At 35.6% G+C, this 68,956-nt stretch overlaps 1 protein-coding gene across 1 annotated transcript; it reads right to left on the bottom strand.

The window, feature by feature from the left end:
• Positions 1–8,405: 8,405 nt before the first annotated feature.
• Positions 8,406–24,758, bottom strand: LOC121368681. The gene is given in 14 exon segments (XM_041493420.1): positions 8,406–9,443; positions 10,090–10,608; positions 11,106–12,398; positions 12,954–14,590; positions 15,779–15,962; positions 16,432–16,588; positions 16,891–16,998; positions 17,530–17,711; positions 17,967–18,083; positions 19,030–19,270; positions 21,128–21,999; positions 22,247–23,012; positions 23,014–23,448; positions 24,012–24,758. Coding segments are annotated over 14 exon segments (7,500 nt in total). The 5' UTR covers positions 24,735–24,758; the 3' UTR covers positions 8,406–9,177.
• Positions 24,759–68,956: the final 44,198 nt, after the last annotated feature.

The raw sequence follows: 68,956 nt of genomic DNA, 5'->3' as shown, positions 1-68,956 counted from the left end.
TGTGCAACGAGGTGAGTTATAGCTGTGCAGCGCGTGTGCGGGAACTTTAGGCGGGGGCTGGGGTGGGAGGAGTCTAGACTGGTCAGTAATGTTTATTGGGCGGGGGGGGGGGGGGGGGGGTTGAGATATGCCCCAGAAAATATATTGCAAAGAAAAAAAGAAAATTTGCTTGAGCTGGGTAGGGGGCCGACCCCCGAACCCCTCTCCCCTGTACACATGCCTGCTGTCTCCCACCCGACGACGTTTCCTTTCCATGCACGTAAAGGTCGCAGAAACAAAATCGTTTCAGTACTGTGTTCACTGACGGACGTGAACGCTAAAATTCACGATTTAGTGATTCAGATTTAAGAGTAACGAGTTTCACTCTTCAGAATAATAATTATTGTGTTATAAAACTTCAAAACAGCAACTGATCACTGTCTGAGAATGGCATATAAGGCTATCTAAATAATAATTTAAAAATATATATATAATCGTTCTTGGGTTATAATACTATGCATAATAATCCTTAAAATAGTCAACAAATTATTGTTTAAAATGACTAATTTTGCGATTCAGATGTCAATAAATCACGTATAAAATTTTAACACTTTCCCCGGGAAGCTTACCCTCCGGATCGCCCTAGACGTCTGATCAATGCACCCCTCCATAGCCCATACCCACACGCCCCCCCCCCCCCCCCCCCCCCCCGACTTAACTGGTGAGATCTAGTGTGTTTAAAGCCTTTTAAATAAAAACATTCTTGGGTTAGGCCTAGATATGACTAGAAATATCGCTAATCGAGATTTTGAAAACTAAATGTTCCATGAAAACCTCACCTGATGTTCGTGCAATTAAAGTTGAGCATATAATATCTATATAGATTGTGACAAGAAATCACAATAAAGATAACCTGATTTCGGTGGTCCTAGAAATCCACCGTTGTCGGTCTTTGAGTTATTCCTGGAGTGGTTTCTGCAGTCGCCGGTACAGTAACTGTGCTGTAGTTACAGAAATATGGTACGTATAAATTTGCACCTGTATTTATTGCATAGCTTGTTTTCCAAAAATAAATTACACGCTCTAGAGTCATCTGTTGACCATGGGCCTAGTTTAATGGGTAGTTTTGCAATCAAGCATGGAAAGTAAGTCGGTGACACAATAACATATATATTCTAATGTTCATCACATTTCCCCCCCATACATTTACCTTTGACAACCAATACCCCGATGTGTTCTTTGTGCTTGGATAATGTGCCAATTTGAAAACATTACTGGGTAATAAAAATGAATGGCCGACAAACATTCATTTTGGAACACTTCAGTAGTGTTGCTTATTTATTTCTTAAGATGATGCGGTCCTTCTTAAGATGAACGTCCTTTAATGTAGGTACCGACTGAATAGGTCACCAGGTCCTTTTTTACAATGTGTAATGGGGTTAATACGTGATTATCTGTTAAAAGTTACTGACGCATCTCATAAAGATGTCGGCCATGGTGCGTGACGGTATTGGGGGACCTTCGTATCTCTTAATAGGCAGCGAGCTGGAGGGTGCCTTTCAAGGACAACAATCAAACGACCTGATCGTTTGTGTGTATACCTTCACTTAAACATTTATACCGGCCTCGGTGGCGTCGTGGTTAGGTCATCGGTCTACAGGCTGTTAGGTACTGGGTTCGGATCCCAGTCGAAGCATGGGATTTTTAATCCAGATACCGACTCCAAACCTTGAGTGAGTGCTCCGCAAGGCTCAATGGGTAGGTGTAAACCACTTGCACCGACCAGTGATCCATAACTGGTTCAACAAAGCCCATGGTTTGTGCTATCCTACCTGTGGGAAGCGCAAATAAAAGATCCCTTGCTGCTAATCGGAAAGAGTAGCCCATGTAGTGGCGACAGCGGGTTTCCTCTCAAAATCTGTGTGGTCCTTAACCATATGTCTGACGCCATATAACCGTAAATAAAATGTGTTGAGTGCGTCGTTAAATAAAACATTTCTTTCTTAAACATTTATTGACAGATGAATAAGTAGTCTTATTACGAGTAATTTTCACTGCGCGTTAAAAAGTTGGGGGTGGGGGGGGTGGGGGGTTCGGCTTTGCTAAGATCGCAAAGCTCGCTTCGTAAAAAGAGGCCAAGGACGTTAAATATTTTCTATCTTGACAATTATTTTTTTAGAACAAAGTTATTATTGACAGTGTACGAAAAACAATATATGGTTCACAAGACTGTTTTCAATATAGTGTCACTATAGTGACAATTCATGTATTGTTCCATAATAAGACTGACATTATTTTATTGAAATAAAATCTAGATTTTTCCTGCACTGTTGAAGTACAGAAATGAAGTGTGAACAATTCTAGTGGTAACAAGAAGACGTTGTCGTCAATATTTCCTGCCCCTCTGCTAATGAAATGGAAACCATACTTATTTTGCTGATAACAGAATATATATTACTAGACCAAATTGAATGGACTGATATGTGTACAAAGTTCCAGGACGTTATATTGGTTTTGCAGTTGTGCCCCGGTGTAAAAGGACCTACATTTCTTAGGAACCATTGTCCTACCCGGACTTCCATACCGTGTTTAATTTTAAGTAGTTGTTTTTCTAGGACTTGTATTCCTACCGGACTTCAATTCCTTTTACTGCAGTGACAGAAATACTAGTCCGGCAATATGGATGTCCGTTTGTTTTAATTTGCAATCTGCACGAGTTGCTAGCAAGATACGAGTAAAATAAGTGAGATTTTGGCAGCATTCTCTCGTAGCATGATGGATAAGTGTATGATTCTCTTACGGATAATGTGGGTTCAAATCTATATGTCACATAAAGATTTTTAAGTTAGACTATCAACTTAATTATTTGTTACGTAATAGACTCGTGGATGAGGCACGGTATTGAATTTTTGTAATCGTCTTACATTTTCGTTCATTCCTGGTACTCCTAGTCCACAGAACTTTCAATCCTAGTATTCCTAGTCCGCTGGAAATTTATCCCCGATGTTTTACTTAAAACATATATGATTCATGAAAATCCCTGAAATGAAACCTTGAAAACTGTATTTAGTTCTAGTATTTAAAGTAAAGTTTGTTTTATTTAACGACGCCACTAGAACACATTGGACAATTGGCTATTGGACGTCAAACATATGGTCATTCTGACACTGTTTTTTAGAGGAAACCCGCTGTCGCCACATAGGCTACACTTTTCGGCAGGCAGCAAGGGATCTTTTATTTGCGCTTCCCACAGCCAGGATAGCATAAACCATGGCCTTTGTTGAACCAGTTATGGATCACTGGTCGGTGCAAGTGATAAAAATTGACCTTTATAGATGACCAATTACAAATAGTATCAAAACACTTAAAATTGATTATCACCGACTGTTGTGATCATCATAAGCATAAGAGACGGAGGGGTGGGGGGGGGGGGGGGGGGGGTGGAGGTGTCTCTGTATTATTATACTTGGTAATTGGGAGGAGGGAAACGATGAACACGTTCGGGCAAAAGGGTCTGTTTTGAATACCTCACCATGATTGTATTATGATTGTTTAGTATGGAGGCTCGTTATGGACAAAATGTTAATAAATGCTGCCTTACTATTCAGCGTGAACATCAAGTAATCCCTTTTGTGAATATCAACAGAATTTGTCTTTTTAACGTTCTGTTATGAAAAATATGGCTGATATAAAAATTATTGTTTTCGAATCCATTATATGTAGTAAACAATACAGTAGTTCACATTACATTTTCCTGTGTTTTTAAATTTTCATCGTGATTTTATAGTGCCAATCCAATAAAAGTTTAATTTGATTTTAGATTGTCATGTTGTCAAATAGAGCATAATACATGAGTGGCCGTTAGATACCATTTATCTCACGAGTTGTTTTAAAATGTATCTAACAAGCGAATGCGAGTTTGATACGTTTTTAAACGAGTTGTGAGATAAATGGTATCTAACGGACACGAATGTATTATTCTTTTTTTTACATATCCTCAAAAACCAGGTTTTAAGCAAATTTTAACATCTTTTTGGACTAAAAGTTATTTACAGCCGTTGCACTTGTAGCTAACTTACGCGTCACAGACCCATGGTTGTCAGGTTAAATATACGTCACAGTGTAATCGATTTCCATCGTATAGTTTTTCATTGGATGTATGGCAGTGGTGACCTGGTCATCACCTAGGAGCAGTCAGTCGTATGTCTTGAAATTGTTAACACACGTACATGTGTAAACAATCACGTGTTATCAAAAATAGTGCATGGTGTTCTCTCCAACGGGTGTGTAAGAAAATGAGATAATCCATGCTATTTAGACCATGTGCATATGCATGTGCGTGTTAGAAGAGCAGCCTTGCTATGGCTCAACACTAGAGGCAGTATCCGAATGTCTATGGAAAAATATATACGGAATAACAAAAGACTCGCGAATATTTTAATTTTCATTATAAAATTAATTCGGTAAGTAGACTGTCAAAATGGGCCTCGGGTGTTTTAAAAATATCGATCATTTTAAAAGACACAAAAGCTAACGGGGCTTTAAACGGAATAATTTTAAATAAATTAAAGACGCAGACCCTAGTTTAAACCCGTATAAATGGACACTAAGTTTAGTTAATCTACAAACCTGTAACTGATTTGGATAAAGTTACAACAGAGTGAAACGTTAAAATCAGAGTGTGACGTTAAAATCGAGAATATCCTTAAAAATAAACTAGAAATCGAATCAATAAACGCTAAATCTCGGACGCACCTGCATTTTTTAAAATATAAAAAATGCATTTTGTGGTATTATAAACACCATAATAACCAGAAACATTTCGGTTCTACGGAAATGGATAATCTAAACACTAAAATATAAGTAATGTTTGATTTCAGTGATCATAAACGGCTCTAAATAGTAAAACATATGCTGTAGTGTTTAAAAACTAGGTTATGTCCCTACGAAAGTTAAATTAATATTCGCATTTCTTTTGTTGTTCAGTATATGTATGCGTGCTCACCATAAATCATATCATATATTTTAATAAAGAAGCTGCGGCCATTCTTATCCAAATGAAGTTCAAGTTTGTTTTGTTTAACGATATCACTAGAGCACATTGATATATTAATCATCGGCTATCGGATGTCGAACATTTGGTAATTTGTGACATATAGTCTTGAGACAGAAAACATTTTTCCATTAGTAGCATGGGTTCTTTTATATGCACCATTCCACAGACAGGATAGCAAATACCACGGCTTTTGATATACCAGTCGTGGTGCACTGGCTGGAACAAGAAATAGCCCAGTGGGCCCACCGACGGGTATCGATCCCACACCGACCGCGCATCAAGCGATTGTTTTACCACTGGACTACGTCCAGCCCCTTTTTTTTATCTAAATGCTGTGTCAGTTATTTATAAATTGTTTTTACGAAGTATCTGGCAACTTTCGCTCCATTAGTATATTTGACGTCATAACGTCTCCATCGGTAATTGATAAATCCAAGTGTCTTAAATCACTGGCAGATGTACGATAATGGCGTTCTTGTTGGTCGAATGAATAGTCACGATCCATGATAGAAACAAGTGTTGAAAACTGAATCCTACATTTGTTTTTAATATTAGCTATGTTTGTGATTCAACCGATTGCGGTTGAAAAAAAAAAAACATTTAAACTTCCTGTTTTTGTTTTAAAATATTAATGTACGTAAAAGAAACTATTTGTGGATTGAAATTTTATAGAATTTAGAAATAAGTGAAAGCCAAATATAATGTTAGACCCTATAATTCAAGAGATCACATTATTAAAGGTTTTTTTCTGAATACATCAACATCATTAACTCAAATTGGTATAATTCTCAAAGTGTTATATGTTTTGAATGCTGTAATGCTATCATACAGTGTCCATCTACAGATAATAAGTTGGTTCGATAAGAAGCTTGGAAGAGAATTTATGGGATATATTATAATCTAAACTGAAGTATAACAATGTCTGGATTAAAAAGTTGAAAAGTTGAAAGTTTCTTTTGTTTAACGACACCACTAGAGCACTTGATTTATTGGATGTTAGTCTGCATGTAGTCATGCTATAGAAAATGCGTTGTTGGGTTCGGGGGTGGGTTTTTTGGGGGGCTTGGGGGGTCCTTTTCTTTTAAATCTTTTTTTTATTATTATTAATATTAATGGCAATGGTACAGTATATAACACATATATTACACAGTACAAAGAAACAACAAAATAATATACTCAAAGGCAAAAGTTATTGTGACATGGATTGTTTGGAGTAATGGATTTATGGATGTAAACCAGAGAAAATGTGTATGAAACAGCTCAAAGAAATGCAACCAAGCAGTTGTTGCAGCGATTGCATGCTTTGTGCAAGAAACATGGAATATTTGGGAGAAATGCTGTCCAGTGTTCACCATAAAAGGCCAGACATTGAGTCGCAAATCATTACTACTCTCTGCAGCCTTCAGAAGTCCAGAAGTCAGAAAAACACCATTAGCGAACTGTTTGATGCAATTTTGTCATGCCACGCCTCAGTGAAAATGACATATGGCGAGTAATAGGGATGTTTGAATCTGGGACCTCGCAGCGTGATGTCTCACGTCAATTCAATGTCCACAGAAACACCACATGGCACTTATGGTAACGATATCAACAAAACAACCAGGTCAGGAACCGTCCCCGTAGCGGCCGACCACCCGTTACAACCCCTCGCCAAGATACACGAATCCGAACCACGAATCTGCGAAACAGGTTCCAGCCACCAACCCTCAGAGCCCGTACCATCTCTTTCTCCAGCGTTTAGTGGCCTCAATGAGACGGCGGTGCCAGCCTATATCAATCCTCAAGGTGGACACACTCGCTACTGACTGTGTGAACTTCGCTCTGGACCCCCTTTAGTGATGTAGCTCATTTGCATATGGCAGGTGCACCCTTTTCATGGACTATTGCTCGTTTCCATACCTTCGGACATTTCTCTTTCCATGTTATAACGTTTCATACACAGCAGTAAAAATTTATCATCAATTATCTTTGTGTTTTGTGTGTCACAATAACTTTTGCCTTTTAGTATATACACACAGCACGTAATTAATTACAATCAGTAATTTAATGATGTTTTAGGAAGGTACAACATGTATTTCAACATATGGGTTATTTCACAACAGATCTCCTATAAACACGATTTATATATTTGCACAGTTATATTTATATATAGTTATATAGTTATATATATTGTTTATAGATACATTAAAGACCAGTTGATTAAATCAACCTTAATTAAAAAGAAAATATGTTAACAGAGACCCCAATCCTTAACGAATTACAATATTTTTTTATTTTTTTTGGGGGGGGGGGTTGGGGGGTTTTTTTTTTTGTTTTTTTTTTGTTTGTTTTTTTGTTTAGTTTTAATTTTGTTTTTGTTTTTGTTTTGTTTGTTTTGGGGGGGGGGTTTTGTTGGGGTTTTTACCCCACTGCCCTCTTTCCTTCCTCTTCTTTTAATTGCATCTCATTTCTTCCCGATCTGGCAACTCCTCCTATCTTTCAACTTCTTTTGCTGTCCATCTCCACATCCTAGTCCTTATCTCTCTAACCGCGACATGTGCTTGTCTCTTGTGGCTATTTGTGTCACACTCCTGACAGAAAGGGTAGAAACAATTGAAATTGTGGGGGAAATTACAGAGGTTTTTTTATATAAAGACAATGATAATGATAGGCAGAGGGTGATAGATGAGAAAGATGAATGAAAGTGTGGACCAGTATTGTTGATATTTCTTAAATGTATAATCCATCTATACGATTCTCGCCCAAAATTTCACTTTGTTTATTAAGGCTCAGTGGGTGATATTTTTCATAGACTTTTCCCGTCCTAACCAGTACCCCACGACTGGTATATCAAATGACAGGGCATGTACAATCATGTCTGGGAAAGTGCATACAAAAGATCCGTTGCTACTGATGGGAAAATTTAGCGGGTTTCCTGTGAGTGTTGTGTTTTAAAATTAACCATGGTTGACTATGAACATTCTACCCTGCTGTGGCCTAATTCACAAAGATCTCTTAGGCTCTGTTAGACAACAAAGCATCCTGTTTGCAAGTCTTCTAGCATTTAAATGCGAGATCGCAAGTTACGAGAGTTTGGTGAATTAGGCCCCTAATCTAGTTAACACAACATATTTTATTTCTGGTTATTGAAAGTTTCCTTCTTTTACATCTGCAATGAAATACTGGCGCTGTGAAAATGGGTTTGGGTTGTAAAACGGAAAGCTTCAAAGAAAGCCGCAAGAAAATGTACATATAGGAAGTAAATAATAACTGGATAGTTAGCTGATATTTTGTCTTGTTTAAAAATACATTTCAGTATATTTTGCGTTATTAGGTAGGTACTAGTTTAAATACATATTATCCACATACATAAAATAATGAGAATACAGTATTCACTTTCAATTTTATTTAAGCATTTGCAGCTAGTCAGGTTAAATAAAATCTAAAGGGAATATTATGACACACATTAAAATGAAACTGATTAAATATTAAGCTTAGTAATAACGCTTTTCTTTAATGGTACTGGTATTTAAAGGCGCAGACCCTAGTTTCAAGTCGTAAAATGGACACTAAGTTTAGTTAATCTACAAACTTGTAACACACTTGGATAAAGTTATAACAGAGTAAAACAAGAGTCTGTGTTAAAACCGGAAAATATCCTTTAAAAAAGACTAGAACTCGAATCAATAACCGCTACTTCTCGACGCACGCATGTTTTTAGAAATATGAAAAACGCATTTTGTGATATTAGAAACAACAGGATGACCATAAACACTTCGGTTCTACGGAAATGGATAATCTAAACAATAAATAATAAGTAATGTTTGATTTCAGTGATCATAAGTGACTCTAATAGTGAAAAATATGCTGTAGAGTTTTTAAAAAAAACTAGGGTCTGTCCCTTTAATATTTTGATTCACATGCAAGGGTATTTTTGTATTAACATCAAACCCTTGTTAAATTACATACGATTTACAGAACACAAAATCTGCTCAATCTGCTTGTTATTGTACAGTCAAACATCAGTGAAACATTTATATGATGATACAATAGTCTGACGACACACTTTTACAAAACGAATGCTATGTTATGTAGCAAATAGAAAAATATATATACATTATAAAAGTAACATTTGCTACAGGCTTTACAATTAACTACATTGTCTATTTTCTTGATTTAAAGGCGGTATATATGACAAATTCCCCGTTGTCTGCAGTTGCCTTGATGACAACATCCACTGATGTAACAGTGCTGGCCACATCAACCATGATATTTGTTACGGGTGTGTCTCTTTCATAAAGCAAATCTGTGTAACCACGTCTGGAACCAATCGCGATGTTAAAAAACATTGTAGATCGTGGGTGGTAGAAAACGCTTCTCCACTCCAAATAGACGCGGTTTTCTTGCCATTCTGCGTAAATATCTGAACCTGAAATAGTAACGGCAATGCAGAAAAAAATATGTAAAGAAGATTGTACTTATGTTGGTGAATTGTAACAATAAATGCAGTTTAGAGTGAATTCTCCATGCAGGCAGTCATGAACATGTTAAAGGTTCTTTACATTCCGTATTGGGCAGAGATACCATGTGAATATCCCAACAGTTTTCTCATTCAGATTCGCTAAATATAAATAACGACAAGTTTTCGTTTTGCAAGGTATATACTGAAAACAATAGCTAGGAATTATTACAAAACAAATAATGCAAAAGAACAAAATCTAAAAAGTCAGATTCCGTCAAAATGTGTTGATATTGTGTTTATAAGATTGAGATAATATTGTTAATATTGTAAGCTGCGATATTTTAATTGTTACAAAGTGCACGTTACAGATGACCAAAGGATTGATTTTCCACTTCATACAAATTCTGTTAAGTCTTGCTTTAACTGAATATAATATAAACATGCGCGGATCTAGGCTTTTTTAATAGAGGGGGCCCAGGTTCTTGACAGATGGTTGGGATACGTTTGCATATTTGGTGTATTCTGTAATATATATTGTTTGACCAACAACCCCGCTTGAATCCGCGCCTGATGCATGGACTTCGCTACACAAAAATTACATAAGTAAATATACCTGTGATAATAGGAGGACGACTGTCAACAATAAGAGAACCGGAAATAATGTTACTTGTCTGCTGTCTAACATCCACAGCAGTGACCTCTGCGGTGTACGTCTTCCCATCATGAAGATCCACATCAACTTCAGCATAATTTCTGCTTGTATTTTCCCACTCCGTTACTGGTACCCCTCCAGCTGTGATGCGGTAAAGGAAGGTCTGTGTGTTCTGGTTGTCGCCAAGGCTGAACCAAGCTAGTTGTAAGTGCTTTGTATCAAACTGTACTGGAAGACCCGATGTACTGGTAGGTTTATTTGAGACTATGAACATAACATTTCCTTCTCGTGATGATGGCGGTTGCAGCAGTACAATACGAGGACCCACCAATGTGGATGAATGGAGCTCAATCTGATTAAAACACTTCACACTGGCATAAATCTCTTGATGGTGGTAAGCATTGACGACCTCCAGGCTGCAGCTTGTAAACTGAGTGGCCAATGTCCATGAATGTACGTTTTCAGATAAAGGCTCATGTCCTGTAAGGTAGATAAAGCAGGGGTTTTTTCAGTCCTACATGTACCAGTTTCTTTTAAAGAGAAGATTAAAGGGATACAAGGTCTGCTTCAAAACTCCAATTTCAGTTTCAGTAATAGTATAAAATATAACAAATTGTTAAAATAAAATGAAAGTGTCACTTTCTGTGAGTTTTGTACTATGTTTAAGTAAATACATTTCTTTTCAATTATTAGAAAGAAAATGAATATTTTTTTCAAACGAGCCTTCAATGCATTTTAAACTATGACTAGTTTGTGTCAAACAAACAATTATATCGATACTTGATGAAAAAGACAATAACCTGCTTTTACTTTTCTGACATTTTCAAATAAATTAGTAGAACACTTTCAACACGATTTTCAAAGTGTACATGGAAAGGTTATTATGTCTATACAGTGTACTGATAAAATCATCCACAGTATCGCACATGGAATTATACGTGTTCGTGAAAAGTGGGTCTTACAAATAAATCACTCACCTAAAGCACACCAGCAAGACTTGACACCACTCTCCCCGTCACGTACGGTCCATGTTACATCAGCAGTCACAGTTATGTTGTGATTCCCTTGAGAGGAATAAACCAGGGATACTGCAGCCTTACTAAATGAAGGTGGTGTATGATCAATGATTAAGGGGTCTGATTGGAAAACAGACCTTAATCCAGCAGAATTTTCAGCTGTGACTGTAACAAAGACTGGTGTGCCATGGGAAACATCAGTTTCCAATAATTCATGGAAATGAAGAAATGTTGGCTTGAGAGGTCTTATTTGAAATCCCCCTTTTGTTGTTCCAGCACCAATCTTTATTCGCAGAAGATCAGATTCTGGATCCAAGACTCTGGCACAGACAGACACAAGGGATGGCATTATTTGCTCGACCATCAATGCTTTGGAATCGGCAGCTAGCTTCAGTTCATTGCATGAGAAAACAGAGACATCAATTTGCGACAGAAAGTTGATTTCTTTGGTCAGTATTTCAATATCTAGACTTCCAGTGTTTGGTGCAATGAAGTAATGGTATGCTTGAATTCGTGTTGCGTTGTCAGTTAATAACAATTTAGATGGAATAAACGTATGACCAATTTTAACGAATATGTTCATTTCAGAGAAAAAATGTTCATTTTGAAGTGGTTTGGTTACACGAATCTTGAAATAGGCATTTTGTTGTACATCAATTGAACCCTTTAGTTTCTTTGTTTGTAAAGTTTGGTTGGAAGTGATATTGTCATGCCATGTTATATTCAGTGTGATGTCTGAAAAGTTTGAACACTCGAATCCAATAGGTGGACTAGAATCAATCAGGATGGGAGGTGACATTACTGTTTTACTGACATGTCCTGCAGAATCAACAGCTGTGACAGATGCTTGGTATCGGTTTCCTTGAACAAAGGATACGTTACTGAGAACTATGCTGTTCTTAAAACCAGTGTTGACCTGGAACAGTTTTGAGAGAACATCTGTAGTGTTATAGACTGCCACTTTGTAGTTGACTATAGCCGAATGGTGGTCTTGGAAGCCACGCCAGGATACCCCAAATGAGGAAAGTGATGATTGTGCTGCTTGGTTTACATGTTCTGCTGTATTGAAGACCACACCAGTTAGTGGGGGTTCATCGTCTATGACAAACCCATCAGAAAATGCCACTGAATAGAGGCCTGCTTTATTGATAGCTTTTACAGTCACATAGTATTTAGTTCCAGCTTTAAGCAGGTTTTGAGAAACTGTATAATTTGTTGTTCTTCCAACACAAAATGGTTTCATTACATCAGAACCTGAAAAAGGATCCAACAATTTGCTTTATAAGTTTATTCCATATTGCAAAATTTAATATATGTATTACTTTTACATAAACGACAGGTGCGTTTGGATCATGTTGGATGCCATTAGTGATTTTATGTGTGATGAAGGTTATATCAAATATACAAATACCACATTATTATGAATGAACTTCAGTGGCGTGAAGCTATTGTGTATATTAATAGAGTTTTAAAGTCATTGCTCTATATCGGCAATGAAATTAATACAGACATCTGCATCTCTGTTCTCTGCAAAGCAGCAACATACTCGTTTATGGTAACATACATTACTTAATGGAATCGTGTAAAAAGCAATGATTATTTAATATTAAAGACATTGGGTGCATTTGTTTCCACCACATGGTCAGGTTGGATTAAATACAGAGACATGTCTGTTTGTAGATTATATGTATGTGAAACTGGGATCATAAAGTTTCCTCTTATACATTATTTTGTAAACATAATAAGGAATTGTTTGCAACAACATATACTATAATATAATAGTTAACTGATATTCAATAAACATCATACCATATGGAGCAGAGCCTAGTTGAATGAAGTATGAATCAATTCCACTTTGAGAGTCATTAAACACGCCACCCCAACATGCTGTCATAGGGATACTTCTGGTAACAACATCAAAGTCAGTTGTACAGGCTTTGTCAGAATCCTTCACCATTTTACCTCGCCTTATGTGTGGTGCTGTTGAGTCAATTACAATAGGCGGTGATTCAAACAGTTTGTATTCTGTGAAAGAATACCAGACTCTAACATAGACAACATATTCTTGTTTATTCTGAAGTGATTTACCATATGGTAAGCAGTATGTGATATTATGTTGTCTTCCTGAGCTGTGCCATACTCTTTCAGTCATCGGATCAAATATACCAACACCTACATCATGACCTCTTAATCCCATACTCCACTCAAATCGTGTGATGTTTTGCATGAAACTCGGCTGATCAAGACTCCACTTGGCTGATAAACAAGAAGTAGTTGGAGTGTAATGATTATTTTGACCAACGTTTTCATTGGTAGTGATCTTGATTTCTCGATATTTGTTGACGTTTGTTTGCCTTTGAACAATTTCACATGTTTTAGTTTGCTTAGGTACCTCACAGGTTTTGCCCACAATAGCGCACGTACAATCATTAGTACAATAATGAACATCACAGGAATGTCGCTGTACTTGCAAATGACCTGCATGTCCTCCTGGATTTGACAAAACAACAGTAACAGTTAATTTACTAAATTTGGTTATTAGACCAACACCATTTTCTGCACGGATAGACAAAATAATATGTTCACCATTGTGCAGTTCATCAGAAAGCAAAAGAGACACTGACTGCTCATCCGAATTACGTGTAGGAATCAAGCTCTTTATTCCATCTGAAAGTTCAAAGCCGTCGTAAGATCTGCTTATCGTTAAATGATATCCAGTGATCAGTGATTCTGCATCTGAAAAACCGTACCATGTTAAGTTGACCCTTGTCTGTGTTATAGTGCCATTTTGCACATGTTCCCATGTCAATGGAATCATGAAGCCACCAAGCTGCGGTGGAGTTGAATCTATCAACAAACCATCGCTGTGGGCTGTTGCACATAAACCAGCTTGGTTACAGGCGGTTACTGACAAATAATAAACATCACCATTTCTGAGTCTGTTATATTTGTTAAATGTTAGTATTTGTGATGTCTCAGCACCTATCTCTTTTCTTTCTAGGGAAACATTGCTTTCGTGGTGTGTTTTCAGTGTCAGGATATGCCTGACAATGGGACTTTCCTGGTCTTTAAACTTCCATGCCACATATATCAATGAATTATCAGTCTGGATAGAAACGTTTTGTCTTGAATACGAATCTCTTGCAATGAAATGAGGACGTTTTCTAACTTGAGGTACAGTGTTATCGATGATGAAGGCATCAGAAGTGGACATTGATTGCAATTCAACATTGTTTGTTGCTCTCACTGTGAGGTAGAGTGGAACAGAAAGTGGCAAATGTAGACCAGACTTTATGAAGGAATCTGCCAGCTGTGTGTTTTCGAAATATGTTATGTTGCATTTGTATGCTTCATAACCAAGACACCATTCAAATTTTGTTATGTCTGTTTCTGGATCTTCAAATCCTTGCCAATGTCCAAATAAAGATGACCTGAAACAAATCAATTACAAAAATATAACTTGGAATCTGTTATAATTTCATTCAACTTCTCATCCATCCACGTTCATCTTAGTCCATATGTACACTTATGTACAGTTGATATTTGTTGCTATATTAAAAGGCTACATATTAATGTAAAGTACCTCTAGCTGCACTTGTGCATATGGATAATGTTTTAACGACATACAAATAATACAAATAACAACAGCAAGTATTTTGTTAATACTAGAATAATGACAGAGGTGAACATAGATTAGCTCGTAATTCATCTGTTTTAAAGCAGAACAATCAATACCATTTGAAGACAATAACAAGTACAGAATATACCTTAACAAATATGATAGGTCTTGGACATAAATGGTTACTTACATATCTGGGGAGAAAAAATTACAGGTTCCATTAACCACTGTCAGGTTTTCCCATTTTAATCACTTTGAAAAACGTGTACATGAAACACGTTGTCCTTCAACATATAATGTATTATAATATGGATAAAAGGGATGTTCAACAAGACAACCGTCTATTGTTTAAAATACAGTTATTAGGTTCCTACTTTGATGATCGAAATTTTTTCCATTTGATTGCCTCGTGATAAAAACTCATCAAATTGCCTTTGAGGTCTAGATGACTTGTCCAAACATTTATTGTGCATTTAACTGTAAATATAACACATATTGGTACCATTATACCAAATAATAAGTTATAAGTGACCCGAACGCTTAATAGAGCAGTTAATACTAACAATCCTGCTACAGGTGATAAATGTGAGTTTGTTGTTTTAAATAAATCAATCAATAAAATAAAATAAAATAAAAACTATCTGGGCAATGGGTGTATGAAATTCTATTGCATCCAGTACCACTGTGTCAAGTAGTCATGTGCCTGAAACATGTATTAGGTACCTGTAAAACTAAGTACTACAACTTTCTTCGAAAAGAGGGTTATTGTGAAAACCCCTTTATATAAAACATTAATTGCGAAAGGTTCCACTTACTTCACTTTGGAGAAGGTTTAGAGTATTCATGTTTATGGCTCATTATTTGGTTGATATATTGCACATATTGTTTTTAACCACATATATTAACATTGTTGCCTATACGAATCTATAGTAGAGCGCAACCTGTATTATGTTTGTCTGGCTGATTCATCTTTTAAAGAGGTGACAAGCAAACGTTGGATGATATGTATTCTTACATGTGGCCAATATACTTTTGATGTATCTCTTTGTGCCCTGCAAAGACACGTCCAATTGAAGGAGGTGTATTATCCATGGTGAGTCCATTCGATGACGCCACGGTACAAAGCCCTGCTGTATTGCATGCTTCAATTATGACAAAGTACTTTTTCCCCGGAATAAATGGCCTGATCCACGTGAAATCTAAAACGAAATTCTCTTACTAAGTATATATTAAATATGTATGTATGTATGTATGTATGTATGTATGTATGTTACACGAAATATGATCCCAATAATATGCAGGTGTTATATGTAATGTCCGATTCACTCAGGAAGTATGTATAATCTTTGAAAATGTCAGTTATTATACCTGAAAATGCCAGGGATTATATATAAATTTTGATATGTATTCTCTGTAACATAACATACATAGATATAGATATACTATTACTATTTATTACTGACAATCAATAGTCATATAATTCTCTGAATACAAATATTTTAATTCACTAAAATGTCATATCAACACTAGATTTGCAAATCAATATATAAGAATAAACTGAGTATATATCTGAATATATATTTCTTATACAATAAATAAAATGATTGATCTGTATATATGTTTCTTATACAATAAATAAAATGATATTGTAATTATAAAACTACATACTTGTACGAAGCCCAACCGAAACTAATGATTCTACATCAGCTTGATGTTGAGTAGATCCAAGTCCTACTTTGTAGCTGCCAACATCTGAGTGAGCGTCCTTGAATCCTGACCAATGACAGTGATAAATGGTCGTATTCCTCTGATAGTCAATATCCTTCTACAAAGATTGGGGAAAACAAGACAACATAAATATACATACATCACATTTTATAATTCATCTTAATTTACGGTTTCTCTAATATCTTTCTTAATTAAAACAAACTAATAGAAAATATAAGAAGTATGTCGTTTCAAATGATTTTATTTAGGCTGCTAGCAACCGTATTTAACTATACAAGCATGTTACATATGTAGAATGATAGAATAAAAGTACAAATGACCTGACAAAAATGCCAGACAGTTATGTGATTGCATTTGCTCCATCTTTAAAGTAATACCAGTCAAAGTATATTTCAGCACCTTTTCATTTTCATGACCATCTCTAACAACACCAATGTCGGGTGGAGATGTGTCAACCATAAAGGGAATAGTATGTAGTACCGTTGATAATCCTGCTTTGTTTGTCACCTAAATAGAACAAGTATATATAGAAATGTAACAAAAATACAAACACCAATAATTTGAATAAACAACGACGAACATTTCAATCAAACTGAAAAATCAACATTCCATGCAAAATAACAATCTAAAATGACTCAGTAAGAAGAATTAATTATAACCTCAAGTAAAATGCAACTTTGCCTAACATAATAATAACAATAATAATAATAATGTGTTACATTTGAGAATTTTAAATCCCAATCAAATGTTACAATATTAAAATATTTTTACTGCAATATGTTACTTATGCCATTTAACTTACATGCAGAAAACAAACAAGCACCATTATGTATATAAACCAAATAATTATATTCAAATGTTTTGGATTACTAATTATTAATAAATGAACTAGTATTATATATTCCACACCTCAAACCTAATGTGATATTCATGTCCATCAACAAATTCTTGACCATTGATAACAACGAAGTTATCCGTATATTTCTTCATGGTGATGATATCATATTTGTGATTAACTGATCCAGCTGAAAGTCTAACTGTAGACAGCCCACTTTCTGGATCTTCAAAACCATGCCACTGAATTCTAAACTCTCGCCGTGGCAGAACATGCTGATGGAATAGAAGTCCCTCTATATTGACAGTACCAGGTAAAGGTGGCGTGGTATCTACTACAACTCCATCAGATACAGCTGTTGATGTGTGTCCCAGGTGGTCAAACGCTGTCAAATTGAATATAAGTAATAGACATCTTTCGATGCAATATGATCCATTTTCTGATAATCCAGTCAAACAAACATTTAAATAATTAAAATTCAAATCACTAAAGTTTCCATCAAAACAATGAAATATAGGAATGAAAATTGTTTCAAATGTTTAATTTATCAGGCTATGAAAATAAAACATTTTATGTTTAATGTAACATAAGGAATTATGAAATGTTTATATATTGGTGTCTGTAAAGTAAACATTACAACCTTTGACTGTAGCATAGTAGACTTGACCGTTGATTAGCGTCAGATTCCATAAGTGACCAGTAGTTGTTATTCCAACATTTCGGAATGGAAGTATGTCCTCAGAAGTTGGAATAGTTCCTATAAATAAGGTAAAGGCAGTAAATCCGTATATATATTTTTAACAAATCCAAGATGTAAAAATACTGAAAAGAAGTTATTTATTGTGAAAGCAACGAACACCATGCTCATGACAAAATAATCTCAGTGTATATTTCTTGTTATGGGTAATAAAATGTTACAGTAATTAGCTTCTGAAAATAAAATATTACAAAACCAATATTGACTCATTACCAAACATCTATCTGCAAAAGATTTAATTGAAGGAATAGTGTGATTTCTAGAACATTGGAATATACATGAGTCTAGATATAATTGTTACAACAATACGAAAAGTGGGAATTCTTGGTTTGCTATATAATGCTAATTGAAAGCTTTCATGCGGCATTGGGTGATAAAACATTTTCATCAAAATGTGATGATTACCTAAACAATTACTGCAATAAAATGTATAGAAGTTCGTGAAGAGGAATATCCTCTTGCAGATTGAGCAAAAACGTGGTGGAAAAGCTATGGGTAATATCCCAAGTGAGCATTTTAAAATTATAATCCATATTACAAATAAACAAACTTTCTAATCTGTGATAAATATTAACTGTTGTAAAGTCATCCCATTTCTTTTGTAAATATGTTTTGTGTAACAGCTAAGATGACTTGCTTTGAATGACTACTTGATTATTAAGACATACAACATGTTATTACTTAATTGGAATGTCGTCTATGTCTGTACAAAATTACACGATGGCTTCATAGCAGCACCAAGATGAAATCGAATCTTTTTACAAGATTAGTTGATAGAATATTTATATTCTGATTCGGTTGTAATGATCGACAATAAGTCATGACTGGTAGAGCAGAGCAATAAAAAGAACTCAACACACAATCAGTCATATATAGCAAAGTTTGGGACTAAAGAAGCATAACCTTTCAGTAGGTAACAACATCGAAATAATGAAATTTTACCTACCAAGTGCAAACGAGTATCCAGCAATTCCAAATCCAGATGGAATGTTGACATATTTCTCAACATCTGTAAAACTGTTCCATGCTATAGTAAGTGTAGTTCGTTCAGTTATAAAACCATTGTCTTGTCCAATGATGATGACATTTCCCGGTTCTGGTGGATCATCATCTACAACAAAGCCATTGCTGCACCGGGAAAATGAATCCAGTTTTTCTGTAGAAAATTCTCTCTTGACTTCTGATGCCTGGACATGTGCACATATATAATATAGTTTACGATTTTGCAAATATACCTTTTTAAAATTCACCACACCACCAACAGTTTGAAGATATGATACACATCTTTTGTCAGAAGAACAGTCATTTGGTAATGATTTATTTGTCATTAGATACCACGTGACATTTCGCTTGGCTGTATTTGTCAGAATTCCTCCAATTAGAGTGTCGCTTGTCGCAAAGTTGATATCTTTAGTATATAAAAATTTCAAACCTTCTTTGTCAAGATGTTGGCTTTTTATCAAATTTGATGCTCTTTCAAAGTTAACATCATTTGTATCAATGTCGTATATCATATGTGTTCTATAACTGTTTACATCTTGTGCCAATGTAACATGTTCACAGTGTATATCTGAAAACACTGATGTGCAGAATACTTTTGCACATATAAATATATCTTGATAACTGTGCACAGGCATGGGAATACAGATTCGTTGCTGCAAAGAGAAAGGAAACAGTAGAAAGTACATCCTAGTTAACTGCATTATGTTTATAACTTTTTAAAACTAAATTAATCTTCAGTGAAAAAAAAAGCAAAGAAAATAATGAAAGTAATTAATGGTTTTACCTGATATATAAATTGTAAATATAAGTGACTGCTAAATAAAAAGCATTACCAACACAGTGTAACAAGATGTGTGTTATATCAAAACATTTTGCAGCTTATCAAGGACGAATTAAGGAATTATTTTAGGTAGAAACAAATTTAATATTGCCACAAATGTCAGACATGAGAAGCGGGCATAATAAAATAATGTTTTACATATGATATTTTTTGTCATGTATTAATAGTCTTATACATAGACAAAACCACATACCAGTTGTGTTGCCATGTTATTTATTGCACGAGTTTATAGTGCGCAATAACATTATATATATGTAACGGTCGAGTGGTATAACTCTTGGACACTACACAAGTGGTAAAACAACCAGTATGTGATTCTGTATTTATTACATACTACCTTTCTACATTATGATTAACAAAAGTTTAATTAAATAACAACTTACTTTTTCTGGAAAGTTAGCTGAATTCTATGGAAGGTACAGAACGCTGGGCGTCCTGGCTAGGAACATAATATATGACATCATTCCTGGCTAGGGACATGACGTCATTCGGGTGAACAGGTACTACGCATGCGAGATTTTGTATCACACACGTTCAATAAAACTTCAACTGTCATAATTGTCTTTATTACTATAGCAAGATTAAATGGGTATGTAATTAAAATATGTAAAGAACGTTAATTTTTCTTAAGGTTGCTTCATTACCAAATACATTTGGAGTTATAATATAAGTACTAAATGAATCTTACCGTTACAACGCCTAATGGCTGCTCATGAATTATGTTCATTGAAGTTAATGGATGGTGCCCAAGACGTTGTTTGACAAGATACCACTGGAATGTCCTTGAACCATCACTCGCAGCACACGCAGCGTCCATGGTGACTGATACATGTGTGCAGTTTGGTGACTCAGATTGAAACTCTGCATCAAGATGTATAACCCTTGGTTTGTGAACAACACGTAATCCATTCGATGATTTTCTCTTCAGGCAAATGTCTTCAAAACATGGCTGAACACTGGCCTTAATAAGAGCTTTTCTTGGTAGAGTCAGTTTATTCCACGAATAATTATAGTCAGTGGCATGGGCTATATTCCTAGCTATTTGATGGCTACAATCGCCTGATTTGTTATTACATACAATATGATCAAGGGTTATGATGAAGTGTGTGGCGTATCGTTGTAGTAAGCCACCTGTATACCAGTGCATTGAATATTGAAAGTTAGATGATTGAAAGTCAATATCATTCATACACTGACTGACGTACATCTGACTGACAACCGAGGTGGTAATAGGATGATGTAACAGCAGTTCTGGATCAGTTACTGTTGGTATAAACGATATGGACTGGCCCCTAGCGAGATCATTGCTTACAATTATTGCATTGTGTGAGAAAACAGTGGCCTTAGCAAGAGTGAGCTGTGTATTTGTTACAAACAATGTGTGTCCTATTCCAACCACAAGATGTTTCATTCCAAATCCATATAATTTGTTGTCCTTAATCAGGCGATAAAGATGTCTTGTGGGCAGCTTGCTTTTATTCAAGCACCCATTTCCATCGTAAACATCAACTGTATATTCTGCATTTCTGTCATCTATTATAATAAATCCATCAGACGATGATACTGTGGTTCCTCCAGAACACTCTGCTTTGACAGACGTGAAGTACTTCGTGTTTGCTTTTAATGCACTGGAATTGACACACACTGGGTTCTGTTGTACCTTGACAAAAGTAAGCACATCATCATAATTTTGTTGCTGTCCTATGCCCACATAGAAAGTAACATTGTGGTGGTGGTAAAAACCAGACCAGTGCACACATACTTGCTGTGAAGCATTATGAAAATCAACATCTGCCTGTATCTCTTGATGCAGAGGATTTATATCAAAGACGGTGGCATTCCCAGGTGGAAATCTGGATGGAAGCTTAAAGGTGTCTGTTTTTACCAGTGTGAAGTGACCAGCTGTATTGTAGATATACAGTTCAAAGAAAAAGGGAAGACTTTTCTTAGAATCATATTTTTGTAGTGCAGTTAAAGAATATTGAATACACCCTGCAAAGCCATCCATTTGACATCTCAGCAACACCTGTTCTGGTGTCTGAAGGATTGGTGTCACATATTCACTTCCAACACCTAAAAATATGAAAGTTCAGAAGTTACAACACAAATGAAAAAGCATGCATGCTCACATAAATAATTTTTCTTTAAAATCTTAAAATATGTTGTAGCTTTCCAATGTCATCAGATTAATTAAATCGTTTTAACATATTTTGATGTTATGCAAACTTTTTATGCCCAGATGTTAATTTAAGTAATATTTTTAAAAAGAAAATACACTTAGCCTACAGGGTTTTTGTTTTTCTTAAGTTAGGTTTCTTACCAATTCTGTAAAGTACAGTAAATTGATTGCCAGCTTCCTCGGTGTCTTTGATACTGTTATTAGTCCATGTGATCAAGACTTTGTTGTTGGTTATTCTGGGCTGCAGTGTTTCTGTTATCTGTGGTGGTGTTTCATCTATCATGACAGGTCCGAGCACAACGACCGATGATAAACCGGCTTTATTGATAACTTTCATGAAAATGTAAAATATAGATGTGCTTGTCAAACCAGAATGTGTAACATGAAAAAAATCCTTTCCATGTGTTGATTCATAAGATCTCACTAACGGTACATCTATCTGTGATTTGTCATCACCAATACCAATAAGATAATCTCTAATTTGGCTCTCAGATTCATTAGGTTTCCATTTCAAGTATAGGTTGTCTGATGGAAGATATATGACAGATTCATTACTCAGTATAGGTGAGCTAGAGCAGATGGCCTCTGACGTGTCATTGTCATTGATAGCTTTATGTTGAAGAGGAAAAGCACCCACGTAGCCCAAGCTTTTATGATGTTTGCATTTCTTTTGGCATGCTCGTGTTTGCTGTAACGCTATTAAGGTCATATTCTTGTCAACATACCAAGCTTTGGCGTTTTTACACCATAATCCACTATGGATTTGTCCATTTTTCAATATTATATTTGTCATCATTGGAGGCGTGGTGTCCTTTGTAATACCATCTGAACAGACGACAGTTGATGGCTCCATCGCATTATTGAAGGCAACAGCAGAAGAGTAGAAAAGTCCACTGTTTGGAAATGATAACGTTTATTATTGGATTGACTGTCTTGTAAACTATTGCTATGCTAGCATTTCCAGCATTTCTCAGTTCTTCAAGTGTTAAACATCGTCCTGCTAGGGCAACATGATACAGTCTGATTCCACTTTCGTGATCAATGAAGCCATGCATGTTGATGTATACATGGTCTTCACTGGTGTAGTCAATATCTGGCCCAGCTGGTGGTCCCTCCAGTACGACTCCGGAAACAGGCGGTGATGCATCTACCAGGATATCCAGATGGTATACAGAATTCAACATGGCCGCATTTGTCACCATTAACGTGAAGTAGTATTCCCTGTCGTGTGTACCCATGTTTTTGTTGTTATTCACCAGATGGTTCAGTTTTACTGTATAGTTATAATATGCACAGGAACCAACAGATGGACAGTAACAATGCTGGTCTACTTGACACGTTTTCTGTAATTATATAATATAAATATAAAGGTATACAAGTAGGAATTAATGCTGGCCTTCTTATTATGTGTAGAAATGTCTTCAACATATGTATGTAATTAATGTACCGTATATTAAGGTAAAAATAAAGGTAACGGAATCAAGTAATGTGAATTAAAGTCAAAACATAAATGAAAAATACACACATTAAATACTAAACAAATTAGCTATATTGATCAATAGTGTGAACTCGTGATAAAATCTGATTCTTTTTTAAATATAGGAACTTTTCGAGTAAGTTATTTGTTGCCTGTTACATTTCTAATAATTCAACACACTACAAATGTCAATTACAGACTAAGACAATCATAAATTCGAAGAAAATCTTAAATATTCTTCAGCATAAATGTGACCCCAATCATTTCTATTGATTTATAATTAATGTTATGTACTTATTCATATTTCATATATATTAAGACATCAATGAATTAATGCATAATCATCAAACTAATAAATTAAACGGATGTTCATTAAAATGAATCATTTGAATCATAGGTAATCATACAATTTCTGAAAATAAGTCTTACATTGGCTGAAAGTTTAATAACAGGCAAATATCCTTTCCCAATATCAGATGTGTTGAGCTGTGTTCCCAGAAACCATTCCACTGAATAGATTCCACTGTGTGGGTCACTTGCATCAAATTCCAACACCATGTCTGATAAGTCTCTACTGTTATGGACGTACAACTCTCGGTTCTTATTCCTAACCAACCACATGTTGTTTATATCGGGAACTGTATGGTCTATGTGTACTGTTACATTTTCTTCTATTCGGTTCTCCATAACATCTTCTGCAGTTACCAAAAACTCATATGTATCACCATCTGATAAACTCAGATTCAGGCATATTGATTGTTTTTTAAAGTCAGGCACAAATTTCTCTGTAGTGAATGAAGCATGGTTGAATGAATAGGAATATATGAAACCGGTTAAACCATGCATACTTTCAGTTCCATTCACAGGAAGCTTTCCAGTTTGTTGGTCATAAACACCAGTAATCTCATTGTCAGTGTCAGGCTTGATGGGTGCCAAGAGATTGTTGTTTATGTAGTAGGAGTTATAATACCTATCTTTCCAGTTTAGACAAATCTGTCCATGATTCACCTGCCATTTGTAGCCAGTGATTTTCGATGCCGACGAGACTTCCAAGGGCTTTGAGTTGTTAATCTCAATTTTAGACACATTATCAAACAGAACAAATCTTCTGGCAAATTTGACATTGCCAGCAATATCGTGGACTTCAAGCATGGTACAGTATAAAGCTGGTGCCTTAGGAAGAACAAATGATGCATTGTGAGCCATCAAGACAAATATTTCTTCTTTGAGTGGAGGGACTAAACTTCCTTTGTCAACTTCTAAAACGTTTCCCTTTGTTTTGACTTCATGTACTTCCAAGACGAATTTTTTAATACCAGATGCATGTTTGGGTGAACCAGCTATAGGCCACGGATCTGTCCAACCAGCCCCAAGAGTAAGTGACATCGTTCCTGTTCTGGTTATTCTTCTGTGTAAACCGATCAATAATTTACTACATGGTGTTATCTGATCCGATAAACAATGCTCAGGTTTTACATTGTCATAGTTCAGACACAAAGTTTTTTTCTTTGTTTGATGAGTAAATATTTCTGTTCCCTTGGGAGTCTTTCCAAAATTACTATACTTAAAATATCCTCCAGACGATATCTCAAATTGTGTGCATAATCTGAAATTGAAGACAATTTCATACTTCATTAAAGCAGATAATGATGATACACATGCAATTATATACACACACACACACACACACAGAGAAAGAAAGACAGTTAAATATTGTTTTGTTTAATTGGTTGATTTACTTTAATTGATTTATTAATCATCGGTTTTTGGATATCAAACTTTTGTTAATTCTGACATGGTCTTAGAGGAAATCCGCTACATTTTTCTACTAGTAGCAACATATATTTTATATGCACTTTCTCAAACACAGGACAGTACATACTACTGCTTCAGTCGTGGTGCACTGGTTGGGACGTGGAAAACCCTATAAGAGAATGGAGCTACTGGGGTAATTTGATCCTACGATGCAAGCACCTCGAGCGAGCATTTTACACACTGAGCTAGATTCCGCCCCTCGAGAGACAGAGACAGACATACAGAAAGAAAGACAGACAGACAGGCAGGCAGGTAGGCAGGCAGACAGAGGAATGGGGGAACAGCATATGTATTATTCTGAAAATACGTTATAGTTACCTCATCCTTAAACGAGCTATTCATCTAGTCTGACCACTGTTATTGCGGCCGTTGGGTGACGGGTGTAATGATCGAGGGCGTAGCCCGAGATCTATTACATCCATCACTCAACATCAGCAATAATCATAGTCTCACTAGACGCAACTCTCGTAAAACGATGAGGTCACTACCTTGTACCACGCCCCTATTGCCACGTCTTCATGACGTCACCATGGTCGCGAATGTCTGTGGACGAAAATATATGTATTTATCGGTCCGAGTCTGGTGAGAGGGGGCATGCTTCCCCGAGAAACTTTAAATATGACATTTCAAGCCAGAGTAACAGAAAAACGTGGGTGGTGTGCTATGAACTCTGCGGCCCCCTGCTCCGCAGCCATTTCTATAATATAAGCGTCCTTTGTAATGATGCTAACTCACTAAATACTGGAGGTGCCTTTTTAAATGTTGCAGCCGATCAATAAAATTAAGCGAAACGATTAATAATAATTTATTTTATTTGTTTAGTTTAGTTTTTTAAAGAAAATAACTATCTAATGTTTACATATCTATATTGTACCTTTATTACTAATGTTAGTAAAACTTTTACTTGTTAAAACAATGTTCTAATTTACTTCCTGCTGAACTATATGTGACTTGTAGGCGTAACTTTATTCAGGCATTTAGTAATAGCTATTATTTAGGTCAGACACACCCATGGTCTTACTATGGGATACACCACAGGTAAAATCAAAGGGACCGACACCAAAGCGTCGTACAAATAATGTTAGAATCTACCTTTCTCCAGTTTGCAACGTGTGATTCATATTCAAGGATTTGTTGCAATGCAACGTAGTAGATGGTTTTCTACTGCTTATGAGATGATTGCAGTTATCACCACCATTTAGAGTCACTTGCCGTAGCTGATTGTGTGAGCCTGAAATATTGTACATGTGTGTTAAGACAACCCAAACCTTATATAGTTCATTTTATTTATTTATTGGTCGTAATATGTTCACAATTAAGCGCAAATGTATCACGATTCATTTTTCGTGGGTTTTTTCAGAATCATTAAAAAATAAAATATTCATTGCAAATAAATATGTATTATATATATATTGAACTTCTCCATTGAAAACTGGAAGAAAAACGTGGGTATCATTGTATCAGTTCGCAGTGATCATTTTCCTTGAAGGAGAGGTGGTAAAAAATTTGATAACTTATGTTTAACGACACTATAAGAGCACATTGATATATTAATCATAAAATATTGGATGTCAAACATATGATATATCTGCCATATTGTCTTCGAGAAAATCCACCACATTTTTCCTTTACTAGAAAAGGATGTTTCACATGCACTTTCACACAAACAGAACAGCCTTTGCTATACCAATTGTGGGAGACTGGTTGGAACGGTGAAATCCCAGTTAGAAGATGAATAAACCAAACGATCAAAGCACCTCATATGACTTGTAGTTAATATGTGACATACATTAATAGAAGAAACATTTGTAAGTAGGCAGTTTTTATTAGTAGTCCCCTACCTGTCCACCTGGAGGGGATTATATGTTTCATATCCGTCCGTCTGTCTGTCTGTTCGTTCGTCTGTCCCACATATAGTTTTTCGGATGACTTTTCACATTGCCTTGAGATATTGAGCTGACAGATCAAGTTTTACTTTCATGGTGATGTACCCATTTTTGACAGAATTATGGCTTTTGAACTTAGGAGATACAAAAATGTGTTTTCCAGACTTTTTTTTTCAATGTCTCAAGATATTGAGTTGCGAGATCGCAAAGTTGCGATAATTTAGTGAATTATGCCAGATCTATAATCGACACACACGCAATTTTCCCTTTCCCCAACCCATGTCTGAAGATTGTACATCCCCCTACGTTCCTGTTGAAAGATGAATTAGTATATATTATATAAGTACCCCCCTCCCACCAAAATGTCTCTTCCAACATATAAGCGTAAACCACCCAGGCAGAGCAACCAGTAATTTATAATTTCAGTAGACTCCATATTAAACGTACATATATAAATAGTATGTCATTCTTATGGTAAAAACACGCTAATTTATTCATCACAGTGTATATTCCTATCAAATTAGTGAAAATGCCTGACAAGAAAGCTAGGTTAATCGCAGTAATAAACAATAATAATAGAAACAAACAATTTTGATGAATGATACAGAAAGGTTATGCTATTTATTTAATCTTCATAGAATTAACACTAGTCGATTCTTCATATTTTATTATTATCCAGACATCAATCTCTGGGGTTCCGTAATTTGTTGTTACATTACAAACATTACCTTTGAACTTACAGGTGAGGTTTTGGTGTTTTATGTTGATTGGTGGAATTTCTAATATGTGATGAATAATATATTTTTAATAGATATTTTAAAGGAGTAAGTAAACAGCACTCACCATCCAGTAATTCCACAAAAACACGTGCATTTCCTCTCACAATCCCTGTATTGGTTTCTGAACTGTCAATATAAAGCGGAAATGGACCATTTTGATCAGTCTTCTTCTCAAATGTTGCCAGTAGATTGAAACTCAATGTCTTGCCGGGCTGAATATTAGTGTATGCATCGCTCTCATATTCACAACTAGTGATATTTCCTGGAGTTGATCTCGCCATATTGTCGTTTATTGATATGCTACATGACATCAAATCTGGTACGGCAGACACTAAGTAAAAATGAAATAAAAACAGTCAGTATACACGAAAATCTAAAAATATGTTGTTAAACTCGCCTTTTTATTATGATTCAACCACACTGCATGCAGTAATCTACCATCAAATTCTAAATGTGTTTTATAGTTTATTACAATGAAGTTAGATATATGTTAGACGTTTAAAGGGCCTATCTTGAGTTTGTAACCATTTTAACCTAATATTTCCAAATATCAAATCCTTTTTGACAACTAAAGTTACATCTTGAATACACTGTATTTCTTAGAATATTAATTTCTGTATATCGAATGTGTTTCTGGTTGCCAAAATGTTTGTTACAGCGCAACTTGCATTTATTTCTTTTTACTAAAACATTTTGGGCTGAAATACAATTTGACCTACTTCAAACATCAGAATAATAAGAAACACATATACAGACACTGACACGAAAGTATATTTAATCTGTAATTTTAGCTTTAAATATGCTTTGTTAGTTTCTTTAAGAGTTTCACTCACAGTCACACCTAGTGAAGCCATTTCCATCCACTTTCTTGAAACCTTTTCTGCACTGGCAGGATGACGACAGATCATCTGAGCAATTTCCAGGCCAGCACCATCTGTTGTTCCACGAACAGGTGGCTAGAAGGTATATAGGACAGTAAGTAAAGAACAAAAGAAATAGATTAAAGCAATACAAAATTCAACTCAACAGATAGTAAAATTTAAAAAGGTAACATCCAGAGAAAAAAAAGTCAGCTGAGAAAAAAAAAAGATTTTGGACCCAGCCTTTACTGTAATCCAAGTATCCGGAGATTCAGAAACTATGGTGTGTCAGTGATAATTAGGTGAATTCAAAACTTGCAATTTCTAATAATTAGCAAGTAAGAAAACGCTGTCTTTCTGATATATATCAATTTAATGTGGCATTTACGAGCATGTTCCAACACCGACTTGCATTTAAACAATCTAAAGATAGACAATGTTTATTTTTGACATGTTGTATTCGCTTGTTTTCGTTTAAATGGAGCTAGTTGATTTTTATACATATATATATATATATATATATATATATATATATATATATATATATATATATATATATATGTGTGTGTGTGTGTGTGTGTGTGTGTGTGTGTGTGTGTACATGCGTGTGTGTGTGTGTGTGTGTGTGTGTGTGTGTGTGTGTGTGTATATATTGTATAAATCACTCTTAAACTCGATCTGCCAAACATTTCGGTGTGTACCATAAACATATATTTTCGCGCAGTATCCATTTTACAGTAGTGTACAGTTTGCTACTGCACGGACTGTAGAACTGCCTTCACCTGAACAGATGGTTTGAGAGTTGGTTGGCCAGTATAGAGAATGGCGTCTGTCAGAGCCCTGGTTATCACAGACTTTACACTTTACATCTTTTGGTTTACTGCATACTTCTTGCTTACAGTGGTCAATGCTGGGACAGCCTGAAACATTTAAAACGTAACCAACTTAACAATGCAATGATCAGCCAAATATACACATTTCAACTTGAAATGCAAACTCAGCCTTTTAAGTGACAAATATAAAATAAAAAATGTTTCATTAGAATAACTCAAAATACAAAACTGTGTGGGTGCAATAATTTGATCCGTCTATCCAGCAATTATTTGCTGTTCATGTTACTGTAATACAAACTGGCATGTGTTTCGATGACAACAGAGATGCCTGGGTAATTTTAATCAAACTTATATCATATAGGGATGTTGGCTTGGGCATTTACAGGAATGCACCTGGCTTGATCTAAAACTTTTCTTCCATGACTATTTGTAAATCTAATCAAATAACATATTTTTACTCACGTGTGCATCGATAAGCAACCAAGTAGTATCCTTCCTGACATGTACGACACTGCATATCAGACGCCGATTTGCATGGTTTCTGCTTCACGCAGTGGTCGATGTGTGGACATTCTAAATATTTAATATAGTACTACTTTAAAAAATATATTAATAACGCTAGACTATGCAAACATTCAAAAGATGAAATTAAATTGCGCATGCAATATGGCTGTACTGGTCTGGCAAATATATTTGTGGAGTTTCAGCAGCATGGCTTCCAAATTGCTAATAACTACTTATCAATGTTCACGAGTGTACAAAGTTACAAGCTGTACTTTGTTTTAGTAATCCTTTTATAAAAAGCGTAAATGAAAATTGTTGATTTTGTAAGAAAAATGTGTATCGACATTATTATTTTAAAGGGCCAGACATATCCTAGTGGTCAAGGTCAGTCTAGGATTGATCCTTGTCGATAGGCCCATTATTGTGACGAACTATTTTTCGTTCCAGTCAGTGCACCACGACTGGTATGTTAAAGGCCGTCGTTTGTGCTATCCTGTCTGTGGGATGGTGCATATAAACAAATCCTTTGCTACTAATGGAAACGTGTAGTTGGTATGCTCTCTAGGAATATACGTAACAAATGACCAAATGTTTGACATCCAATAGGCGATGGATGTGGTCTACTGTGAGCCATGATCCCTCCCCCCTCCACACACACACACACACACACACACACACACACACATTAACACACAACACACACACACACACACACACACACACACACACACACACACACACTTCCTCCCTCGGCTACAATTTTTGTGTTGTGCCGTTTCAGTGTACTTCTTTTAAACTAGAATATTACATAATAAATATATTTAAGACGTATTACCTTCTTTTAATTAATAAAATGGAGGGTGTCCCTATAACAAGTATTTTGTGTACCTAGAGTTGTCGTATTTGCTACATTACTTCACAAATAAGTGTCTACTGTTAAATGATACTATATGTACCTACCGTGGCAATATGAATTCTTCAAGTAATAGCTCGAGTCGCATGAACATCGACTGTACGGTTCACATCTGCCATGATAGTTACAGGCATCCCTCCCTTTACCTTTGCCATTACAGCTGTATTCTGAAACAATATATAATTTTTTATAAATAATAAAAATTCCATAGATATTATCACACTCGCAGTATATATGTTTTTATTATTTAAAGGCATGATTAGGCAAGGCTTTTGGACAGGTATGCATATGTAAAGATATTTAATGCGCATTATATTGGGGGGTTTTGGGTTTTTTAAATCGGTTAAAATATGACAGCTATTATATATAACGACGGCAGCCACTTTTCTCCATCCCATTGAGTAGATAGTTACATTTTAGTCTTAGAACAGGTCTGTTGATTTTGCGAAATGATAAAACAGGCAAGCGTCGCAATGTTCTCTAATAATATTCATCCCAGTAAGTCAGAAATAAATACTAGTATACATTATTTTCCTATAACAAATAAGCCACCATTGTCAAACTGGTAACAAAATGAATCTGTTTGGCAGATGTGTATTCGGCGGATTAGATTATCAGACTTTCTTTGGTAGCAATGCCGCCGTTTGGATATAAAAAGAATATGTATTACTTACATCACCAGTGATGTATTTTTACCAATGTGATGTGTCCTAATATTACTTTGTGTGTAATGGTATACACGCACGTGTGTTATTGGCACGTAATGGATCACGATCCGTGTTACCATATTGATGGAGAAAATTAAAACATTCTCCTACGAATAACTTGTAACCCCTAAAATTGTAATGGACAAATTATCAACGGGACAGGGTTTATTACTGTAACTAATTATATAATATTATTGGTTAAGTAGTCTACTCAAGATAAAATCACATAAATTACCAATCACGTAGTTTCTAAGAAAAGAAAATTATCACTTGGTTATCGTGGGTAGTAATTTGTGCTCGAACGTACTACTACAGGTATGCATTTTTCATAGGATTTTTCTGTAACCCCTATTTCGTACTGTTAATGCACATTCAAATATCTTTAGTTAAATACTTTATTATATTATCTGAACAGTTATGTTGTTTTACAAGTCAGGCTTTAAATTAGTGCGTTTGTTTCTGCATACTGGAGTAGTTTACAAGTGACGTCACTTCCTTTCCAAGCTACAGTACCGGACGCGACGAAAAGGAAAAAAGGTTGCTGCTCCAGTTAGCAGAATAATAAAGTTTGTTTTTATGTTAATTCTAAAATGTGTTGGTGGTTCGAGAAATTGTCCACACTACCACTGTATTTTGAAACGTGGGTAAAATAAACATTCGAAAGAGTAAAGAAGAAGACACAATATGGGCTGTGTAAAATTAAAATGGTACAAGAATCGGTCGTGGTAGATGTTGAGTAGGTTCTCACTGCTATGACATTTTAACTGTCACCGCCACTACAGCGTATATCCCTCCTATACTAAATAACGATGCATAAAGGTGAGACATTAGTGCAAAGTAATATTTTTAGTGGGGTTTTTTTCAAAATATGAAAACCCGTGGTAGGATTCATAACCAAATGTACTAAACGTAATGATCCGTCTCTTACCGGCTTTGATGTCGTTATTACCGATCCATCCATCGAATGGGAATCTATAGTTTTCATTGCCTTTTGAAACTTCAAACTGAAATACAAACAAAAACTTACATTTGTAAAGTAAATTTAAGAATTAGTATATATTATATTGCTTTTTACTGTTAATTTACACATTACTCAACATTTGCTTAAATTATTAATTTCGGTTACTTCAATGTGTTTCTGGTCGTCCTGGTGTAGTGGCCCAAAACAAATTTCATGCGAAAGATGGTGTCTTTAAAGTTGCAACGTCAGTGTTAAAATTTGTAATATGTCACTGTTATTACATTAATTTGTGATACATAAATCCAAATTAATCAGTTCCACATATACTGTACTTGAAGGTGTGTCAGTGCTCATGACACTGTTACCACAGCATGGCATGTATCCTAACATATAATTTAGCTATATCTGTGCTATTCCATCCAGTAGTATATCCATGGACATACCCAATCCTTTCTGTAAAATTAAAATGTTGTAGTTTAAAATGCTTCAAAACATTTGGAAAAAAACACATATCTCACGCTATGCTCTGTCAACATATCTGTACACAAATTTCCAAATACATATTTATACAATATACTATAATATGTTATAATCACTTTTCAATCATCTTTGGGAATTTATTGGCTCGCCGTCACTTATAAGGGTTCAAAGATGCAGGTTAGCAAAGGGAAATTGGGATAATTTTCAGCATTTAAGCAAAACTAGACTGCAACAGTTTGCTATTAACGATGCTGATGATCTTATGTCTTTGTTCACTATCATTTTGAAGGATATTGGAAATAAAACTACCCTAAGACTTCATCAATATCAAAGCGTTTCAGTAAACTGTGGTTTAATGATACTAGGGATAATCTGAATGTTTATCGTATTGCTAAGACTAATTATCTTAGATAGACCAGAAGGAGTAAGAAGTCTTGGAGACATTATCTGTCCAAGCTGAATTCTAAAACATCTGTGAAATCCGTCTGGAATAGGATCCGTAAGATCAAAGGAAAGGAAATCAGTAATACAGTTCATGATTTGTCTGTCAATGATACAGATGTCACGTCTTATTGTGATATTGCTAATGCATTGGCAGATAATTTTTCTCATATCTCATTTTCTGATTTCAGTGCAGATGCTTTTACATCTATTACAAATAAAGCTGAAAACTAGCCTATTAACTTTTCATCTAACATACAACAGGTCTGTCTCAGTGGAGAAGTTGCAGGATTCATATTGTTCATGATACTTCAGTAATTTCAGATGAAATACATTACCAATTATTGAAATATTTACCTGAATCATCTTTGATGTGTTTAACAAAATCTTGATTTCTGGATACTTTCTTTTCGATTGAGGAAAGCAATTATCATTCCTATTTATGTCGCCCTCTCGCTTTGATAAGGAACGAATGGTCAACAACAGACTTGTCTGGTAGCTCAAATTTAAAACAATTGGTTACTAACGTACACTGTGGATTCAGATCTAGACGTAGCACGGTTGATCATCTTGTTAGAATTGAATCATTTGCAGGGAAGTTTTATCTACAATCAGTATTTGGTATCAATCTTTTTCTTCATTATTTTTGGAGGAAGCATGAGGACGTATGGGATTTTGAAAGACATTTTTTAAATGATAAATCTTTTAAAGTAAGGGTGGGATCCACTTTATCAGATACTTACCCACAAGGGATGGTACCTCAAAGTTGCGTTCTGTCTATAACTTTATTTTCTGTGACAATTAACAGCATCACCTAGTGTGTTGATAGTGCATTATATGTCGATGATTTTCGGAAGCATTGTTTGAATATTGTTCAACAATGGGCAACTGATAACGGATTTCGATTCTCAAATTCAAAGACTGTCTGTATGCATATATGCCAGAAACGAAGTCACTATTAAATCCACCGGTTTCCAGACAAAAATCCGATTCCGGTCGTGGAGGAGACCAAATTGCCGGAGGTTGTATTTAACAGGAGGCTTTATTGTCTTTATGCTTTGAGAACATCTGTGAAGATCCTGTATACTGATGCTCACGAATTTAGTTTGTGTGCTGGACGTGCAAAATTTTCTCTGCAGTATGCGACCAAAATTAAACCACTACTCAAACACCCTGCAACAATGTGGTTTTTGATAACACATATATGAAGTTGTTTGATGTGAAGTTCAATGCCATCCGAACATTTGGTCTTTGCTTTTTGCAGTTTTTATCAGTTTTTAACATTGATTTAACTGACAGTTAGTGACAAATGCAAACCCAGTAGCTCGATGAGCTACTGGGTTTTGAAAAAAAAAGATAGCTCACAATAATTGATTTCCTCAACTGAATTTGTTTGATAAATGTTATACAGACATTGGTCATCGCATAATAACAAATCAATCAGTATAATAATATTCAACTTGAACTAGCCATCTACAAAACGCAGTAACAAGAAGTCTGTATATCGTCAGTTACAACAATACACATGATACAGACTTTGTTTTTACTTTCAAGTTTCATGGACAGAAAATAAGCTCAATAAAATGCGTGTTTTGATTGGTTGTACACGTCACGTGGTAGTAAAATATCGCACATGTAAACAGTCGGGAAATTAATTAACAGGCTAGTATAATTTAAAGGAGAATTTAAGTTAAATACGAGCCTTGTGTGTTGGAAAGATGCATACCCATACCATACACCAACACATACTGACATTTTAAGAAATGAAAAACCCGTAATTTTAGAATTAATTTAAAAACAAACGTGGGGGCAGCCATTTTGTCGCGTCCGGTATTCTAGTTTGGGAGTAAGTGACGCTAGCTCCTACCAATCCCTGTATGCACAGTGTAAACAAACGCAGTAATTACGACAAGCGTATCGCTTTGATCAACCTAACCTGTAAACCAACATAAATGACTTGATAATATAATAAACTATTTAACTAAATATATTTCAATTTGCATTAACAGAATAAAATGAGGTTATAGTATTTTTCATCATAAAAAATCCAAAGAAAAAATGTATTTCTTTTATACTATTAGGTCTATTGGTAGACAACGTTGGAGCAAAACCGACCACCCATGATACCCAAGTGATCATGTTCTTTTCTTTGGAATTACGTAATTGGTCAGTTCTGCGACTTTAGATGGGAAAGTCTACTTAATCAAGAGTGTTACAAAATTATTTACAGTAATAAAGCAGGAAGGCTGATAATGTCCATTACCATTTTAGGGGTGGCAGGTTATTTCACAATACCCTGTGATGTTAATAATACCGATACGTATTTTTGTGTCTAGACGACGGTAATGAATTAGCTTGTCTAGTTACCTACCAACTAAAAATAATAGACCAATTAACTAAGAAAACACTCCGTTTATCATTTCAGTACGTAGGTTAATGCATAGACAAAATATTATACAGTTACTTCGACTTGTTTTGTAGCCACTTCGACAATGATGGTTTATTTTGTATTGAAAAATAATATATACTTACTGCTGGCCTACTGGGATGGATATTATTAAAGAACATTGCGATGCATGCCTGTTTCATTATCCCGCAAAACTCAGGTACGTTTGTTTCTTCAGTTCTAAGACTAATTCCTGGAGTGACGCATTAAGTATTACGTAACCACCGGTTCACCAGAGGGCGTATTCACCGAGATGAAACAAACTGGCTGCCCCTGTTTTATTTAATAGCTGTTACATTTAACCGTTTTATTAATTAAATATACCAATATATTTGTTGTTCATTATATATCGTTGAATATGCCAATCAGTTCAAACGCCTTGCTTAATCATTCCTTTAAATGCAATGCCAAACATGTTTAGAATTAATGTGTTTGTCTTTTTTATATAATTTAATGCCTTGATAGGGAAGTTGGAAATCAGGGAAGACAATATATTTTCATAACAGATCAGAGGCGGCTTGACATGTTTAATGTGTGTAGCAGTTTATATAATGTCCCACACCTGTACAAGATAATACTCCTTTTGTATATTTATACAATGCAAATAAAGATGTTATATTTATTGGGTACGTAGCAATGTTGGCAATAAGGGCAATGAAAAGGCAGATTTTGCTGCAAAGTCTGCTTTGAATTTGCCTCATGGCAGTGTTGGTGCCCCTTTCAGTGATTTTAAACATCATATTAACAAATACATGTATATCTTTTCGACTTGGCAAGATGATTGGAACAGTGCAGATATGAACAAGGTTCGTTCGGTTAAGCTAGTCCTGTGAGTGGCAGTCCTCCTACAGGTAGAGCATGAAGGATGAAGTGGTTTTGTGACGTGCTCACATCGGCCGTACATATTTAACGGATTCATGTTGTTTTGTTTTTTAAAGGACCCTCTTCCTCAGTGTGAACACTGTGACAGTGTACATTGACAGTGCCCCACATGTTGGTGGAGAGTTAATATAAAGCTGCCCAGAAAAAATATATTTCGTAACAGAAATGTCTTGGAATCTTTTAAATTAAACCCAGAATTAACCTTAATTTTTAAAAACATTTTGATTTCTATGCAAAACATTTGAACGTACCTACATTGATATGTATATTGTGTTGTATTATACCCATAGCTCTTTATACTATGTTTTGTATAAAACAAAATGTAATGAAAATAATCATAATCATATACTTACCTTTTTGACACCCAATTGCCAATCTGTATGTTTGTGCTTGGGTGTCCTTAGACATGCATTCATCCATTCATTCATTCTGTTTGATCATACAAATCTCGAAAAACGAAGTGGTGAGTAACTTTTGTATATATGACGAACCTCGCCATTTCAGTGGCGCACTCACTCTGGCTCTTCGTCGAAATTAGTTGAAGGAGTGTAATTTTAACTTTCCTTAGTATGTGAATTTATAAAATAATTGTACTACAAAACGATTAAATATTTATGTTCAATATTGTGATAACTTAAATCTAAGGATAACAAAAATCATTCCCCTCGGTGTTTTTTTAACGGCGATGTCTGATATGGTACTTCTGTTCCTTACACATTTGTGTCTATGGCAGACTATTTAATGGTAAGTAACCAAACTTTTATAAAATATGTATATTTAGCTTTTGCTAGCGACAGCTAGACAAACATAACAAAAATTAACAAATACTTACTAATGTCGACTTCCAACCGTCATTCATTCCGTTGCTATCCCGTTTCACACCAATGCTCATTATGGGCCCTACATCCCTGGTATACACCTAAATTATTTAAAATAAACTGTAAAAAGGAAATGCCTATCATTAAAAACAATATTCCGCACTTCCTAATACCGGTGTCTAAAGATTCGTTAATATATATCATTACAGTTTAAATTGGTATTAGTTAATTTTAGAATCTGTTTCATGTTTCTAATCTTGATTTTATTTTACATGTATAATGAGGCATAATTATTAAGTTACAACGATATATGTGTGTTTATCTTGGACCGTTTCCTTGTTCTGCAAATACTTTCTATTCTTAATTGTAACCTTTACAATTTAATGTGGCTTACAAATGTCGTTCGTGTAATTAAACATGCGTTATACAGTATTAAAATAGTGCACCAAAAGAATGTTGAATCCATTGTAAATAGTTGTACAAACATATTTCTTAGCATAGTATTATATTTCAATCTAGAAACATATGATTGTTTATGAAATTGCAGACTTCGTAATAACATTTATAACAATTTTCAGTTTTGACTCAAAATATTTTAAGCTGCAGCTTATGTTGAAGTTTCATTTCCTGACTAATTCGATGCCTATAAACTAATGACAATCAGCCAATGTTAGTTAAATAATGATTCATAATTCTTATAGAACATTGCAAGTAATTATAAAACATCAAGAAAAGTGTACAAATTAAGAAAAAAGTTAACAATATATAGTACCTAACATAATTTGTAGTTTAGCTCAAGTAAAATCAATTCCACTTACATCCTTACGGTCAACGCTTCCCCTTTCGTTGGAACCAGTGATATCGTGCCATCCACTGTTGCCATTGCGACCACGGAATTCTATGGATATGTGAGCGTCCGTTCCAGAGTACCAACTGTCACTGGTGTGGGTAATAACGTGATATCTTATACCCGCAACTGTAAGAAACTTGTACCGATATAGGAAACACTTGCAAATGGTTATACTGTTCCATACAGTCTATTAAAGGGGCTGGCCTCAGTGTTTTGCCATTGTTAAGATGTTTCTAATTAAGAGACGTATCAGTGACTAAAATTACATATTAAATACATTTTGTCTGTATAAAATATCAGTGGCTGTATTTTAATTTTTTCTCTGCACGTCTTTGTGCTTCCTAATATATATTGTTTCGCAATCTGATTAAAATTAGCTCTACTGGCCTACCAGTAGATCTAACAGCATTGCGTGGACTCTCATGTCCAGGTGACATTTCATCTGAATATAAAGATTTAAATATCGACCAATTACGCTTCACCGTTAGATACGTGTTATTTATTATATTAGTGGCAAATGTTTAAAGTTAAATATTTAAACAACAGTTCAGAGTGAACAAAAATGACATATATGGTTATGAATCAATGCGCAATGAATCTTAGCCGAACGCGCATTTTGGTAGTACCCAAAACACCCACCGTGTGCAGGATCTTTGCATGTGATATTTCATTGAAACAATGTTTAGAAGTCATATGTGATTAAAACTTTTAACAATAATATGTCACTAGGATAGAATTATCAAAAATCTACTGACCTTTAATGAATTTCGTTGAGTATGTGTACACGATGGTTCGAGTATGTCTTAGTAAACGCTTTAATATATGACTCTTTGTTTAATAAGTAACATGTAAAATATTGTTCACTTAAAACCCGAAGCAGAGTATAAAGTTTAAAATATTACATGGTTAGGAAATATTTTATATTTTATGAAGTTATCACATATATAATATTATGACAAAGCGAATGTGTTCTTAAAGCCACTTCTCCCTCTAAATAATTTCGAGTTCCTTGCTTGAACTATTATTTAATGCACATCTGATCCATGTGTGCATTCAGACGTCTCTTTGTTTGCAAACACTGTAGAACGTTGTTTTGTTTTGGGGGTTTTTTGGCACATAAACATATAAAAGATCCCTTTCTGCATTAGGAAAAATGTAGCGGGTTTTTTCTGATGACTACGTGCCATAATTACCAAATGTTTGACATTCAATAGCCGATAATTAATTAATCGATGTGCTCTAGTGGTATCGTTAAACAAACCAAACTTTAACTTAACGCATATTGTCATTTTTCTCGGAAAATATATATTTCTTTTGAGGCCGAAGTCCCTTTAAGAATTACTAGCAATTAATAATAAAGTTATTTATCTAGTGGGTTGATATGTATATTTCGCTCATAAATAGATTGGTAGGGTAGATCTTACCTTGACCAGTATAGCATATAAGAATGCTAATGAAAATGGCAAAGAGTTTCCACACAGACATTTAGAAGTCCGTATCACCAGGTTATACCTGGATATTTGTACCAGTTTCACCTGTCGCAGCTCTGTTGTAGTTTGTGTTGTGTTTGTAATTTTATTTCAACGCAAATGTAAATCAAAGTAGATAACTCAGTGAATCAGGTATTTCAGATAAGGTTATCCAATGTTCGAACGATCGATAACGTCAAACAACGACTTTATTTCGCTTCTCATATGCCGATCTTAAGTTATAGCTGATAAGAAATAAACTGATAAATCCAACAAGAAGTCTGACTCGGCAGCCTTTCAAAATACAGTGTATATAAATTCAAACACCACTTAGCATTAAAATTGGGTAGACATAAGATGCAAATTAACGCAATAATATTCCTGAGAAAACAGAAGATAACAATTAATGTCAAACATTTGTATTATCCATAATGGAAGAAAATATATAAAAATATACAGGCCTATAAACATTTTAAATAACTTTTTTGTTTTATTAGTATTATTATTATTATTAGATACCGTGGTTAATATATATAAATATAAGAAGTGTTAAATATTTGGTTTACTGACTAATGCTTGATACATTCTATCGATTTCAACCTCATTAAAATGTATATATACTTTCATATCATGTTCAGGTCAAATTCGATGTTTAAAAGTCTCGTCCACATTATTTGTCAGAAACTTAAATGAACTATTCTGAATATATTTATCATCAAAATCTAGTTTGTTTAAGTTCAAATTGAACGCATTGATTATATTTATATCTTATGTCAACAAAATCTATGATTAACAGTTACTGGAAACTATAAGGAGATGTAAGCACTCCAGTTCTACTAAGCATTGTAAATATTGGAATTCAAACACATGGTGGGGAGTGGGATTTAGCTCAGTCGGCTGAGCGCTCGCCTGAGGTGCTTGCGTCGGAGGATCGTTCCAACTAATGCACCACAAATGGTCAAAGGCCGTGGTATGTGCTTTCTTTTCTGTTTGTGGAAAAAAAAGTGCATATAAAAGATCCCTTGCTGCTAATGACAAAAATGTATCGGGTTTCCTCTGGTGATTACGAGTCAGAATTACCAAAATGTTTCACAATGGCCGATAATTAATTAATCAATGTGCTCTGGTGGTGTCGTTAAACAAAACGAACTAAACTCAAACACATGGCAATTTAGCTCAGTTGTAGACTGCTCACCTGACATGTAATTGGCTGTAGGGAATGAATAAGACGCTTCAATTATTAAACGTATTACGTGAGCAGTATACAATAAGTTAAAGTTAAAATGTGTTGTGTGTAGGGCGCTTTTCCACATGCCACGACCTTTGATACACCAGTCGTTGCGCATTAGTTGGGACTGGGAAAACCAAATGGGTCTGCCGAGATGGTTCGATCCTACGACCTAAGCACCTCAGACGATTGCTATATCGACTGAGCTAATTTCAGGGCCGAGTTCAGTCAGATCAAGCATAAAAACGTTATCATTATCTCTGGATTGAGAGTGGTCTTTTGTTAATTTTGAGATATTGTTATCACTTTCAAGTGTGTTATAAACATGATTCTTATGTTTAATATTTATTTTATCCACGCTAAAAAGATTAATGACGAGAGAGAGAATTTAGTTTCAAAATATTCTCACCAAAATTATGTTCTATAATAATTATGCTTCCTGCAACCAACTTCTAAAAACCACTTCTTACATTGTTTATGTTTACAAAAGTAACACTGTAACACATATTGACTTAAACGCAATTTTGTTTCTGGTCAAGGTAAAAGAAAGAAAGAAATGTTTTATTTAACGACGCACTCAACACATTTTTATTTACGGTTATATGGCGTCAGACATATGGTTAAGGACCACACAGATGTTTGAGAGGAAACCCGCTGTCGCTACTACATGGGCTACTCTTTCCGATTAGCAGCAAGGGATCTTTTATTTGCGCTTCCCACAGGCAGGATAGCACAAACCATGGCCTTTGTTGAACCAGTTATGGATCACTGGTCGGTGCAAGTGGTTTACACCTACCCATTGAGCCTTGCGGAGCACTCACTCAGGGTTTGCAGCCGGTATCTGGATTACAAATTCCATGCCTCGACTGGGATCCGAACCCAGTACCTACCAGCCTGTAGACCGATGGCCTAACCACGACGCCACCGAGGCCGGTGGCCATGGTAAAAGGTTACACTATTAAATTAGGAAAGATTAAGTTCCAGATTATTCTGACCTTGCCCTTAGGTTACATTTTGTAGGGATGAGAGTTTACTAGGGTGTACATGTATATTACTAGGTGAGCACTGGTACAAAATAAAGGTTTCAGTTGCTAAAGGTCGGTAGAGAAACATTATATGCGACATAGCCTATGTTAGAACACCATGCGTTATTTAAAACACATACCCTGTTTACACACGCACGTGTGTTAACAATTTCAAGACATATGACTGGCTGCTCCTTGGTGATGACCAGGTTACCAATACCATATATCCAATGAAAAACAACACGATAGAAATAGATCATATTGTGACGTATAGTTAACCTGACAATCATGTGTCTTTGACGCGTAAGTCAGCTACAAGTGCAAAGGGTTGTAAATATCTTTTAGTCGAAACAGATGTTAAAATTTGCTTAAAACCTGGTTTTTGATGATATGTAAAAAATAGAATAATACATTCGTGTCCATTAGATACCATTTATTTCACAACTCGTTATTTAGAAACGTATAAAACTCGCTTTCGCTCGTTAGATACATTTTAAAACAACTCGTTAAATGGTATCGTTAAATGGTATCTAACGGCCACCCATGTATTATTCTCTATGTATACTGCAAAGACATGTTCGAGTAGGAGATATTGATTCACTGGTAAAACAAATATATATTAGGTATAAATTTATTTCAGACTGAAATCATTGGCGAGAAAAGCATGAATATACAAGTATTTTAAGCCAGGAATGTTAAGTATTTCGCAATTCTGATAAAATGTACACTGAATAGGCCCTTTAAGTTATATGAATCCGATTTATGGTAGTTAGTGTGCGTATGTCACGCGTTATTTGTTCGTTGGTGTTTTGGGAGTTGTATGTTTGCGTTAGCCAACCTGTGTGTTTACATGTATATTGCAACGTCATATAGGAGATAACGCATTCGCTGGTCTGCTATTATGTAACTGGATACATGTACATGCTTGCTAACACCTTGAATAAATATATACTAAGACAAATTTTGTTTACCTGCACTGTACTTTAAAATATAAGCTTTATTCAACGACGTGACGGTTACGCATTTCATGTCGTACTGAAAATCTACTGATACTTATACTGACAGTTTTCTTTTATTAAAGCAAACTGAACAAATTGCTAAACGTGCTTGTCTTACTATAGTTGTCCCCAGAGTGTTTCTTTGTTTGTATCATATAAAGTGTGGGGGAAAACAAATGCGTTTTAAAGTTACATTCTCTGGTTACCATATTATAACATCATGTACAAATGTGAAATACAAGCTCAAATGCACTTTTAAAAAAGTCGTGTTTGTTCGCTATGAACGGATATCGTCAAACGTATACGCTTGATTCGTCGCCTGAGCCGCCATAGCTCGGCAAAGCACAAACGACAGCCTGTTGTCAGTTTCAGTTAACACGTGCGTTTGCCGATTTCAAATTGTAGGATTCGTCTCAAAAAATTAAAAGAGAAATCTTGCGCTGTACGAAGAACGTTCGGTTGAGGATACGGTACTAGAGTCTTTAGTTAAAACCGGTTTGATCTTGACAACGTATTATCGACAGTCGTACCTTCCTATTTCAGAATTGATATTTTGTAAAGTGTTAGTAGAACTTTCAGTTTAGTTTGTATACTAGTAACACATTAATCATGTATATATTTTTAAAATAAAATATACTAAAGTAGACAATGAACGTTTTCACTTCTTAATTTTACGTGTTAAAATCGACAAATTCAAATAAATATTATTTCGTTTGGAAAGGGTAAAGTTAGGGGGGGGTTGTTTAACAACATCAAAGATAAAGCATATTGATTTAATAATCATTCGACATCATACAATCGTAAATAAAATGTGTTGAGTGCGTCGTTAAATAAAACATATCCTACCCTTCCTTCCATCTTCTGCTGGATGTCTAACATTTGGTAATTTTGACATATAATCTTAGAGAGGAATCGGGTGCATGTGCAGGGGGAAGGTATCGGAGGTTGAAACCCTTACTTGCCCAAGCTTAAAAAAATTGTATATGTATTTTTTGAGGGAGCATGGCCCCATATAAACTTCTCTCAACAGTCTATAACCCCAACCCCGCTGAAATCCCTGCACACGCGCTTTGGAAACCCGCTACATTTTTATTTTTTAGCAGTGGATCGTTTATATGTACCATCCTACAGACAGGATATCACATACCATGGTATTTTATATACCCGCCGATGGGGATCGATCCTAGACTGACCGCGCATTTTCAAAAAACACCTTTTTAGGTCGAAGTAATGAATAAAAATAACATATAGTCTTGAAAAATGTTACGTAAATCGAACACAGTACCCTGTTCCTCTACCCCTAGAGCGTTACGTAATTAGTAACACCCTCTTATATGTAACGCGTATGCCAACAGCTGGCCACTGTCAAAATTTCAAGGCAAATCCCCCACCCACCGATCCTGGAAAAGCGTTGTACCATACCTCTATGGATATAAATATGTTTTGGAGATATGAGACGACCCCTCAATCGAGACAGTTAAATTTGTTCAAAAATTGCGAAATCTCACGTGATCTTTTGTTGGGGAATTCTATACTTGTGATAAGCCACTGAAAACCGAGATCGGTACGAGCCCGTCAAAAGTGTCCCACTTACAAAATACTGGCTTTGTTTTTGACCAGGATAAGCCAGCGTAGTGAAACCAATGCGGAGTGCGGCGTCATATATGCACCAAACATAATTGGATTTTCTGTTCTATATGCTTAAATAATAAAAATATTCCGGATACTGCCGCTTTAAAAATTAGTTACTTTCAGCATTTTCAGCATTTTCCATTTTACAAAAATCTCTGTATGTTGTCAATGCAGTTTCGTTCTCCTATAAATAAGTAATCATCGAACTTAAATACAAAGAAAGAAAGAAATGTTTTATTTAACGACGTACTCAACACATTTTAGTTACGGTTATATGGCGTCAGACATATGGTTAAGGACCACACAGATATTGAGGGAGGAAACCCGCTGTCGCCACTTCATGGGCTACTCTTTTCGATTAGCAGAAGGGATCTTTTATATGCACCATCCCACAGACAGGGTAGTACATACCACGGCCTTTGATATACCAGTCGTGGTGCACTGGCTGGAACGAGAAATAGCCCAATGGGCTCACCGACGGGGATCAATCCTAAACCGACCGCGCGCATCGAGCGAGCGCTGTACCACTTGGCTACGTCCCGCCCCAAACTTAAATACGAATAAACTTAATTACGAAGAAACGACACAAAGGGAGAGAATTTAATCATGAACTTTTACAAAAAAGTAAATACGATTTCTATATTTTCACTGTGGCTAAAATACAGTGAAAATATGACTTTTCACCGGATATCACTTTTATGGTTTCTGTAGATCTATATATTTCATTGCTATGTATATACTAAATAGAGGCTATTTTATGGGGGTGTCGAATACGATTTTTATGTCAACGAGTGATGTGTGAAAGCACCATGAAATGGTCTATTTATATATTTATATATCTTTCCTATTTTTTGACAATATCTTTCGCTTTTTGTTAACATCTTTCGCTTATCCTATCAAAAACACGTAACGCCATGATATATTTGTTTTCCAGAAAATTTACTTGACCACAGACTTTTTAAAAGAAATTTGAATAAAAATTCTTTATTTAATTATTAAATCAACATTTATTTAATAATACTGCTGTGCAAACATACCTAACAAGCGATCCTCAAACAAAAGAGACAAAACCAATCAAACGCCGTTAAAGTCTTACTTACACTTAAAGACACTATAATGTGTTATCATTATTTACCTACGAATTCAGTTTGTTTTAGATATTGTAATTGCAATTCAAATCTCTTTAATAGGTACAATTGTTTAAATTACATTTTTATATTTTTCAAATACGATCAGATGCATTGGAAATCATCAAACTTAAATACGAAAAAAACGTGACGAAGGGAGATAATTTAATCATGCACTGTTATAAAAAAAAAAGTAAATATGATTTCTATATTTTCACTGTGGCTAAAATACAGTGAAAATATGATTTTTCATCGGGTATCACTTTTATGGTTTCCGTAGATCTATATATTTCATTGTTATGTATAATAATAAATAATATTATGATAAAGCGCATGCGTTGTTAAAGCCACTTCTCCCTCTAAATCATTTCGAATTCCTTGCTTGACATACTATTCAATGCACATCTCATCCATGTGCGCATTCAGACGTCTCTTTGTTTACAAACAACTGTTGAACATGTTTTTATTTTTCGGCACCTATATTGGCGCGCTATAAAGTGGTAGTCCTCCTACAGACGGAGTTGGAACCATATATTTTGGTCAATATCGGCTCTCCTCTGTCAACAAAATACACGACAGTGTGACGTGGTTGTATACATACATTCTCTTCTGAAGCACAACTTCTTTTGGAATTAGAGTTGGGCAGGAATATACTAATAATAAGACTTATATTGTATTAGTGTTTCACTAGTGAATAGACTTCACGAATCACCACAACTGGTCAAAAGCCGTGGTATGTGCTTTCCTGTCTGTTAAAAAAAAATGCATATAAAAAATTCCCAGTCTGGAGCTCCACGCGGTAAGACGTGTTTGTTACGCGTGTGCACACTGCACGTGCTTTCGTGTACTCGACTTGGGGGTCCTCCATTTCGTTGTTTTTGTCAGCGAAATGAAGTTTTGTACTGGGATGTATGCGGCCATTGGAACTGATTGAACGCTGGAACGCTTCTCGTTTCGACAGCCTGCACCACCAGGTTGGATTCTTTTTTAGCGAGATTCCTTGCCTCCACGTCATTTCTCCGTCTGACTGTCGACTTGGTTTTTTTCGTGACTCGTATGACGGCCATTCTGCAGAACGCCACGGTTTTTTGCGTTTAGTCTCTACATGTCCGAGCCTGTCCTAGCAGCACTGGAAGAATGACCGCCCCACTCTAAGAAGAAATAGGAAGCGGGGTCGGCCCCTACTACTCTTTTTCTAGACTTTACCTTGCTTTATAGTGATACCATCTCGTATCCACCGGAGTCGGGCCCGTCCGCACCACTATACCAAACCATGACGACTGGACTATACCCTAGTCTGATACTCTCTTCTTTCTCTTATTTAATTTTGGACTGTCCTTCTAAAATGCTCCAAATTATATAAATATTCGGCCGAGCAGTCAATTCTTTTTTTATTTTTGGCTTGTAACCTTTTAATTTTTTTTATTTATTCTATTAACTTTTTTACTAATTGCTATTTTCAAAATTCTGCCCATTTTCACCCCCCCCCCCCCCCCCCCCCATCCCTAGTCAGGCCACCGATCTTATCGGAGGTCGGACTCGGGATGGGCGTGTTCGAAACCCTAGTGGTATATGGGAACGTTAAACTAGTTATCATCAGCATATAAAAGATCCCTTTCTGCATTAGGAAAAACGTAGCGGGTTTCCTCTGATGACTACATGTAATAATTACCAAATGTTTGACATCCAATAGCCGATGATTAATTAATCGATGTGCTCTAGTGGTGTCGTTAAACAAACCAAATTTTAACTTAACGCATTATCGTCATTTTTCTCGGAAAACATATGTTTCTTTTGAGGCCGAAGTCCCTTTAAGAATTACTAGCAATTAATAATAAAGTTATCTATCTAGTGGATTGATATGTATATTTCGCTCATAAATATATTGAAAGCGTAGATCTTACCTTGACCAGTATAGCATATGAGAATGCTAATGAAAAAGACGAAGATTTTACACACAGACATTTAGAAGTCCGTATCACCAGGTTATACCTGGATATTTGTTCCAGTTTCACCTGTCGCAGCTCTTTTGTAGTCTGGGTTGTGTTTGTAATATTTCTCCAACGCAAATGTAAATCAAAATAGATTCCTCAGTGAATCGGGTATTTCAGATAAGGTTACCCAATGTTCGAACTATCGATAACACCAAACAACGATTTTATTTCGTTTCTCATATGCCGATCTTAAGTTGTAGCTGATAAGAAATAAATTGATAACTTCAACAAGTAAGTCTTACTCAACAGCCTGTCAAGATACAGTGCATATAAATTCAAACACACTTAGCATTAAAACTGGGTAGACATAAGATACAAAGTAACGCAATAATGTTACTGACAAAACAGAAGACAGCAATTAATGTAAAATATTTGTAATATCCATAATAAAAGAAAACATGCATTGTTTTCATTGTTTTATTATAAGAATTGGTAACTATTTTGTGACTAATATAATGCTTGATATATTCTATTGATTTTGATCTAATCAAACGTTTATATATACTATGATATCATGTTTAGGCCAAGTTGTATATTAGGTATGTACATGTATATCTTATATAAACAAAATCTATTTTAAGTTCAAGTTTAACATTGTGGTTACAGTCACTTGCAATATTAAGGAGTTGCAAGCATTTTAGTTGCACTAAGCACTGCAAATATTTGAATCCATACACATGGCAGGTAGCTCAGTTGTAAATCTCCATCTGAAGTGCTGTGAGTCGTAGGACCGATTCCCTTGGACTTGCCAGTCTAACAATTTCCCTTTGACTTGTATATTAATGTCCGTGCGTTAAGTTTCTAAGGGATGAGATGGAAATGACACTACCAACCCACCCAACTTAACCCCCTGAAATCGCCTATGGTACAATAATTGTCCAATGTTGCTTAATGCAAACCTCTATTATTTGTTGTCGTACATGTGCAGAGCCAGCTTAGTGTGGCGTAGAGCGTAAAAATCGCTCGGAAAGTGATCAGAACGTGCTTAGAACTTAGATACGGTTTTAACGTGCTCATATACCTCTATGGTTTCGAGCACGCCTACCCCCGAGTCCGGCCTCCGATAAGATCGGTGGTCTGACTCGGGGCAGGGAAATCAGAACGTGCATCTTAGTCACGTCACGCCTCGTTTATGTCACAGTTTGTCACTGCCAATGTATACTCTGTCAAAAAAGAAACGCATAGGCGAAATATTCATGGAATTATCTGTTTAATACAAAGTGGCATAATTTCGTTATTTATGACCGTATCACAGTCAAATTTGACATGAGTATGTGACAATGTTCTTGCTATGGACTGATGGCAGTGGAGGCGTTTTCGTCACCAAACAGCGTCGCACGAAGGCGCTGAAATTAGTACCTTGTGTGGCCACCAGCAGCAGCAATCACTGCGCGACATCTCCTTGGCATAGACTGAATGAGTCTCTGAATCCGGGCACGTGCAATCCTAGCCATTCTTCCTGCAGTGCGTGTGACAGTTGCGGAAGCGTCTGGGGCTCCGGGTCACGCTGGCGTACATGTTTGTCCAGTTCGTCCCATAGATGTTCAATGGGGTTGAGATCTGGCGATTTTGATGGCCATGGCAGCACATTAATGTTCTCATTCTGTAGGAAATCCATTGTTACACGGCCTGGCATTGTCCTGCTGAAAGAGTTTTCTCTGTCGATCCAAAATGGGAAGCATGTGACAGAGAAGAATATCATCCCGGTAGCGTACAGCTGTCAGGTTGCCTTGTACAAACACAAGTTCATTTCTGCCGGTGTATCAGATGGCTCCCCACATCATGACACTTCCTCCACCGAATCTGTCAACTTGGGCGACGCAGTTATTGGCAAAACATTCATTGCGGCGTCTGTAAACACGTTGTCGTCCATCACGTCGCTGTAGAAGGAAACGTGACTCGTCGCTGAACCATACTCGCAGCTAGTTTCCCCAAGTTCCACCCCTGTACATTCGTGCACCAGCGAACACGTAAATGTCCATGTTGACGTCGCAGGACGGGGCCAACATACGTTCTCCTAGCCCGTAAACCAGCTTCTCGAAGTCGGTTCCGAATGGTTTGTGCAGACACCCTTCTCAAACCAGGTATGCGTCCAGCAGTGTTCGTTGCTGTGGCAGTTCGGTGACGCAAATGCAGAACCCGGATGTAGCGATCTTGTGCTGCAGTTGTTACGCGAGGTCTTCCACTTCTGAGCCGATCTTCAGCTGATTGAAACTGCTGGTACCTGTCCCACGTGCATTCGCCAAAATCTGACCATTTCACGCCGATGTCCTGCAATTGTCGCACAACGTGCCACAACGTGTGTTAAATTTGTTTTAGGGTGCATTTGTGCATGCTGTCCCATTCCAGGAACATTAACAAACATGGTCATTCAGCAACATTGTACAAAAAAAATATATTTTGTAAAATCAAACACTTTTCTTCTTTCCCTATCACCTATGCGTTTCTTTTTTGACAGAGTATATATACATTGAAACGGATTACTGGCGACATACGCGCCGCTACTGCTACGCGTCGCTGACGTGATGGTCTGTCACCGGCATTAGAGAGAAAACCCAACAATGTTTCATTAGTAGCAAGGGATCCTTTGTATGCCCCATCTCACATACAAGATAACACATGCCAGGGCTTTTGATATACCAGTCGTTTTGCACTGGCTGGAACGAGAAATTGCCCAATGGGCCACCGACGGGGATTTGTCTTAGACCGATTACGCATCAGCCAAGTGCTTTACTACTAGCCTACTTCCCGACACCAGGTCACAGATACTCCGATTATCTTCCGAGTTGACCACCCTATCTTTAAATGGCTCGGTCAACTTCCTGGCTTATCGTTTTAGGGAGGTTGGGATGGGGGCGGATAGCTCAGTGATAGAACGCTCGCTTTGGTTCAGAATCCATCGCCATTAGGTGACCCGTTGAAGGGCCGGATTTAGACCTTGGGGACTCGGGACAGGGGCCCGGGGCACTTCAGGTTCGGGGGCCCTTAAACAGAGAAATTAAATTGCATGACAAATAAAAAAAATGAACTAATCCTTAGTCTGGGGTCCCTCTGGCAGAGGTGCTCGGGGCAATCGCCCCCTTTGCCCCCTTATAAATCCGGCACTGTTATCCCGCTCCAACCAGTTCTCCGATACTGATGTATCAAAGATCGTAGTAAATAGCAACCGTATCGAATGTAGACAAAACCCATTACATTTTCTAACTTTAAGAATCTGTGATATTTAATGACATATTGTATTTGATCACCCACATGCGTTGTCATTATGTTGATCATTAATTACTGTGTTTATAGAAAGATACGCCCAGGTAACAACTTTACCATCTGATACAAATATGCGATTTAAGCAAGTGTCGTTGTTTATCAATATACCGGTCTCGGTGGCCATCGGTCTACAGGCTGGTAGGTACTGGGTTCGGATCCCAGTCGAGGCATGGGATTTTTAATCCAGATACTGATTCCAAACCCTGAGTGAGTGCTCCGCAAGGCTCATTGGGTAGGTGTAAACCACTTGCACCGACCAGTTATCCATAACTGGTTCAACAAAGGCCATGGTTTGTGCTATCCTGCCTGTGGGAAGCGCAAATAAAAGATCCCTTGCTGCTAATCGGAAAGAGTAGCCCATGTAGTGGCGACAGTGGGTTTCCTCTCAAAATCTGTGTGGTCCTTAACAATATGTCTGACGCCATATAACCGTAAATAAAATGTGTTGAGTGCGTCGTTAAATAAAACATTTCTTTCTTTGATGCACTGGCTGGAACGAAACATTGACTGAGATAGAGGTTAGTGAGAGAAAACGTAGTGTATCTAGCCACCGATTTGGGCGTTACTCTGGTGTGTTATCCGAAGATAATGAAAGTGGGTGATCTGCGTCGTTAAATAAAACATTTCTTTCTTTCTTTCTTGTTTATCAATAATAAATCATTAAAAAAAAACATTGCCGCTGTTTCGGTCAGATAGTAATGGGTAATCTAAAATACGTTCTTATATTCAACGCCACCAAGGTCTCAACAATCAAGATTTATCATTATCTACTGTTTCAAACTATTCTTGTCAACTTTGAGACACTCTTATCAACCTGAAGTGTGTTATTCTGTATTTCTGTGATACACGTGATTCTGATATCTAACCATGTCAAACATATTATTGAAGACGTTTTGCTGTTTAATGTTAGATTTGATCTTTTGCCATATTTCAGTGTACTCGATTGTTATAATACTATATTATCTGACAATGTTAATGCTACTAAGCTGTTTCTGATATAGTCATAGTAATAATGTCAATGGAAACAGAGGCGTCTTTCTGAAAGTTGGTATTTTGTTTAATCATGGTATAGTGACCCTATATGCAAACAGTGTAGTGTAACAATATACAACGATACATTATATAAAAAGTGAATATTACTAACATTATATACGGAAATAATTTTGAACATGTATAAACTGAAGAAAACCCTCGATAATTAACATTGATAGTATTAACGAGTTAAAATATCCTGTTTTTAATGTTAAATTTGTTCTTTTGTCAAACTTCAAAGTGCAGGATTTTTACAATACTATACATTTTGAAAATGTTTATGTTATCAAACTGTTTTTGATATAGTTATAAGGATAATAAGAATAATGGAAACAGAATTGTTTCTGTGCACAGGTTTTTTTTATTACTATTATTCTTTAACCATGGCATTATGTCCTTTCAGCAAAAGTGTAATGTAGCAATATACAAGGATACCATTAACACGAAGTGGATATTGCCAGAATAATCGATAGAAATCATTCTGAACATCTACAAATATAAGAAAAAAACTCCTTCAACAGTTAACATTTATAACATTAACAATTCAACACTAAAACAAAATCCACACCAAAATTGTATTATATGATTTTGCTTCCTGCAGCCAACTAATAAAGCCCAGTTTTTATGTTGCTTATGTTTAAAGATCCAGATGAACAATTTTGTTTTTGGTTAAGACAGAACGAATGCACATTACATTGTTACCTCTTCAACCATTATATTAACCACGCTATATACCAGCCATCAATTACTGGGGATTAACTGACTGAATCGTTCAGGTTAAACTGTAAATAAAAGGTGTTGAGTGCGTCGTTAAATAAAACATTGCCTTCCGTCCTTCGTTCAGGTTAGGTCCGAAAGGGTCTTGTCGTTTTGGGTTATTAGTTTTAAAATATTCTTTTATAAAATATTTTTATTAAAAAAGAAAAACTAGAATTTAATTTACCAGTCACATAATATTTTTAATGAATAATGGATTAAGCTGAATAATACATTCGCAATTGTAGATTCATGAAAAATAATTCACTCGCTCATACGGGCTTGTGAATTATTTTTCACGATTCTACATCTCCTCGTACATTATCCACTACATAATGAAACTGTATTGAAAAAACCTCTCATCCATTTGATTCCTCCATCTTACACCAACTAATTCATGTTAATAATTTGGCTGGATTTTTTTTCATATTTAATACAACAGAGACATTTTACAGGGCTTATTCATAATGTTTTATGTTAAATACGGTAACTGAAATTTTAAAATGCATTATGCGTCATATTTAGTCTCATGCGTCTATTCGAAACAACTTATGAAATGTAATTTCTTTCGTTTGAGATCCGAATTAGAAAGAAATTTATTTCTCCTAGTCCCTGGCACGGGTTTCTTCTTCCTCCTTCCTCTTCCAGTCCCTCTTATTTGGAGGCGGTTCACCGTATACCAAAGACACGGTCGCCCGTGTCCCGGTATAGGTAACCCGGAACTCCAGTAGAGCCCCAAAGCTGGCTATCAGTCCCCCCAGGTGTGGGGGGGGGGGGGGGGAGGCACTCAAGAGCGCACGTAGACACGTCTACTCGCATCGCGAAAACAGTTGGGAGTCCCTTACTGGTGAATATTTTGAATATGAACAAGGTTTGGCAGAGATTATTGTCAAAGGTAGACTAAAAACGAATATTGAATTTTGGAGAGAAATTGGAGCTATTGAATTTGTAAAAGATATTGTTAAAAATGGTTATAAAATACCATTTTATACCACACCATTGTCAATGGAAATTAAGAATAACAAATCGGCTCTTGAAAACAAAACGTTTGTTACTTCAGCCATAAATGATTTAGTGTCGAAGGGTTTGGTTGTGAAATGTGAAACTAAGCCAAATTCAGTTAATCCTCTTTCTGTGTCTGTTCAGTCATCTGGCAAAAAGTGTTTAATATTAGATTTGGGTTTGGTTAATAAACATATTAAAAAAGCTTCAGTTAAGTATGAAGACTGGAGAACTGCTTTAATGTATTTGCAACAGAATGATTGGATGATAAAATTTGATATTCATTCGGCATATCATCATATTGACATATGTGATCGTCATACAGAATTTTTAGGATTTGCTTGGAATGAAAATGCGGAGAAACTGTATTATAAATTTACAGTTTTACCTTTTGGTTTAAGCTCTGCGCCATATATTTTTACAAAAATAACGTCAATTAATGGAGGTATGAAGGAATCAAAATCGTAACTTTTTTTGATGATGGCATTTTGTTTGGATCATCGGAGCAAAATACGTATAAAATGGGAGGAATGGTTAAAGGTGATTTAATTAAATCTGGATTTGTTCCGAAGGTTGAGAAATCTTTATGGACCCTTGTCAAGTTTTGGATTGGTTAGGGTTTACGGTTTACTGTTGATACTAAAATCATGGAAATGTCTATTCCTCAGAAAAAAGTTACTAAATTATTAATCAGCATTAATTTGCTATTGAAGCATAATGGTAGACTTTCTGTGAGGAAAGTTGCCTCTGTTGTGGGGCAAATAATTTCGATGAAAATGGTTATAGGATCTGTAAGTCAGCTTATGACTAAATCTCTGAGTAGTGATATACTGTTAGCCAAACACTGGAATGATAAGATTGTAATATCGGCTAGAAGTAGGGAGCAATTGAAGTTTTGGAATGATAACATTCAACATCATACCACAAATAAATTACAGACTCATTCTAAAGTTACGCGTATTGTATTCAGTGATGCAAGTAATACTGGCTTTGGAGGATATTGTGTGTCTGTTGATAATACTGAATCTCAAGGTCAGTTTGAACTTGTTGATCGAGACAAACGTTCCACTTGGAGAGAGTTGAAAGCTGTGTTACTAGTTTTATAGAGTTTGCTTCATTTTCTAAAGATGCAGAAAGTTAAGTGGTTTACAGATAATCAGAATGTTGAATCTATAGTCAGTAAAGGCAGCATGCATTTACATTTACAGGATATTGCACTTCAGATATATACGATGTGTTTAAAATATCACATACAGATTGATATGCAGTGGATACCTAGATTAGAAAATGAGAAGGCAGACTACTTAAGTAAAATTGTCGATTATGATGACTGGAGTGTAGCGGACTATGTTTTCAAACAGTTAAATGAATTATGGGGAGTTCACGAAGTTGATAGATTTGCATCATATTACAACAAAAAAGTTTAATGTTATTTTTCTAGATATTGGAATCCTGGGTGTGAAGGAGTTGATGCGTTTACGTATAATTGGAAAGGTGTTAATAACTGGATTGTTCCTCCTGTCTGTCTGGTTGAAAGAGTCATTGTAAAGCTTATGGAACTCTTATTGTTCCAATTTGGTATTCTGCTAGTTTCTGGCCTTTGTTATGTCCTAGGTCACAGTTTATATCACAAGTTTATGAGTGGAGATATTTACCGAGAGTCAAGGAAGCTTACGTGGAAAGTCGGCATGAAGGTGGTTTGTTCGGTGTCCACGATTTACACTTTAATATGATAGCACTTAGAGTTAGATTCTAATGAGATAATTTGTTTTTCAGGTTTATTTGAAAGTGTGTTTAATGATGAAATGGAACAAATGCCAATTCATTTAAAAGCGACAGTGGCTGAATTGCCGGCATTTCTTTCTAATGCACGAGCCGAATCTACTAATAAGAAATATGAGTATGGTATTGCAGTATGGAGGAAATGGGCAGTAGCCAATGGGATGTCGTGTAGATTACCAATACTTCCATTGAAATGTGCTATTTATTTGTTATGTTGTGTTCAACAGAACCAAACTTTAGGTTCAGTTTTAACTGCTTTTTATAGCATTAAGTATGTTCACGAGATGATTGGTTTGTCAAGTCCAACTGATAATAAAATGGTTGTTAATGTATTAGAAGCAGCAAAACGAAAGCTTGCAAAACCTGTGGTGAAAAAGGAGCCCATTTCACACGATATACTTGAAAAGCTATTTGATGCTAAAATGAATCATCCTTCATTGTTTGATTTGAGAACGGTCACTGTGTTTAATTGCTTATGCAGGGTTTCTGAGGTCATTAGAACTAATTAATATTACAAGAACTGATATTGTCTTTATGGAAGGGTACATGTCTTTGTTTATTGAGAAATCTAAAACCGACATGTATAGAAATGGTGCATGGTTAGTAATCGGTAGAACAGGTACAAAAATGTGTCCTGTGGCGTGTTTAGAACAATATTTGTGTGAAGCTTCAATTCCACACGAGTCGGATGTTTATATTTTTCAGAATATGACTAAATGTAGAAGTGGATATGTTTGCGGGAGAAAAATTGTCCAATGTCTTATACTAGACTTAGAGAAGTGTTTTTGGAAGCATTTGAACCATATGTCACAGACATTAAAAAGTATGGTCTGCATAGTTTAAGAGCCGGTGGTGCTACAGCAGCAGCTAATTGTGGCATTCCTGATAGAATGTTTAAAAGAAATGGTCGTTGGAAAAGCGAAAATGCTAAGGATGGTTATATTAAAGATATTTTGGAAAATCGATTAAAAGTTTCACTTTCCCTGGGTATTTAGGCTTTCTTTGATCCTCATATTCGGCACTGACTGTATGCAATTATATGGTGTTTGTTTCTTGTATATGGGCCAGAATGTTTATTGTAGGGGGGGGGGGGGGGGGGGGGGGGGGGGGGGGGGGTAGGAGAAATGTAATTTCTTTCGTTTGAGATCCGAATTAGAAAGAAATTTATTTCTCCTAGTATACGGAAATAAACAAGGGAGGTAATATGTATTTATAGAGGGCGTTATGTATGTGGTATAAAAGGCAATGTATCATGTGATGAGTTCTCTCAGTTCAGTGGTCGGCAGTCAGAATGACGAATACATTATTATATTATATTTTATAACTGTACTTGGGCTGTTAAGGGTTGGCGAACCTTTATAATACGTATTAAGTTCAGAACAGAGTTCTCAGACTGACAAGTCTTTATAATATGTTTTGTTTTGAATTATACATTATAACATACAAATATTTTTTACATGTTGCAGATTATTATCGGAGTTGGTCCTAAAGGAGGTTGACGAACCCTTAGAATACGTGTTGAAGAGTCTGTATTGATGTCGTGAGACTGACCAAGTCTTGATAATATGGTTAAGGTTGTTGTTATAATAAAGCTCGTCTGGTCATATTCGGCACTGACTGTATGCAATTATATGGTGTTTGTTTCTTGTATATGGGCCAGAATGTTTATTGTAGGGGGGGTCTAGGAAAAGTGATGTTGTATTCATGTTACAATGGCAAAACGTACTGATTATAAGATTTTCCTATGTCTCACCACTATTGTTTTACATACCGAGCTACATAGCAATTAAACCGGAAAAACAATGTTTAACTTTGTATCTTGGAAAAAGTGAATACACACTGTGACGTTATTCTACTAAAAACAAGGACAGGTTCGCCACATACAGTTTGAAATATTACACTGGATGGGTGACGATCAAGGGGGAAATAGCCTAGCTGGTAGAACCAATCCGTTATATGGATGATATAGTGAGAATGGTGTCCGGTCGTGGATGACATCTTTAACGGGTAACCATAGTGCGAATGGTGTCCGGTCGTTTTTATGACATCTTCAACAGGTAATCATAGTGCGAAATCGTCTCCGGACCTCAATCTAATTGAACAGGTGAAGTTAAAAGTCAGACCTGACTAAGCTGTCACCTGCAAACAGCAACAATGTTTCTTAAATGGCGACTTAAATTCCTCCTGAACGACGTTCAGCGTTAAGTGGCCTGGTTAAGAAGCCACCTAAGTTAAATGTTAAATCCAAGAGTCTATAATACCCCTGTTAATGTGAATTAAAGTTGAATCTGGCAAATATTTTTAATATTAATTTTCCAAAAGCTCATTTAATAATTGTGTGTTGTTTCTAGATCTGGGGCCTAATTCACTAAACTCTCGCAACTTTGCGATCTCGCAGTGCAATGCTAAAATACTTGCAAAGAGGATGCTTTGTTGTCTAGAAGAGCCTTAGAGAGCTTTGTGAATTAGGCCCCAGGGCCCGGTAACACAAAGCACTCGTAACACTTACGTCAGACGTATGCCACACATTATGTATGGTTTACGTCTGACGTAAGTGTTACGAGTGCTTTATGTTACCGTACTCTGGGGTCTAAGTTACAAAGCTCTCTTAGGCAACGTAGCGACATCTTTTTGCATTGCACTGCGATATCGTAAAGTTGAGATAGTTTAGAGAATTAGGCTAGGCCGCTGTTTTATTGTCTTCACATAGCTAACTGAAACTGGCACTAGGTTAAAAAGACTTAACTAAATTAACCAAATTGCTAGTAGATTTTGTTGTCCAGCTCAAACTATTTATACTTTGATATGAATTGTGTGTTCGTGTGTGTCTTTATTATTATATATATATATATATATATATAGCAATGAAATATACAGAAATTATAAAAGTTATATCCGGTGAAAAGTCACATTTTCACTGTATTTTAGTTACAGTGAAAATATAGAAATCGTATTTACTTTTTTGTAAAAGTTCATGATTAAATTATCTCCCTTTGTGTCGTTTGTTCTTATTTAAGTTTGATGATTACCGATGCACCTGATTGTATGTATTATTAAATAAATGCTAATTTAATAATTATATTAAGATAATTATTATTCAAATTTCTTTTAAAAAGTCTATGGTCAAGTAAATTTTCGGGAAAAGTTTCATACGAAGAAATATATCATGGCGTTACGTGTTTTTGATAGGATAAGTGAACAATATTAGCAAAAAGCGAATAAAAAATTAAGAAAGATGTATATAATAAAGACCATTTAATGGTTGAGGTTGTTTTCGAATACGACGTTTATGTCAATTCGTGATGTGTGAAAACCATATCCTCATTGCTTCACAATTCGTGCAAATATGGTTTTCACACATCACTCGTTGACATAAAAATCGTATTCGAAAAAACACATGAAATAGCCTCTGTATATGTATGTGTATATGCAAGTATGTATGTGTGTATTTAAATTGTTACGCTACTGGTCTATAAAGGAATTATTTACACAAAAGCGACCAGGTACTGAAAACATAACAATCTTCTCACATTTACGGAAGCAATGCATTCCGTCTGGCATCTCCTCTAAGGAAATATGAATGTATCTAATTGTCTCTGAGTAAGCTAAGCTTGACATCTGTAGCAGTATTTACTGTGAAGTAGCAAATAAATAGAAAAAACAAACTGGTGAGAGAATGAATACCAAACGGTCAAATTGATACTTTCCGTGATTTTACTCGTGTTTTAGACATTTTACTTACTATAGGGCAGACATCCAATAATTGTCAGTAGAGATAGTCAAAAACATATTTTTAAAGTCAGTGAAAGTGGCAACCTGTTTTCAACTGCAACCTGTCACAGCGGTCTGCAGATGGCATCTTAAGATAGGGTTCACTGAAATTATATCCTTATCTTATCATAGAGATCCCGTGGAGTCGTAATTGTAGAAATATCAAGCATTTCATATTCATTCATCTGAATATCGTGCTCTGAATTAACGTAATCACTCTCGTTTCGACCATCTTGTTGATTCTGTTGTTGGCTTTGTTGTATCCGTCTGTCTTGCAACATGTCGCCTACATCTTTGTGGTCCGATCCACGTTTCGCTCTTTGACGTCTCACATACCTACAACATCATTATAGTTATATATATTTATATTGAAATCACATCTTACCGTCAACTCCTCTACTAGATCTGACATAACCGATAATAATAAAAATAATAATAATAATAATAATAATAATAATATGCAAACTTCGAACCAATTGTAAGTGACTCCATAGCTTTGGAAGTTTCATCGACTTCTCGGTCTCTGCTTTCTATGTAAATGAAGGATCATTTGAGTGTTTTTAAGATTACTATTATACCATACAAAATCATTTGTAAATATATAAACGTTAATTAATTACTCTGGATCCAGTTTACTTATCGAAATCTGTATCACTGATAGTGAGGGGAAAATAAAGCAAAACTAAACACCTGTGAAATTTAAAGTTGAAGTTTGTTTTGTTTAACGACACTGGTATTGGTTTATTAATCACCGAGTATTGGATTTCAAACATTTGGTAATTTTTACATATAAACAGAGAGAAAACCCGCAAAAAAAAATGTACTTTAGTAGCAAACGATGTTTTATATGCACCATCCTATAGACAGGACAACACATATCACAACCTTTGATATACCAGTCGTGGTGCACTAGCTGGAATCGATTCTAGACCGACTGCGCATCGAGCGAGCGCTTTACCGTTCGGCTACGTCCCAACTACTAACTGTAAAATGTGTTACACCTTTAACTGGCTAATGGTAATCATATTGGTTACCTTACTCAATGTTTTTCCATGGGCAGTACTTGATGAAACATTACGTATTATTAAATTTGTAAAGAATTAAAGTCAAAATGATAGCCACATGTTTTAAACAATAAAATAATATAACTGCAATGCGAGAAATCCCGTGTTGTTGTCTTTATCACTGAAGTTATTTTTCAAGAAATCATCCAATAAAAACAGACACAATTTTTTTTTAATATAACGATATTGTGAGAATAATTTAATGTGGTCGTACACGCCAACTCGTAGGCGATCCAAAATTAATTGTAACGCCACTTAGGATATGTAAAACAGTTTTTGGATAACAGAACGTTTTGATTATATAAAGAATTAAACAGTTTTAGCAAGTTCATGTTACAGCAATATGTTGACACGTTCTATACTTAGTACAAAAGGTTAAGCGCCACCTAATTCATATGTGAATAATGTTTTGGCTTGAAAGGAAATTAAAATTAAAATTAACTTGTCTTACAAGCAATAATACATTCGTGTACATTTCAATCTGCAATGCATGTGCATCCTGTTAACGTTCCCTAGAGTGCACGAAAATAATGTGGTCCTACAAATTCACAAATCAACTTTTGTTTTTCCACTGTTTATAATTCTAAAAAAATTACATTTTCAATTGACTTTGTGAAATGGCAAGGCGTAGACTGTCTACTGATGAGAGATGGAGAATAATTGGATTGAAAAATGGCGGGATGTCATGCAGGGCTATTGCAAGATAGCTAGGGTATCACCATAGTGTTATCACTAGATTAGTACAAAAACAAGACCAAACAAATGACGTCAAGGACCGTCCAAAGTCCGGAAGACCTAAAACAACATCTGTCCGTGAAGATCGAAATCTGCTAAGACTTGTAAGACCTTCATCAGTGCATCTAAACTTAGGAACCAATGGAATACCAGCAGACGACTCTCCGTCCAGAGGGTTAGAAATCGTCTCACGGCTGCGAAACGTCGTGCTCGTAGACCTGTTAAACGTCATCAGTTGACTGATAGACATATCCGTGAACGTTTGATGTGGTGCAGGAATCGAGTAGGCTGGAACTTGGCTTCTATTGGTCCGATGAGTGTATGATGCTATTTCTAGTTACTGACGGTAGAGTTCGTGTTTGGAGACAACATAAGAGTAGATTTGCTCCTAAACACGCTTAAGCTACCATTCAAGGTGGTGGGGGATCAGTAATGACATGGGGATATGTTTCATATGGATGTAAACTGGATCTGGTGACCGTGCAAGGAACGCTAAACGGGGAGAAATATCGCACTGACATCCTTCATCCCATCGTAGTGCCGCATTTCGACAACCATCTCCTAAGAAGTCGACCAGTGTACATGGATGATAACGTTCGACCTCGCAGAGCAAGGGCTGTAATGGAGCCATAGAGACTCTACCATGGTCAGCTTGCAGTCCGGATTTCAACCCCATTGAACACTTGTGGGACATTTTTTGACGTAATATTCGTCAAAGGAATCCACCAATTCAAACTGTAGCAGAACTTGAAGCTGCTTTACATCAGGAATGGGCGTTGGTCCCACAACAAACAATTCAGAGGTTAATTCGTAGCATGAGGCGTATGGTACAAGCAGTGATCAATGCACACGGATCCTACAAACGTTATTGAGAGATTGGTGGTTCTAGGACATCTTGATAGTGCTAGGTACCTTTCTGGAACATTGTTTCTTTTGTATTCCACCTTGTTTTGCGCTGACGGTCAAAGCTCTTCAGCTTTCTTTTCTCTGCATACAGACACGGATTTCGAATACCCACGTGACAACCGCATATGTGATGTAATCAATGACTTGTTTTCTATTGTTGACGCCTAATAAACATCTTTATTGTTTGTATAAAGCTTTCATGGTTTTACTAATATGTCTGTCCACATTTTAATTAGATACATATTTTTAAAATTAAAAGAGTTTCGCGCACCGGCGGTTTGAAGCCCTAAAAAGCAAAACACGTGGTCAAACCAATTTATAAAGATACGTTTAAATTATACAAGGGAACGGTTCCTGCGAATTAACTAACTGTCTGTACGTTTCGCGGGACATACCACTGTTACAAGTTCTATGCTGCCACAAGGAACAATCATCGCACAACAAGCCCTCCTGACGCGGCCGAACAAGAAGGTCACACACAATACACAACTATTGACAGACATTCTTAGAGAAATTTTCTAACAAACGAAATGAGTTTAACTGAAATATCTAGCAATATTCAAATGCGAATGAGGTCTGCCTATTTTGGGGCATTATTTTATACCCGTTTGATACCTTTAATGTGTTAACACATTTCATATTATAACAACAATGTGCATGGCAGACAATTAGCTATTGGACTGTATTAACGGAATAACAGAAGAGTTGTTACAGGCGAATGACCGTTAATGTTAATCCGTAAATTATAAAAACATTAACTGTTGTAATGACTATATTTGAATGCCAAAGGACCGTTAACTTTAATCAGTAAATTATAATTCAATCTGTATTTATCTTTGAGCTGTAAGCCCACCAGCAGTGCATTATAAAGGTGAACAGCATTAGGCCTAAATGACATGTGTATAATTGTACACAATAATAACGAAATTTATATTTGATTTATAATATAACAACCAAAAATAATATAAATCAATCAATCATTTATTTCTATCTATATATGAATCACATAGAAATTTTTACATAATAGGAGACAAAATATGTATAAAGTACAATAATATTAAGTATAAAAGTATACTATCTGAAACAAATGAGGCCAATTTTTATGTATGGGCAGGAGGTCTGGATGTTGTTGTCGTTGTTCAAACATCATACAAAGTGTAAACAAACAAAACCAATTTTTCCTGTTCCCCGAAACACAAATAAAAAAATATATTTGGCCTTTAATAAATGTTTTATCGACGTCATATCCTGGTAGAGAATGTTAACAAAGCAGACTTTCTTTAAAATTAGTGGCTATTTTTGGAAGCGGACATTTTGGTATTAGTGAAAAGTGGTAAAATTCCAAGTTAATAATTCATTATGTTATTATTTAAATTTTTGTGGCATATTTTATATCCTAATCGGTTCCTCAAAATAAAATGACATTTATCTTTCATTTTGACAGATGCAAATCTCGCGCAGCGCGTAAGCACGCTAAATATCATCATTTCCTGTTAGGGCACGAAATGACATGACGCACGAATATTGAGTACACTAAATGAGAATAAGTCTATACATTAATTAATTTTAGTCATATAAACATTTTAAGCATTGTTTATCCTTTCCATTTAAATATAATATGTACGGCGACTTCGCCCAATAGGAAATGGGATTTACGGCTATCTTGCCACGGGCGAGATCGACTGGGCGAGATCGACGGGCTCCACTGAAAACGCCCATTATAAGATTATATTTCGAAAATGTCCATTCTTATCCAACAGGGATATTTGTCAGATATGGATTATACGATATACCTAATAAATTGAGAGCGAAGTCTAAAGATATCTAGGTACTCTACCTCAAAGTAGTATCCTTTAGGGTTCATAGCGATTTTTGCAATATATTTCTGAGGTTGGTAGCAGGAGAATCATGTGTAATGTGGTTCCAACATATAATTAATTACAGAAGATCTTAATTATTACTCTGAGACTGCAATGCTAAAGATTTTCTAAAATAAATTGAATAATGCTGTGTGATACATGTTAAAATAATTGCAATCTCGGATTTTTTTTTATTGTTTAACTATTTAGAATACAACATCCGTAGACACAAATTTTCCACAACAAATGTACACTAACGACAGATACTGCTTCAAACGGTTTTAGTATTTCCATTTATTTTCACTTAGGGTTTGCAATATGGTCCCATATGGCTACAGTATGCGAGTGGTGCAGGATACAGTCCACACTGACCATATGTTTCGCGGTCACTAAAACTAAAAGCACAGTATTACAAAATAGTATTTGTAATAAAATCCAGAATATGTGCCCCACAACACATTTCAAACTATGGTGGACCAAAGAACTCTGATTTGAATGTGAACTTTGTAATGAAATCAGACCTAAGGCGTTTAAGTTGTTAATTTTTGGTAAAATTGTCATCCAAATTATTTAAAATATTAGAATGACGACTATATATTTATTTTCATTTTTAAAAATACACCTACTAATTTATCGACTGTACCTTACTAAGTAACCCCTTAAATCTGAATGACAAACCCGTATTCTGTGGTCAAAATCGTATCGAAAGGATGTTTTAGACAATGTCGTGATTGCTTCCATAATCCACTATCAGGTGCTGCTCCTTAGGCGGACCACCGCTCACCTAGGAGATCCGTAACATAATGTTTCATCTTCCCTGCACTGCTTTGGGAGGACTGCCATTCCTAATCTTATATACTTTATTAGCCGTAAACATACAGTTTATAGGCATTACAAACGTTAAAATAAAATGCATATATCATTAAAAGGGGGAAATAATTTACATTGTATTGAAAGTGATGAAAATATTCAATATAAAATGTAATAATAATTATCAATATAATAAAGAGTGTATATTATAAAGAGAACGTATATACTCCACTTATATATTATAATGTCTCTGCATAGTTGCCCCTAGTAAATATTTACACTGTGTTATTAGCAGCTTTACATTATCCATGGACAATAGCTGTATTAATTTAAAAGAGAATGGTCTGGTGTAATAGTATGGTTTTATGTACCTGCATCTGATAGTATTGTAGAAAGGACAGACCAAAATAAAATGATACTCATCTTCAACAGCATTGATATTACAAAGTTCACATACTCTATCCTTTCTTCACGGTATTGTTATATCTTCCAGTTTCTATTGCAAGACTATGCGCAGACTGTACTTACATAATATTTGTTTATATTTTGAGGAAATTGCTTTTTGTAGATAATATTGTAAACAAAAACTATTAACCAGGTATTGATATATAATACATTTCGTGGATGTACGGAATATAGCCTATATGGATTGAGTAAACTAGTTTGTCATCATCTGTATAATTTCAAACAAAAGTAAAATAAGACTAGCTTAGAAAACCCCTATTTGCACAGGATAGACATCAATTGAGCATATAGGCGTTGGCACCCGCCATGAGCACAACCTACAGCTATCAAGTCCATAGTTCAAATGTAAAATATTATTACTAAAAAGATGAAAAGGCATGAACACGGTCAAAATAGGCATTGCATCAAAAATCATTTTAGTCAATGATGTGGAATGGGCACCTGTTGTCCCACCCATCCCCGTTCCTTTTGGTGAGGCAATACAGACTGCTGGACTGTGTCCCCAAAATAGCGTACTTGAACGTCAAATCCTATAAAAGAAACGAAGGAAGGAAGGAAACACGCGCAGAGCAGCAACCAGTCTCGGAGATGTGTACACTAAAAATTGTAATTATTTCAATTGTTGTTATTTTGTATTATACAGTCAGCATTCACAGTATTGTAGGTCGGCGGATCCGCACACCATAAACAACTTGTGTCGCCTAAATCACAACATATTTTAATTAGAATGTTTCAGTTACTCAATACAGCGTGTTTGTGAAAATTTGAATTACATACTTACCATATAAAAACACCAGCGCCTGCAATAACTGCAACAGACAATATTCCAACAACAATGGACAGTGCAGTGTTTTTGGCATCAGACAGAACTAGAATAGAAAATTAAATAGCTTGCCAAAGTTCAAGGTTGTGAGATAAATAATTATGTGAGAAGTACAGTACACTTCTATATTTAAACATCTGGATTTATTTGTTTCCTGCTGACGGGTTGTATCAAAATGTGCCATAAAATGCGCCCAGAAACATCAACGATTAAAACTCCTAATTGGGAGTCGTTCCCTTGGCATCTTCGACTAGATTGCAAGACTTGTGTTATTTTATTATAATAGTAATTATCATTTGTAAGGGTATAGATGAGGTACAACTGAAAAATAGAGGATGTAAATTGACTAAACAAAACACGTACGCCGCGTAAAACACAACGGGATGCGTTTTTCGTATTCGAGACGTGTCATGCCGTAGTAATTATAACGCTATTATATTTTCTCGTATTTCACTATACTGTCTGAGATACGGTGATGGCATGTAAGCTAAGTACCCATCGATAATATATAACTACAACGTAGTGTGCTACAAGACTGTCTTTAAAATAAACATGACTTAATTAATTAATCAATTAATGTTTAACGACACCCCAGCACAACAATCCACATTGGCGATCGGGTGTCAAACAAAGGTATGTGGATATGATTAAATTAAAAACAAAACTTCTAGAATTATGTAAAAAAATAAAAAAATAAAAAAAATAAAAAAAGAAACGTGTAAAGAACTGTGGGTAAATGCACAATATAACACAAATATCAAAGGAAGTCTATTTTAAAACTCTGTATCAAAATCAAACTGTAAAAACAAAATAGACAATAAGTGTGCCTCAACCTCTTTTGGATATAGGCACGTTAATACAGTTAAAAGAAAGAAAGACAATAAGTACCCAAGATGAAAAGTGTTTTGCTTTAGAATATGCGCCATATACGCGTGAGGTGATCTCAACATGTTCTGTTGACAAGGTTAAAAGACAGGGCAATCAGACAGAGAGTTTAGAACTGATGAAGTCAAATTTAAACCTAGCATGGTAGGGTATGGCATATATATAAATAATATCATAAACATTAAATTGTTTGCTATTAAAAATATGTATATAAAGAGAAACTATTAAAATGTTTTGAGTTATATAGCTCGGCGGAATGTTACAGAATGAGAAGCCATATCAGTAAAGAGACTTGTTTAACCATTACCTATAATATAAACATTTTTAATTCGATTATGACATCCATTACCATATTGCATAATCATGTGAACCAAACTATTTAGTTAGATTATTCATTTGTATTACAGCGAGATCAATATTGTATGGTTTTATATGTGGGGTAGACACTAGACACTTGAATAGGCGGTATACAAACGAGGAGTGGATGTTTACAAATGGCGAGTGATTTTGGTTTTAATTTGTTTTTAAAAGAAAAATATTCTCGACACTCATGCTAATCTAAAACAAATCTGTATAGGCCTAATTCTAAACAAATGCCCACGTATTTGGCACTCCTGCACATTTAAACTATATTTTCTAAATTTGTGTTTCATTTTGTTTATTTGGGTAACCATTATAGATACCGTTAGCTCAAACTTCCATCAATACTATAATTACTGTTTACCCAAAATCTAATTATTTTGTGCTCTATAATAAGCCGTCGAGTTATGGCTCACAACGTTTAAAAACAAAATCTCTTTATATGCATATTTTAATAGAAAATAACTTAAATGTCATTACCTTATTTATACAGACAAAATGACAGGCAGACAGACGAAAGGATGGAGACAAAACCTATAGTCTCCTCCGGTTGGACCGGTAGGTAACTAATAATTCTGTAGCAAACTACGTTGTAGTAATTTTTTATGAATGGATATTTGGTCTGCATATCATTACCGAGTCTCAGACACAGAGATGTAGTGAACTATTACTTAGCTAGAATCGCACGAATGTAACACCAGGGTCGAAAAATTATCTCGGGGTAGTTGTTATTTGAGACCAGTTGGTCAGTACATTCATAAACTTAAACTTCTGTAAATATTTTTTGTTTTTCAAAAATTGTTTAGACAATGCACAACAAGGTCTTCTAGGTCAACATAAAAAATTATATTCATTTAAGAATTTTCTGTTATTTTACTTTCATCGGTGTATGAACAAAGCCGTTCATGCATAAGGGTTATTTTTCATACCGAGATAAACGTAAAAGAAATAACAGACAATCCTTATAATTAACATGTTGTATGTGTATAAATTAACAAACTCGCGTTGCTACGGCTGGACCAATGGGATGACTTTAAATTGTAATGAATGTAACGGAAATGTAATTAGTAATACACAACCGGAAAATTCCCCAGATACATCAAATGCATAAAAGTTAAATAGATAAGATCATTGTTTAATAATAATAATTATTGCATTGTATGTACCAAGCTTTCCAAGTTATATGTACTATAATGTGTAGTGCCACAATTG

The sequence above is a fragment of the Gigantopelta aegis genome, chromosome 3 (assembly GCF_016097555.1).
Source record: "Gigantopelta aegis isolate Gae_Host chromosome 3, Gae_host_genome, whole genome shotgun sequence".
In the NCBI taxonomy this organism is placed as follows: Eukaryota; Metazoa; Mollusca; class Gastropoda; order Neomphalida; family Peltospiridae; genus Gigantopelta; species Gigantopelta aegis.
Note: the sequence above shows the minus strand (reverse complement) of the source record. Positions and strands in the feature narration are given on the sequence as shown.